The 72,089-nt window shown below is 41.9% G+C and overlaps 1 long non-coding RNA gene and 1 pseudogene across 1 annotated transcript; both read left to right on the top strand.

Moving 5' to 3' along the window:
• Positions 1 to 41,787: 41,787 nt before the first annotated feature.
• On the top strand, positions 41,788 to 68,903 carry LOC144579114 (uncharacterized). Its single transcript, XR_013526031.1, has 3 exons — positions 41,788 to 41,998; positions 61,866 to 62,000; positions 67,309 to 68,903. It is a non-coding gene; the product is annotated as an uncharacterized LOC144579114 (long non-coding RNA).
• LOC128928096 (angiogenic factor with G patch and FHA domains 1 pseudogene) lies at positions 51,441 to 56,565 on the top strand (annotated as a pseudogene).
• Positions 68,904 to 72,089: the final 3,186 nt, after the last annotated feature.

Here is a 72,089-nt window from a genome sequence, read left to right as displayed (position 1 = left end):
ACACATGGACACAGAGAGGGGAGTACTAAACACTGGGGTCTATTGGGGGGAAAAGGGGAGGGCCAGTGGGAGGGGGAGGTGGGGAGGGATAGCCTGGGGAGAAATGCCAAATGCGGGTGAAGGGGAGAAGAAAAGCAAAGCACACTGCCATGTGTGTACCTACGCAACTGTCTTGCATGCTCTGCTCATGTACCCCAAAACCTATAATCCAATAAAAAAGTTAAAAAAAAAAAATCTAAAGAAATAAAGAAGCTAAGCCGGGCACCTCATGTGCTCGCTTCTGAAGCACATACACTGAAATTGGGACTCTAAATAGAAGCTTGAACAAGCCTCAGCGCTAACATGAAACTCGGCCTGCCAGGTACGGTTGCTCTGCGGAACCTGTCATATAGGCAGTTCGGAGACCAACGGAAAGAAAATTTCGAGGACGCATGTTGGAGACCCGCCTGACCAACATGGCAAATTTTTCTCTTCAGAACGGAAACGAAACTTGGGTTAGGCTCAGCGCATCTCAACTCTTATTCCATGACAGTGGAAAGTCAAGCCGGGCCGACCGTGAGATCACAAATTTGAGACTGGCCTCGACAGACACAGGGCTTCCCGCTTGTTATAAACAACATAAAAACCAAAAGAAATAAGAAAAGCTTAGCCGGGCATGGCATGTGCTTGATTCGGCAGCACATACACTGAAATTGGGACTCTACATAGAAGCTTGAAGAAGCCTCAGTGCTAGCATGAAACTCGGCCTGCCAGGTAGGGTGGCTCAGAGGAACCTGTCATTAAGGCGCTTCAAAGACCAACACAAAGGAAATTTCGAGGATGCGTGTTAGAGACATGCCCGACAAATATGAAAAATCTCCGTTTTCAGAACGGAAAAAAAACTTGGGTTAGGCTCGGCACATCACACCTGTAATCCCATGACAGTGAAATGTTGAGCCGAGCGGACAGGGAGATCACTGGTTTGAGACGGGCCTCGACCGACACAGTGCCTCTTGCCTGCTATAAACCACGTAAAAACCAAAAGAAATAAAGCTGAGCCAGGCAGGGCACATGCTCGCTTCAGCAGCAAGTACACTAAAATTGAAACTCTACATAGAAGCCCGAATAGACCTCAGCGCAAGGATGAAACGCTACACAGCGTTCCGTTTTCTATTTATTCATTTAGTTTTGCCGTTTTAAATGTTTTGTACAAATCAAATACAGATAGATTTTAGGTTCACAAAAATAAGCAGAAAGTTGTCTGTTGCAGATGGTGTTGAAATATTCAACCACAGGTACTTGAAAGGCATTGGCAGAACGGCCGCTGGAACCCACTATACAGTTGTGGCAATAAGCCGAGATCACAGTGTTTCACTCCAGCCCGGGTTACAGGAGAAAAGCAGTATGTCATACAGAAAGGTGGTGTAAGGGTTGGAGCTACCTGGCACCTCGTTTGTTCAGATTAAGCACTACAATTTGTCTGATTTCTGTGATTTTCTTCTTCAACTTCTTTTTTTTAAGTAAGTGGGTTTTCTTCGAGATGCCCAAGCTGACATGGAACTCGTGACCTCAGGTGAACCACCCACCTCGACCTTTCAAATGGCTAGGATAGCTGATGATACTCACAGTGTTGGGCAACGTCTCTTCGTTCTCTCCTGTTAACATGAAACTCAGCTTGCCAGGGTGGCTCACAGGAACTTGTCATTTAGCCGCTTCGAAGACCAGTGCAGAAAAATTTCGAGGATGCGTGTTCGAGACCCGCCCAACCAATATGGGAAATCTGTCTTCAGAACAAAAACAAAACTTGGGTTAGGTTCAGCACATCACAGCTGTAATCCCATGACAGTGGAATGTTGAGTTGGGCGGACAGTGAGATCACAGATTTGAGACTGGCCTCAACCGACACAGTGCTACCCGCTTGCTATAAACCACATAAAAACCGAGAGAAATAAAAAAGCTGAGCCGGGCACGTCATTTCCTCGCTTTAGCAGCAGGTACACTATAATTGGGACTCTACATAGAAGCTTGAAAAGGCCTCAGCGCAAGGATGGAATGCTACACAGCCTTTCATTTTCTATTTATTTATCTAGTTTTGTCGTTGTAACTGTTTTGTACAAATCAAATATGGATAGATTTTAGGTTATCAAAAATAAACAGAAAGTTGTCTGTTCCAGGTTGTGTTGACATATTCAACCACAGTTACTCTAAAGGAATCGGCAGAACGGCCGCTGGAACCCACTTTGCAGTTCTGGCAATAAGCCGAGATTGCAGTGTTTCACTACAGCCTGGGTGACAGGAGAAATGCAGTACGTCATACAGAAAGACGGGTTGGGGATTGGGGCCAACTGGCATTTTGTTAATTTCACATTGAGCACACCAATTTGTCTGATTTCTGTTATTTTCTTTTTCTACTTCTTTTTTTTTAAGTGAAGTGGGTTTTCACCGAGATGCCCAGGCTGACCGGGAACTTGTGACCTCAGGTAAACCGCCCACTTGGACCTTCCAAATTACTAGGGTAGCTGGTGTTACTCACAGTGCTGGGCAACGTCTCTCGGTTCTCTCCTGTTAACATGAAACTCAGCCTGCCAGGTACGGTGGCTCACAGGAACTGTCATTCAGGCGCTTCGAAGACCAGCGCAAAGAAAATTTCGAGAATGCATTTTCGAGACCCGACCAACCAATATGGGAAATCTCCGTCTTCAGAACGGAAACAAAACTTGGGTTAGGCTTGGAGCACCACACCTGTAAACCCAGGAAAGTGCAATATCGAGAAGTGCAGACAGTGAGATCACAAATTTGAGACAGGCCTCGACCGACACTGTGCTATTGGCTTGTTATAAACCACATATAAACCATAAGAAATAAAAAAGTTGAGCCAGGCATGGCGTCTGCTCGCTATGGCAGCACGTACACTAAAATTGGGACTCTACATGAAAGCCCGAAGGGGCCTCAGTGCAAGGATGAACCGCTACGCAGCTTTCCGTTTTATATTTATTCATTTAGTTTTGCCGTTGTAACTGTTTTGTACAAATCAAATACAGATAGCTTTCAGGTTCATAAAATAAACAGAAAGTTGTCTTTTCCAGGTGGTGTTGACATATTCAACCACAGTTACTTGAAAGGAATCGGCAGAACGGCCGCTGGAACCCACTATGCAATTGTGGCAATAAGCCGAGATCGCAGTGTTTCAATTCAGCCCGAGTGACAGGAGAAAAGCAGTACGTCATACACAAAGGTAAGGTGGGGGTTGGATCCTCCTGGCACCTCGTTTTGCTCAGATTGAGCCCACCAATTTGGCTGATTTCTGTGATTTTTTTCTACTTCTTTTTTTTTTAAGTGAAGTGTGTTTTCACCGAGATGCCCAGGCTGACCCGGAACTCGTGACCTCAGGTGAACCGCCCACCTCGACATCCCAAATAGCTAGGATAGCTGGTATTACACACAGTGGTGGGAAATGTCACTCCGTTCTCTCTTGTTAACATACAACTCGGCCTGCCAGGTACGGTGGCTCACAGGAACCTGTCTTGAGGCGCTTCAAAGACCAGCGCACAAAAAATTTCGTGGATGCGTTTTTAAAACTCGCCCGACCGTTATGGGAAACCTGCGTCTTCAGAACAAAAGCAAAACTTAAGTTAGGCTCGGCGCATCACACTAGTAATCTCATGACAGTGGATTGTCGAACCGGGCAAAGAGTGAGATCACAGATTCGAGACAGGCCTCGACAGACACAGCGCTACCCGCTTGCTATAAACCACATAAAAACCGAAAGAAATAAAAAGGCTGAGCCGGGCACGACATGTGCTCGCTTCGGCAGTAAGTACACTAAAATTGGGACTCTACATAGAAGCTCCGAAAGGCCTCAGCGCAAGGACGAATCGCTAGGCAGCATTCTGGTTTTTTTTTATTCGCTTAGTTTTGCTGTTGTAACTGTTTTGTACAAATCAAATACACATAGATTTTAGGTTCACGAAAATAAACAGAAAGTTGTCTGTTTCAGGTGGTGTTGACATATTCAACCACAGTTACTTTAAAGGCATCAGCAGAACGGCCATTGGAACCCAATATGCAGTTGTTGCAATAATCGAGATCGCAGCGTTTCACTCCAGCCTGGGTGACAGGAGAAAAGCAGTACATCATACAGAAAGGTGGGTGGGTTGAATCACCTGTCACCTCGTTTTGTTTAGATTGAGCACACCAAGGTATTTACAGTTTTTCTTAAACATCTGTATACCTTCATTGAAATGGTCAATGTAATCTGAACTGTACAATGTGAATTTTAGCTGAATTACTTTTCAGGAATGCTTTCTATGGCATTGTAACTGGTTTGACCTTAACTAGGACTTAGGAGCTGTGAGACCTTTTCTTCTACTCTTTTTCTGCTGCTGAGATATTCTCTCTGTCCATAAAGATGCATGCACCTGCCTACCTGCGGCCAAACTACGTGTGTAGGACAATCCCAGGTTTAGCATTTCAGCTGTAGAAGTCACACCGGACAAGATCAGAAAACTGACATGCTTTGAGTAAATGCTAATCACAGACATTTATGAAAGTATACATACAGTACATTTAATTTGTTACTTTTCATTTTCCATGGCATCGATTGTCACAACATATACTGTTCCCATAAAGTATGAATGATAAATAGATATTTCCTCAAGAGCCTAACTAAAGCCACTATGTTTGACAGAGGAAACTTATTTTGTCCTTAAGCAAACCCCTGATATGGTCTGGAGTTTCCATGTTGTTCTTGCTATTGTAGTTCTCCCAGAGAATCAGAGGAGGAAAACAGAGCTTCGTTCCTGAGGGAGGAAAACATGAGGTTCGAAGAAGTTACACACCTTTCCACAGCCTTACCTTTGAGAAGATTTCTTTCTGAAAATTATTTCCGTTATATCCTTATCCTGTTTTCTTTTATTGGCTCTTGGATGGCAGGAAAGAGTTCCTACGGAGAGAAGACAAAGAGGGTTTGTGCTGTAAAAGAAACCCCAGGCTGAAGACTGGAGATCTGAATGTGCAATTTGCAAGGGAACTGGAGACAATGAAACTCCTGTCAGGTAAGTTGGATGCTAGAAGCTTGTGTGGAGGGGATGAAGGTTCTGTGTTTATGATTTGCTCATAACAGCAAACAAGTAAAACCAAACCGCAGGGTAGGACCTGCCATAAAATAGAATTTAGTGAAAACAGTCCTTCAGAAACAGATTTCATCCACTGATTCACCTTCCACACACGGTTACAGTCCGACTTATGTGTCCATAAGAGTGAGAATCTGCATTTTTTACACTGAGAATTATTTTTCTCTCGACAGTTCAAGTTGACAAGGGGTCTCAGTGTAGAGGCCATCAAAGCAATTTTGGTCAAAACACTTGGTGGCAAGATGATGAAGTTTTCTGTTGAAACAATAAAGTGACTAAATGCGTTAGCATGTTGTGCCTGGCGTTCATCGGTGTCCTCAGCAACATGCCTGGATATCCGTCTCGGGATTTGGCTTCACCCCAGAGAGCTTCTGAGAAGCTGTCTTCACCCAATCTGCCCCCAGGGGAGGCCAGCTGTAGTTGTTGCCTCCTCTACTGCAGGCTGCACATGCCGCAGCTTTTCCTTTCTTGCCGCCTTCTCCGGACAGCAGTGATGAGAAGCAGGGTTCCCTGGGCTTTCAGAGCACTAGGCAGGGCCCCTTGGTGGGTGGCCCAGGTCTCAGGAGAGGCAGTGAGTCTAGGGAGCTGGGAACATTCGCCGACACTTTCCCGGAGGGTCTCAGGCATCTTTCCGGGGTCCAGGGACCCCCACCACACCTCACCAGACTGAATCTCCAGCCCCTTGGGACCCCATCCCTGCCCATGCCGTCTTACCCAGAATCTACTGGGGAGAGTAGTCCAAAATACCCACCTCGTTTTCTGAAGCTTCCTTCCTCTTCAGAGGACCGGAATAGGAAAACCGCTTCAGGGAGCCGCTGAAGTCAGGACGATAGGGCTCCTGCCCTGCTTGTGGCCTGCAGCCTTCTTTCCAAGGGCCGCCTAAGACACCTCTGCCAGGATTTTTCCAAGCCACTGCTGCCGGCTGGTGGGGGTGCAGACATAGCGGCTGGCCAGCCGGGAATACCAATGCTCATGTGCAGTCGGCGGGTGGCAAGCGCGAGCGCCCACCCGAGGGTCACGTCACAGTGACCGCCCCCGTGGCCTGGGAAACCGCCGTCTCAGCGGCTTGGCCAGGCAGGGGCCCTCCGTGGCAGTGCTTCGGCGTTGGGCAACGACCCCCTATCTAACGTCGACCGTCGCCACAGTACCGCAATTTCAGTAGTTTCTGCAGGGCGGAGCCAGGCTGAGGAAAGCTGCAGAGGAGCTTCAGGGATGCCCAGGGCGATCCCCAAGAATCCCCAGGATACTTCAGGCCTCCTCAGATGCTGTGGGGGATGCGTCTCCTTGAAAACTGTCCCTGCTGGGAATTCCGGATACTGCCAGCCTGTGTGCTGGGGGCTGCTCTCTCCCTGAGGGGCTTCCTGGCAGAGAGCAGAACCCCACAGCCTCAGGAGCTGTCTGCAACTGTTGGATGTCTCCGTGTGTCTTTCTGTATGTGTGTCTCTGTGTGTGTGTGTGTGTGTGTGTGTGTGTCTATGTGTGTCCATGTGTATTTTTCTGCGTGTTTATATGTGTGTGTTCGAGTCGTGTATGCTGAACGTAAGTGTGGCCTGTGCACTCAGGCAAGGTTGCTCTCTAGTCTTTCTACCTTCTGGTGGATGTGCATCCTTAGCGGCTTAGGCGCTGTGGGGCCCCGCCTTCTTTGTGTTGCTCCTGGTTTCTAAAGTCTTATTGTAGTGGGGGTCTGGCTCCCACCCGCAGCTCTCCTAATCGCCTTTTCATCCCAATGGGGGGTCACTCCTGCAAAAAGTAGACAAGCACAGCACAGTGAAAACCATACTCTTCCACGGGCCTTTCGTCCTGCTGCACAGGTAGGACTGGTACAGTCCTCAGGTTTCCTTCAGGGAAGGTGAGAGTGTAAATTAGTTCAACCATTGTGGAAGACAGTGTGGCAATTCCTGAAGGATCTAGAAATAGGAATTCCATTTGACCCAGCCATCCTAATACTGGGTATATATCCAAAGGATTATAAATCGTTCTACTATCAGAACACATGCACACGAATGTTCATTGCAGCAATGTTTACAACATCAAAGACCTGGAATCAACCCAAAGGCCCATTGATGGTATACTGGACAGTGAAAATGTGGCCCATATTCACCCGGGAATATTATGCAGCAATCAAAAACGATGAGTTCATGTTCTTTGTAGGGACCTGGATGAACCTGTAGAACATCATTCTCAGCAACTGACACAAGAACAGAAAATGAAATACCACATGTTCTCACTCATAAGCGGGTGTTGAACAATGAGAACACATGGAAACAGGGAGGGGAGCACTACACACTGGGGTGTGTTGGGGGGAATAGCGGAGGGACAGCAGGGTGTAGGGAGTTGGGGAGAGATAGCATGGGGAGAAATGCCAGATAAAGGTGAAGAAGAGGAAGTCAGCAAATCACACTTTCATGTGTGCACCTATGCAACTATCTTGCATGTTCTTCACATGTACCCCAAAACATAAAATGCAATTAAAAAATAAAGAAACAACAATCATCACTCTTTGAACAACATATTTGTCTAAGTTTTTTGATAACCATGATTTCTTCTTATTGCTCTGAATTGTTTCTAGAAAATAAGGTGTCTTATTGATATCCAACTACCTTTTTCTACTCTCTTAATGCACTTTTAAATCACCAGAATCTCACCTTAATTTTTCCAATTAGCCTTATGATATTTGTTCTTCAAGGTCCAGTGCTCTTTGGTGTAACACAGGCAATGTCTACAGGATGAACAGTTCTGCTTTTGTTTTTGTTTCTTCCACAGTTCCAGCTGCTTCTTGAAAACCTGACTGCTTTATTCGGAGTTGGTTTTCCTCACTAGTTGTTCTTAATACCTACATCTTTTAGAAAACTATTCATATCATTTGATATTATTTCAAAAGCAGATGCTTTTTTCAATTAAGATACTTAATAATTTTCATGATTGTTAACCAATGCTTGGGTCCTACCTGAACATCTATCATTTGAAAGTTAAGATTCAAACAAAGTTCAAGAAGCAAGTTTACATACATGAAACAATTTTATCTCCAAAAGTCCTTTACTAAGTTAATTCTTAAAGTAGATGAACATCACCCAGGCCTGGGTTTCACACCTATCAATGCACCCTCCACTGGACTGCTCAGGCCTGGGTTCTGTGCCCACTGTTGAAAAGAGAGTGGGTGAGATCTAACTCCCAAATGATAGAGTCCTGTTACCAGAAGAATGGAGAATGGATGCTGGGCAGGCAAAGCCAATAAAAATATATATATATACTTGAGCAGGGGCAAGAGCTCATGACTGTAATACCAGCACTTTGGGAGGCTGAGGTGGGCAGATCACAAGGTCTGGAGATCGAGACCATCCTGGCTAATATGGTAAAACCCTGTCTCTGACAAGAATATCAAAAATTAGGTGAGCTTGGTGGTAGGTGCCTATAATCCCAGATACTCGGAAGCTGAGGCAGAACAATCGCTTGAACTTAGGAGGTGGAGATTGCAGTGAGCCGATATCATGCTACTGCAGTCCAGCCTGAGCGACAGAGCAAGATTCCATCTAAAAAAATGTTATACTTATTTCTCTTCTCCTCTCCCTTGTTCTTGCTTTGCTTTTTTCCTAGAATGTCAGAGTAGGCCCTAGATATAAAATCATAAGTTTAACATCACAATCCATTGAAGAAAAAAGTGCGAACATTTCAGAATTAAACATAATTATAATGTCACAATGCTATGTTAAATAGATGTTAAATTAAATCAAAAGATAGAAATATATGATTGGTTAGTGCAAAAAAATATTTCTCATGTAGATGTTTTCTGTAATTAAAAAATGTCAGCTAGAATACTTCAAAATTTCTTCAAATTTATCAGACTTGAATACAGGTCTTGAAAAAAGTAATTTTTGTCAACTTTAAAAAATTTAAAAACAAGCCCTTCTTATGAGAAAATAAAATAAATCTTTATCTATTAAAGAGTCTAATTAAAAGATAAAAATTCAAAGCTTTTTATACATGTATCCCACAGATATCTATAAATTAAGCCTTAAACTGTCATGTTATAATGCTGCTTCAGTGTCTAAATAAAAATCTAGGTTTCTAATTTTCTTTTTTTTTTTTAATTTTTTATTGGATTATAGGTTTTGGGGTACATGAGCAGAGCATGCAAGACAGTTGCGTAGGTACACACATGGCAGTGTGCTTTGCTTTTCTTCTCCTCTTCACCCATATTTGGCATTTCTCCCCAGGCTATCCCTCCCCACCTCCCCCTCCCATTGGCCCTCCCGTTTTCCCCCCAATAGACCCCAGTGTTTAGTACTCCCCTTTCTGTGTCCATGTGTTCTCATTTTTCATCACCCACCTATGAGTGAGAATATGCGGTGTTTCATTTTCTGTTCTTGTGTCAGTTTGCTGAGGATGATGTTCTCCAGGTTCATCCATGTCCCTACAAAGGACACGAACTCATCATTTCTGATTGCTGCATAATATTCCATGGTGTATATGTGCCACATTTTTCCAATCCAGTCTATTATCAATGGGCATTTGGGTTGATTCCAGGTCTTTGCTATTGTAAACAGTGCTGCAATGAACATTCGTGTATATGAGTCCTTATAGTAGAACGATTTATAGTCTTTTGGATATATACCAGTAATGGGATTGCTGGGTCAAATGGAATTTCTATTTCTAAGGCCTTGAGGAATCGCCACACTGTCTTCCACAATGGTTGAACTAATTTACACTCCCACCAACAGTGTAAAAGTGTTCCTTTTTCTCCACATCCTCTCCAGCATCTGTTGTCTCCAGATTTTTTAATGATCGCCATTCTAACTGGCGTGAGATGGTATCTCAATGTGGTTTTGATTTGCATCTCTCTGATGACCAGTGACGATGAGCATTTTTTCATATGATTTTTGGCCTCATATATGTCTTCTTTCGTAAAGTATCTGTTCACATCCTTTGCCCACTTTTGAATGGGCTTGTTTGTTTTTTTCCTGTAAATCTGTTTGAGTTCTTTGTAAATTCTGGATATCAGCCCTTTGTCAGATGGGTAGACTGCGAAAATTTTTTCCCATTCTGTTGGTTGCCGATCCACTCTAGTGACTGTTTCTTTTGCCGTGCAGAAGCTGTGGAGTTTCATTAGGTCCCATTTGTCTATTTTGGCTTTTGTTTCCAATGCTTTTGGTGTTTTGTTCATGAAGTCCTTGCCTACTCCTATGTCCTGGATAGTTTTGCCTAGATTTCCTTCTAGGGTTTTTATGGTGCCAGGTCTTATGTTTAAGTCTTTAATCCATCTGGAGTTAATTTTAGTGTAAGGTGTCAGGAAGGGGTCCAGTTTCTGCTTTCTGCACATGGCTAGCCAGTTTTCCCAACACCATTTGTAATACATGGAATCCTTGCCCCATTGCTTGTTTTTGTCAGGTTTATCAAAGATTGTATAGTTGTATGTATGTTGTGTTGCCTCCGGTGCCTCTGTTTTGTTCCATTGGTCTATATCTCTGTTTTGGTACCAGTACCATGCTGTTTTGATTACTGTAGCCTTGTAGTATCGTTTGAAATCCGGTAGTGTGATGCCCCCCGCTGTGTTCTTTTTGCTTAGAATTGACTTGGCTATGCGGGCTCACTTTTGCGTCCATATGAAGTTCATGGTGGTTTTTTCCAGTTCTGTGAAGAAAGTCAATGGTACCTTGATAGGGATAGCGTTGATTCTGTAAATTACTTTGGGCAGTATAGCCATTTTCACGATATTAATTCTTTCTAACCATGAACATGGAATGTTTCTCCATCTGTTTGTGTCCTCTCTGATTTCGTTGAGCAGTGGTTTGTAGTTCTCCTTGAAGAGGTCCCTTACGTTCCTTGTGAGTTGTATTCCAAGGTATTTTATTCTTTTTGTAGCAATTGCGAATGGCAGTTCGCTCTTGATTTGGCTTTCTTAAGTCTGTTATTGGTGTAGACGAATGCTTGTGATTTTTGCACATTGATTTTATATCCTGAGACTTTGCTGAAGTTGTTTATCAGTTTCAGGAGCTTTTGGGCTGAGGCAATGGGGTCTTCTAGGTATACTATCATGTCGTCTCCAAATAGAGACAATTTGGCTTCCTCCTTTCCTATTTGAATACCCTTTATTTCTTTTTCTTGCCTGATTGCTCTGGCTAGAACTTCCAGTACTATATTGAATAGGAGTGGTGAAAGAGGGCATCCTTGTCTAGTGCCAGATTTCAAAGGGAATGCTTCCAGTTTTTGCCAATTCAGTATGATATTGGCTGTTGGTTTGTCATAAATAGCTTTTATTACTTTGAGATACGTTCCATCGATACCGAGTTTATTGAGGGTTTTTAGCATAAATGGCTGTTGAATTTTGTCAAAGTCCTTCTCTGCTTCAATTGAGATAATCATGTGGTTTTTGTTTTTGGTTCTGTTTATGTGGTGAATTACGTTGATAGACTTGCGTATGTTGAACCAGTCTTGCATCCCCAGGATGAATCCTACTTGATCATGATAAATAAGTTTTTTGATTTGCTGTTGCAATCGGCTTGCCAATATTTTATTGAAGATTTTTGCATCTATGTTCATCATGGATATTGGCCTGAAGTTTTCTTTTCTCGTTGGGTCTCTGCCGGCTTTTGGTATCAGGATGATGTTGGTCTCATAAAATGATTTGGGAAGGATTCCCTCTTTTTGGATTGTTTGAAATAGTTTTAGAAGGAATGGTACCAGGTCCTCCTTGTGTGTCTAGTAGAATTCGGCTGTGAACCCGTCTGGACCTGGGCTTTTTTTGTGAATTAGGTTCTTAGTTGCTGCCTCAACATCAGACCTTGTTATTGGTCTATTCATAGTTTCAGCTTCCTCCTGGTTTAGGCTTGGGAGGACACAGGAATCCAGGAATTTTTCCATTTCTTCCAGGTTTACTAGTTTATGCGCATAGAGTTGTTTCTAATATTCTCTGATGATGGTTTGAATTTCTGTGGAATCTGTGGTGATTTCCCCTTTATCTTTTTTATTGCATCTATTTGGTTGTTCTCTCTTTTATTTTTAATCAATCTGGCTAGTGGCCTGTCTATTTTGTTGATCTTTTCAAAAAACCAGCTCTTGGATTTATTGATTTTTTGAAGGGTTTTTCGTGTCTCAATCTCCTTCAGTTCAGCTCTGATCTTAGTTATTTCTTGTCTTCTGCTGGGTTTTGAGTTTTTTTGATCTTGCTCCTCTAGCTCTTTCAAATTTGATGATAGGGTGTCAATTTTGGATCTCTCCATTCTCCTCATATGGGCACTTATTGCTATATACTTTCCTCTAGAGACTGCTTTAAATGTGTCCCAGAGGTTCTGACACGTTGTGTCTTCGTTCTCATTGGTTTCGAAGAACTTCTTTATTTCTGCCTTCATTTCGTTGTTTACCCAGTCAACATTCAAGAGCCAGTTGTTCAGTTTCCATGAAGCTGTGCGGTTCTGGGTCGCTTTCTGAATTCTGAGTTCTAACTTGATTGCACTATGGTCTGAGAGGCTGTTTGTTATGATTTCAGTTGTTTTGCATTTGTTGAGCAGTGCTTTACTTCCAATTATGTGGTCAATTTTAGAGTAGGTGTGATGTGGTGCTGAGAAGAATGTGTATTCTGTGGATTTGGGGTGGAGAGTTCTGTAAATGTCTATCAGGTTTGCTTGCTCCAGGTCTGAGTTCAAGCCCTAAATATCCTTGTTGATTTTCTGTCTGGTTGATCTGTCTAGTATTGACAGTGGAGTGTTAAAGTCTCCCACCATTATTGTGTGGGAGTCTAAGTCCTTTTGTAAGTCATTAAGAACTTGCCTTATGTATCTGGGTGCTCCTGTGTTGGGTCCATATATGTTTAGGACCGTTAGCTCTTCTTGTTGTATCGATCCTTTTACCATTATGTAATGGCGTTCTTTGTCTCTTTTGATCTTTGTTGCTTTAAAGTCTATTTTATCAGAGATGAGAATTGCAACTCCTGCTTTTTTTTTGCTTTCCATTAGCTTGGTAAATCTTCCTCCATCCCTTTATTTTGAGCCTTTGTGTATCCTTGCATGTGAGGTGGGTTTCCTGGATACAGCACACTGATGGGTTTTGGATTTTTATCCAATTTCCCAGTCTGTGTCTTTTGATTGGTGCATTTAGTCCATTTACATTTAGGGTTAATATTGTTATGTGTGAATTTGATACTGCCATTTTGATGCTAAGTGGCTGTTTTGCCTATTAGTTGTTGTAGATTCTTCATTATGTTGAAGCTCTTTAGCATTCAGTGTGATTTTGGAATGGCTGGTACTGATTGATCCTTTCTATGTGTAGTGCCTCTTTCAGGAGCTCTTGTAAAGCAGGCCTGGTGGTGACAAAATCTCTAAGTACTTGCTTTTTCGCTAAGGATTTTATTCTTCCTTCACTTCTGAAGCTCAGTTTGGCTGGATATGAAATTCTGGGTTGAAAGTTCTTTTCTTTAAGAATGTTGAATATTGGCCCCCACTCTCTTCTGGCTTGTAGTGTTTCTGCCAAGAGATCTACTGTGAGTCTGATGGGCTTCCCTTTGTGGGTGACCCGACCTTTCTCTCTGGCTGCCCTTAGTATTGTCTCCTTTATTTCAACCCTGTTGAATCTGACGATCATGTGCCTTGGGGTTGCTCTTCTTGCGGAATATCTTTGTGGTGTTCTCTGTATTTCCTGCAGTTGAGTGTTGGCCTGTCTTGCTAGGTGGGGGAAATTTTCCTGGATGATGTCCTGAAGAGTATTTTCCAGCTTGGATTCATTCTCTTCATCCCCTTCTGGTACACGTATCAAACGTAGGTTAGGTCTTTTCACATAGTCCTACATTTCTTGGAGACTTTGTTCATTCCTTTTTGCGCTTTTTTCTCTGATCTTGGTTTCTCGTTTTATTTCATTGAGTTAGTCTTCGACTTCAGATATTCTTTCTTCTGCTTGGTCAATTCGGCTATTGAAACTTGTGTTTGCTTCGCGAAGTTCTCGTATTGTGTTTTTCAGCTCCTTTAATTCATTCATATTCCTCTCTAAGGTATCCATTCTTGTTATCATTTCCTCGAATCTTTTTTCAAATCTTTTTTCAAGGTTCTTAGTTTCTTTGCATTGATTTAATACATGATCTTTTGGCTCACAAAAGTTTCTCATTATCCATCTTCTGAAGTCTAATTCCGTCATTTCGTCACAGTCATTCTCCGTCCAGCTTTGCTCCCTTGCTGGTGAGGAGTTTTCGTCCTTTCTAGGATGTGAGGTGTTCTGGTTTCGGGTGTTTTCCTCCCTTTTGCGCTGGTTTCTTCCCATCTTTGTGGATTTGTCCGCTGGTCGTCTGCATAGTTGCTGACTTTTCGTTTGGGTCTCTGAGTGGACACCCAGAATGTTGATGATGAAGTATTTCTGTTGCTTGGTTTTCCTTCTACCAGTCTAGCCCCTTCGCTGTATGACTGCTGAGGTCCGCTCCAGACCCTGCTTGTCTGGGGTGCACCTCTAGTAGCTGTGGCACAGCGAGGGATGCTACCAGTTTCTTTTTCTGCTCTCTTTGTCCCAGGATGATGCCTGCCTAATGTCAGTCTTTTGGATATAGAGGGGTCAGGGAGCTGCTTGCGGAGACAGTTTGTACTTTATATGGGCTTAATTGCTGAGCTGTGCACTCTGTTGTTCATTCAGGGCTGTTAGGCTGCTATGTTTGATTCTGCTGCAACAGAGCTCATTAAAAAACCCGTTTTTGTTTTTGTTTTTTGCCAAATGCTCTGTGTTGAGGGGTTTGGGCTTTATTTTTGGATGTCCGATCAGGTGTCCTGCCCAGCTAGAAGGCAGACTAGCCACTGTTTGGCTGTCGAGGCTCCGCCCTGCTGTTGTGTGATTTGCGCTGTTCCTGCCGGCTCTGCTGTGGTCTCCGCCACGCCCTGCGGTGGAGTCTCTTCGTTGTAGCGTGTTGCCTCAGCAACGGCAGGCTGCGTCAGCAGTGGGCGTGTATCTCAGTAGGGACGGGTTGCTTCGGCAATGGCTGGCTGCGTCAGCAATGGGCATGTATCTCAGTTGGGGCGGGTTGCCTCGGCAATGGCTGGCTGCGTCAGCAGTGGGCGTGTATCTCACTTGGGGCGTGTTGCCTCGGCAACAGCTGGCTGCGTCAGCAGTGGGCGTGTATCTCAGTTGGGGCGGGTTGCCTCGGCAGTGGTGGACGCCCCTCCCCCACAGAGCGTCTCGGACCGTCTGCTCGAGATAGTTTGAAATCGCGGCTTTGTTCGTCCCACTGGGTATCCCAATCCCTGCAATCCCCTGGGCTGGCCTACTGTCCAAGTCTCATTCAGTCTCAAGTCCAGCCCTCTCAAGTCTCAGGTTGCCAGTTCAACATGGCACCCGGACAAGCGCGCCCTGTGGGGATTGCTGGGTAGGGCCGGCCACCGCCACCCCGGCTGCCGGCTTCACCAGGCAGACCTACTGCCTGGCGTCCCGTGTCTTTTTTATACTTGGGAGTTTCCCCGTTCTGTGGGCAACAAAGATCAGTCTGGAAATGCCGCTCTGACTCACCGTTTGCGGATTCAACGAGAAGAGCTCCAATACTGGGTTGTTCTCACAGCGCCATCTTGAGTCCTCCTCTCTAATTTTCAACTGCATGAAACTTCTGGATTTTCAACAAAACCTTAGCATTAATAACCATGTGAATGTAAGAACTCTCTTGAAATTGAATAATTTATCTTCAGTGGTTTTAATTATATTTTTCCTCCCACAAAATGGGAGCCTTATGATGTAGTCATCAATATACCTAATCCTTTTGGAAGCAGCATTTCTCAAGAGACAAAATATATATACTTAATATTAATGAAGCTCCACAACAGAAAAGTATCATGTTGATATGTATATATTTTTCTGTATGTGGAAAACATATTATTTATTTTATTAGATCAAAATAACATTTTTTACAAAATAGTTTCTGATATTTAAATATTTTATATTTAGAAAGTACAAAGTAAAACAAAGCATCACATGATTGTGAAATTTGTACCCTTCTTTATGTGACTCATTTTATTTTAAATACAGTTTCATAGTGTACAGTTTCAACAAACAGTACAGTCTTCAAATTTTTCTCTCAGCCATTAAATAATAATTTCTAATTACTAAAATACAGAACTAAAGGTAAAATTGCACCCTCTACTATCCAAATGTTCTACTCCATATGGAGCACTTGCTGTATGTGTGTGTGTTAAACACATTCATTATATAAGTCACAGTTAACTAACTGCTTTCCTTTTGATGTTAATCAGTGAATCCTCAAAAAATTAAGTTCTAGTTATAAAATTTCCATTATAATACAAATGGAAGTTTGCCACTTCTATAGTTACTTGTGCTAAACTAATTTAGAAAACAATTCTTAGTAAGGTACAGCCATGCGTCATGTAATGACTTTTCCGGGAATGAAAAACTGCATATACAACGGTGATCTTTTAAGACTATAATGAAGCTACTATAAATAGTTGTAATTTTTATGTTTCATACCATACTTTTACTGTACCTTTTCCATGTTTAGATATGTTTAAATACACAAATATTTACCATCATATTACAATTGCTTATAGTTTTCAGTACAGTCACATGTGGTACAAGTTTGTAGCTCAGGAGTAATAGGCTCCGCCACATAGCTTAGGTGTGTGATAGGCTATATACCATCTAGGTTTGTGTAAGTACAGATTTCGGTGTTTGCACAGAATTGCCTAAAGACACGTTTCTTACTATAGATCCCTGTTGTTAAATGATCCAACTGTACTTGAATGAAATATTCTTTAACTTACTGATAATAAATGGCAATATAAATCATCTTTTCAACATTACTCATAACAAGAAAAAATATGAAATAATTGAAGCAAACAATTGTTATATTTTTCTTTTTTTCTTGCATTTTAGGTTTTGGGGTATGTGTGCAGAACGTGCAAGATAGTTGCATAGGTACACACATGGCAGTGTGGTTTGCTGCCTTCCTCCCCTTCACCCACATTTGGTATTTCTCCCCAGGCAATCCCTCCCCACCTCACGCCCCCGCTATCCCTCCCCTATTCCTCCAAATAGACCCCAGTGTGTAGTACTTCCTTCCCCGTGTCCGTTTCTCATTTTTTTCACTCGCCTATGAGTGAGAATATGTGATATTTCATTTTATGTTCATGTGTCAGTTTTCTGAGATTGATGGTCTCCAGATTCATTCATGTCCCTACAAAGGACATGAACTCATCATTTTTTATTGCTGCATAATATTCCATGCTGTATATGTGCCACATTTTCCCAGTTCAGTCTACCATCGATGGACATTTGGGTTGGTTCCAGGTCTTTTCTATTGTAAACAATGCTGCAATGAACATTCATGTGCATGTGTCCTTATAGTAGAACGATTTATAGTCCTTTGGATATATACCCAGTAATGAGATTGCTGGGTCAAATAGAATTTCTATTTCTAAAACTTTGAGGAATCACCACACGGTTTTCCACATAATTGAACTAATTTACACTCCCACGAACAGTGTAAAAGTGTTCCTATTTCTCCACATCCTCTCCAGCATCTGTTGTCTCCAGATTTTTTAATGATCATCATTCTTACTGGCGTGAGATGATATCTCAGTGTGGTTTTGATTTGCATCTCTCTAATGACCAGTGATGATGAGCATTTTTTCATATGTTTGTTGGCCTCATGTATGTCTTCTTTTGTAAAGTATCTGTTCATATTCTGTGCCCATTTATGAATTGGCTTGTTTGTTTTTTCCTGTAAATCTGTTGGAGTTCTTTATAAATTCTGGATATCAGCCCTTTGTCAGATGGGTAAACTGCAAAAAATTTTTCCCATTCTGTTGGTTGTCAATTCACTCCAGTGACTGTTTCTTTTGCCGTGTCGAAGCTGTGGAGTTTGATTAGGTCCCATTTGTCTATTTTGGCTTTTGTTGCCAATGCTTTTGGTGTTTTGGTCATTAAGTCCTTGCCTAATCCTATGTCCTGGATGGTTTTGCCTAGATTTTCTTCTAGGATTTTAATGGTGCCGGGTCTTATGTTTAAGTCCTTAATCCATCTGGAGTTAATTTTAGTGTAAGGTGTCAGGAAGGGGTCCAGGTTCTGCTTTCTGCACATGGCTAGCCAGCTTTCCCAACACCATTCATTAAACAGGGAGTCCTTTCCCCATTGCTTTTGTCAGGTTTATCAAAGATTGTATGGTTGTAGATATGCTGTGTTGCCTCCGTTGCCTCTGTTCTGCTTCATTGGTCTATATCTTTGTTTTGGTACTAGTACCATGCTCTTTTGATTACTGTAGCCTTGTAGTATAGTTTGAAATCCGGTAGTGTGATGCCCCCCGCTGTGTTTTTTTTGCTTAGAATTGATTTGGCTATGCGGGCTCTCTTTTGGTTCCATATGAAGTTCATGGTGGTTTTTTCCAGTTCTGTGAAGAAAGTCAATGGTAGCTTGATGGGGATACCATTGATTCTGTAAATTACTTTGGGCAGAATAGCCATTTTCACGATATTAATTCTTCCTAACCACGAACATGGAATGTTTCTCCATCTGTTTGTGTCCTCTCTGATTTCGTTGAGCAGTGGTTTGTAGTTCTCCTTGAAGAGGTCTCTTACGTTCCTTGTGAGTTGTATTCCAAGGTATTTTATTCTTTTTGTAGCAATTGTGAATGGCAGTTCGCTCTTGATTTGGCTTTCTTTAAGTCTGTTATTGATGTAGACGAATGCTTGTGATTTTTGCACATTGATTTTATATTCTGAGACTTTGCTGAAGTTGCTTATCAGTTTCAGGAGTTTTTGAGCTGAGGCAATGGGGTCTTCTAGGTATACTATCATGTCGTCTGCAAATAGAGACAATTTGGCTTCCACCTTTCCTATTTGAATACCCTTTATTTCTTTTTTTTGCCTGATTGCTCTGACTAGAACTTCCAGTACTATATTGAATAGGAGTGGTGAGAGAGGGCATCCTTGTCTAGTGCCGGGTTTCAAAGGGAATGCTTCCAGTTTTTGCCCATTCAGTATGATATTGGCTCTTGGTTTGTCATAAATAGATTTTATTACTTTGAGATACATTCCATTGATACCGAGTTTACTGAGGGTTTTTAGCATAAAGGGCTGTTGAATTTTGTCAAATGCCTTCTCTGCATGAATTGAGATAATCATGTGGTTTTTGTTTTTGGTTCTGTTTATGTGGTGAATTACGAGAAAAGGAACTTTAAAAGATAGAAAAAAGGACGTGAGATGTGGAGTCATGGGAGAAATTCTAACCTCTACATAACTGTAGTCTCAAAAAAAAAAAAACAGGAAAGAGAGAATACAGCAAAAGCAGTATCTGAAGAAATAATCACTAGGAACTTTTCAAAACTGATGAAAAATACCGTGCCACAGATTTCAAGAGACACTCTAAATGACTAGCACAATAAATATAAAACACACTGATATAGTTTGGCTGTGTCCCAACCCAAATCTCATATTGAATTGTAGCTCCCATAATTCCCACATGTCATGGGAGGGATGCAGTGGGAGGTAATTTATTTATGGGTATGGCTTTTTTCCATGCAAGTCTCAGGATATTAAATAAGTCTCACAAGATCTGATGGTTTTATAAAAAGGAGTTCCCCTGCACATGATCTCTTGCCTGCCACCTGGTAAGATGGTCCTTGCTGTTCCTTCATCTTCCATCCTGATTGTGAGGCCTCACCAGCCATGTTGAACTGTGAGTCCATTAAACCTCTTTTGTTTATAAATTACCCAGTCTCAGGTATGCCTTTATTAGCAGCATGAGAACAGACTAATACACACACACACAGACTACACACACACACACACACACACACACACACACACACACATATGTATAACACAGTAAAACTGTTATTATAAAAAACAGAAAACTCCTAAGGGCAGACAGACAAAAATTTCTGCAACCTACAAATGATCAATACGATAACACAGCTCTTTAGTTGAAGCAGTGAAAGCCATAAGACAATAGAATGATATCCTCAAAGGGTGAAAAACAATCTGACAACCAAGAATTCTAAACTTGACAAACAATATTCTTTGAAAATAAAAGTAAATAAGTATATTTTTAGAGAAACTAAGACTACAGAATTCGTTACCAACAGATCACACTAAAGGAAATAACAAAATGTATTCTTCAGACAGAAAGAAAATGAATCCATGTGAAAGAACAAAGGTTTAAAGAAAATATAAGTATCATAGAAAGGATAAACATGAGGGTAAATGTATATAAATTATTCTGCATAAAACAGTAACATCTAACAACAATAATATAAAAGAGAGTAGTGGGCTAATGAGTTGAATGTTGTTCGGTTATTTCACTAAGTATTAATAAATACAGTGACTTATCTCTAATTTTTCTAATTCCAGGATGTATCACATGTTGTACGCTCTAGAGTAACCACTTAAAGAAAACAACTTGTGGTCGGACTCAAGATGGCGCTGTGAGAACAACCCAGGATTGGAGCTCGCGTGGAATCCGCAAACGGTGAGTCCGAGCTGCATTTCCAGACTGATCTTTGTTGCCCACAGAACGGGGAAACTCCCAAGTATAAAAAGAAATGGGACGCCAGGCAGTAGGTCTGCCTGGCGAAGCCAGCAGCCGGGTCGGCAGCGGGCGGCCCTACCCAGAAATCCCCACAGGGCGCGCTTGTCCGGGTGCCTTGTTGAACCAGCATCCTGAGACTTGAGAGGGCTGGATGTGAGACTGAACGAGACTTTGACAGTAGGCCAGCCCAGGGGATTGCAGGGACAGATCGTTTGGGATACCCAGTGGGACGAACAAAACCGCGATTTCAAACTATCCCGAGCAGACGGTCCGAGACGCTCTGTGGGGGAGGGGCGTCCACCACTACCGAGGCAACCCGCCCCAACTGAGATACACACCCACTGCTGACGCAGCCAGCCGTTGCCGAGGCAACCCGCCCCAACTGAGATACACGCCCACTGCTGACGCAGCCTGCCTTGCTGAGGCAACACGCTACAACGAAGAGACTACGCCACAGGGCGTGGCGGAGACCACAGCAGAGCCGGCAGGAAAAGCGCGAATCACACAACAGCAGGGCGGAGCCTCGGCAGCCAAACAGTGGCTAGTCTGCCTTCTAGCTGGGCAGGACACCTGATCGGACATCCAAAAATAGAGCCCAAAACCCTCAACACAGAGCATTTGAGAAAAAAAAAAAACGGGTTTTTTAATGAGCTCTGTTGCAGCAGAATCAAACATAGCAGCCTAACAGCCATGAAGGAACAACAGAGCGCACAGCTCAGCAATTAAACCTCTATAAAGTACAAACTGTCACCTCAAGCAGCTCCCTGACTCCTCTATATCCAAAAGACTGACATTAGGCAGGCATCATCCTGGGACAAAGAGAGCAGAAAAGGAAATTGGTAGCATCCCTCGCTGTGCCACAGCTGCTAGAGGTGCACCCCAGACAAGCAGGGTCTGGAGCGGACCTCAGCAGTCGTACAGCAAAGGGGCTAGATTGGTAGAAGGAAAACCAAGCAACAGAAATACTTCATCATCAACATTCTGGGTGTCCACTCAGAGACCCAATCGAAGAGTCAGCAACGACGCAGACGACCAGCGGACAAATCCACAAAGATGGGAAGAAATCAGCGCAAAAAGGAGGAAAACACCCGAAAGCAGAACACCTAATCTCCTAGAAAGGACCAAAACTCCTCAACAGCAAGGGAACAAAGCTGGATGGAGAATGACTGTGACGAAATGACGGAATTAGACTTCAGAAGATGGATAATGAGAAACTTTTGTGAGCTAAAAATCATGTATTAAATCAATGCAAAGAAACTAAGAACCTTGAAAAAAGATTTGAAAAAAGACTCGAGTAAATGATAACAAGAATGGATACCTTAGAGAGGAATATGAATGAATTAAAGGAGCTGAAAAACACAATACGAGAACTTCGCGAAGCAAACACAAGTTTCAATAGCCGAATTGACCAAGCAGAAGAAAGAATATCTGAAGTTGAAGACTAACTCAATGAAATATAACGAGAAACCAAGATCAGAGAAAAAAGCGCAAAAAGGAATGAACAAAGTCTCCAAGAAATGTGGGACTATGTGAAAAGACCTAACCTACGTTTGATACGTGTACCAGAAGGGGACGAAGAGAATGAATCCAAGCTGGAAAATACTCTTCAGGACATCATCCAGGAAAATTTCCCCCACCTAGCAAGACAGGCCAACACTCAATTGCAGGAAATACAGAGAACACCACAAAGATATTCCGCAAAAACAGCAACCCCAAGGCACATAATCGTCAGATTCAACAGGGTTGAAATAAAGGAGAGAATACTAAGGGCAGCCAGAGAGAAAGGTCGGGTCACCCACGAAGGGAAGCCCATCAGACTCACAGAAGATCTCTTGGCAGAAACACTACAAGCCAGAAGAGAGTGGGGGCCAATATTCAACATTCTTAAAGAAAAGAACGTTCAACCCAGAATTTCATATCCAGCCAAACTGAGCTTCAGAAGTGAAGGAAGAATAAAATCCTTAGCGAACAAGCAAGTACTTAGAGATTTTGTCACCACCAGGCCTGCTTTACAAGAGCTCCTGAAAGAGGCACTACACATAGAAAGGATCAACCAGTTCCAGCCATTCCAAAATCACACTGAATGCTAAAGAGCTTCAACATAATGAAGAATCTACAACAACTAACAAGAAAAACAGCCACTTAGCATCAAAATGGCAGTGTCAAATTCACACATAACAATATTAACCCTAAATGTAAATGGACTAAATGCACCAATCAAAAGACACAGACTGGCAAATTGGATAAAAATCCAAAACCCATCAGTGTGCTGTATCCAGGAAACCCATCTCACATGCAAGGATACACAAAGGCTCAAAATAAAGGGATGGAGGAAGATTTACCAAGCAAATGGAAAGCAAAAAAAGGCAGGCGTTACAATTCTAATCTCTGATAAAATAGACTTTAAAGCAACAAAGATCAAAAGAGACAAAGAAGGCCATTACATAATGGTAATAGGATCGATACAACAAGAAGTGCTAATGATCTTAAACATATATGGACCCAATGCAGGAGCACCCAGATACATAAGGCAAGTTCTTAATGACTTACAGAAGGACTTAGACTCCCACACAATAATAGTGGGAGACTTTAACACTCCACTGTCAATACTAGACAGATCAACCAGACAGAAAATCAACAAGGATATCCAGGGCTTGAACTCAGACCTGGAGCAAGCAAACCTGATAGACATTTACAGAACTCTCCACCCCAAATCCACAGAATACACATTCTTCTCAGCACCACATCACACCTACTCTAACATTGACCACATAATTGGAAGTAAAGCACTGCTCAACAAATGCAAAACAACTGAAATCATAACAAACAGCCTCTCAGACCATAGTGCAATCAAGTTACAACTCAGAATTCAGAAACCGACCCAGAACCGCACAGCTTCATGGAAACTGAACAACTGGCTCTTGAATGTTGACTGGGTAAACAGTGTAATGAAGGCAGAAATAAAGAAGTTCTTCGAAACCAATGAGAACGAAGACACAACGTGCCAGAACCTCTGGGACACATTTAAAGCAGTCTCTAGAGGAAAGTATATAGCAATAAGTGCCCATATGAGGAGAATGGAGAGATCCAAAATTGACACCCTATCGTCAAAATTGAAAGAGCTAGAGGAGCAAGATCAGCAAAACTCAAAACCCAGCAGAAGACAAGAAATAACTAAGATCAGAGCTGAGCTGAAGGAGATGGAGACACGAAAAACCCTTCAAAAAATCAATAAATCCAAGAGCTGGTTTTTTGAAAAGATCAACAAAATAGACAGACCACTAGCCAGATTGATTAAAAATAAAAGAGAGAACAACCAAATAGATGCAATAAAAAATGATAAAGGGGAAATCACCACAGATTCCACAGAAATTTAAACCATCATCAGAGAATATTAAAAACAACTCTATGCGCATAAACTAGTAAACCTGGAAGAAATGGATAAATTCCTGGATTCCTGTGTCCTCCCAAGCCTAAACCAGGAGGAAGCTGAAACTATGAATAGACCAATAACAAGGTCTGAAGTTGAGGCAGCAATTAAGAGCCTACCACACAAAAAAAGCCCAGGTTCAGATGGGTTTACAGCCGAATTCTACCAGACACACAAGGAGGAGCTGGTACCATTCCTTCTAAAACTATTTCAAACAATCCAAAAAGAGGGAATCCTTCCCAAATCATTTTATGAGACCAACATCATCCTGATACCAAAACCCGGCAGAGACCCAGCGAGAAAAGAAAACTTCAGGCCAATATCCATGATGAACATAGATGCAAAAATCTTCAATAAAATATTGGCAAGCCGATTGCAACAGCAAATCAAAAAACTTATTCATCATGATCAAGTAGGATTCATCCCAGGGATGCAAGGCTGGTTCAACATACGCAAGTCTATCAACGTAATTCACCACATAAACAGAACCAAAAACAAAAACCACATGATTATCTCAATTGACGCAGAGAAGGCATTTGACAAAATTCAACAGCCATTTATGCTAAAAACCCTCAATAAACTCGGTATCGATGGAATGTATCTCAAAGTAATAAAAGCTATTTATGACAAACCAACAGCCAATATCATACTGAATGGGCAAAAACTGGAAGGATTCCCTTTAAAATCTGGCACTAGACAAGGATGCCCTCTCTCACCACTCCTATTCAATATAGTACTGGAAGTTCTAGCCAGAGCAATCAGGCAAGAAAAAGAAATAAAGGGTATTCAAATAGGAAAGGTGGATGCCAAATTGTCTCTATTTGCAGACGACATGATAGTATACCTAGAAGACCCCATTGCCTCAGCTCAAAAACTCCTGAAACTGATAAGCAACTTCAGCAAAGTCTCAGGATATAAAATCAATGTGCAAAAATCACAAGCATTCGTCTACACCAAAAACAGACTTAAAGAAAGCCAAATCAAGAGCGAACTGCCATTCACAATTGCTACAAAAAGAATAAAATACCTTGGAATACAACTCACAAGGAACGTAAGAGACCTCTTCAAGGAGAACTACAAACCACTGCTCAACGAAATCAGAGAGGACACAAACAGATGGAGAAACATTCCTTGTTCATGGATAGGAAGAATTAATATCGTGAAAATGGCTATACTGCCCAAAGTAATTTACAGAATCAACGCTATCCCCATCAAGCTACCACTGACTTTCTTCACAGAACTGGAAAAAACCACCATGAACTTCATATGGAACCAAAAGAGAGCCCGCATAGCCAAGTCAATTCTAAGCAAAAAGAACACAGCGGGGGCATCACACTACCGGATTTCAAACTATACTACAAGGCTACAGTAATCAAAACAGCATGGTACTGGTACCAAAACAGAGATATAGACCAATGGAACAAAACAGAGGCACCGGAGGCAACACAACATACATACAACTATACAATCTTTGATAAACCTGCCAAAAACAAGCAATGGGGAAAGATTCCCTGTTTAACAAATGGTGTTGGGAAAACTGGCTAGCCATGTGCAGAAAGCAGAAACTGGACCCCTTCCTGACACCTTACACTAAAATTAACTCCAGATGGATTAAAGACTTAAACATAAGACCTGGCACCATAAAAACCCTAGAAGGAAATCTAGGCAAAACTATCCAGGACATAGGAGTAGGCAAGGACTTCATGAACAAAACACCAAAAGCATTGGAAACAAAAGCCAAAATAGACAAATGGGACCTAATGAAACTCCACAGCTTCTGCACGGCAAAAGAAACAGTCACTAGAGTGGATCGGCAACCAACAGAATGGGAAAAAATTTTCGCAGTCTACCCATCTGACAAAGGGCTGATATCCAGAATTTACAAAGAACTCAAACAGATTTACAGGAAAAAAACAAACAAGCCCATTCAAAAGTGGGCAAAGGATGTGAACAGATACTTTACGAAAGAAGACATATATGAGGCCAAAAATCATATGAAAAAATGCTCATCGTCACTGGTCATCAGAGAGATGCAAATCAAAACCACATTGAGATACCATCTCACGCCAGTTAGAATGGCGATCATTAAAAAATCTGGAGACAACAGATGCTGGAGAGGATGTGGAGAAAAAGGAACACTTTTACACTGTTGGTGGGAGTGTAAATTAGTTCAACCATTGTGGAAGACGGTGTGGCGATTCCTCAAGGCCTTAGAAATAGAAATTTCATTTGACCCAGCAATCCCATTACTGGGTATATATCCAAAAGACTATAAATCGTTCTACTATAAGGACACATGTACACGAATGTTCATTGCAGCACTGTTTACAATAGCAAAGACCTGGAATCAACCCAAATGCCCATTGATAATAGACTGGATTGGAAAAATGTGGCACATATACACCATGGAATATTATGCAGCAATCAGAAATGATGAGTTTGTGTCGTTTGTAGGGACATGGATGAACCTGGAGAACGTCATCCTCAGCAAACTGACACAAGAACAGAAAATGAAACACCGCATATTCTCACTCATAGGCGGGTGATGAAAAATGAGAACACATGGACACAGAAAGGGGAGTACTAAACACTGGGGTCTATTGGGGGGAAAAGGGGAGGGCCAGTGGGAGGGGGAGGTGGGGAAGGATAGCCTGGGGAGAAATGCCAAATGTGGGTGAAGGGGAGAAGAAAAGAAAGCACACTGCCATGTGTGTACCTACGCAACTGTCTTGCATGCTCTGCTCATGTACCCCAAAACCTATAATCCAATAAAAAATTAAAAAAAAAATAGTCAAATCTATAGAGACAGAGAGTACAGTGGTGCTTGCCAGGGACTCAGGGAGGGGAAAAGAGGGTGGTATTAGTCAAAGGGTACAAGATTTTAATTATGCAACATGAATATGTCCTAGAGGTCTAGAGGCACAGAATAGTTTCTATAGTTAATGGTACTGAATTGTGTCCTTAAAACTTTGCTAAGAGAGTATATCTTATGTTAAATGTCTCTATCACAAATAAAATAAAATACATAATAGAAAATGTCAGTGTTTTGAAGAGAAAACATGTAGAAAACAGTGTTTTCAAAAGAAAATATTTTACCCTTTTGGGATGGAGGACAAAAGAATATGCAGACAACATAAAATTCATTGAAATGGGAGAAACAATTGACAGACCACATGACCTAAATTTAATGACAGGAAAGGAAACTGGAGTTCTACATGCTTCCATAAATGGAAGCGGTATTCTTACTTGAGCTCTAATTTTATGAGGTCTGCAATTTATTACTATGTTTGCAACCTAGAACACCCTTTCCATGCATATGGACACTTCTGATTTTATTTGAATATTCATGAACCAAGATTTGTTACAAAATAAAACCTTAAATATATTAAAATGGACAATACACAAAAATAATACCAACTAGAATCAGTAATTAGATGCTGGGTGTAAGACCCTGTGAAGGTGTCATTAGGTGGTAAAATACATAACAGAGAACATAGAACTTTTTAGTAGGAGTAGCAGTAGTTGCAGCGGCAAAATAGTCATTCAGATCTCTTTCTGTACGGTTGTGGGGAAGTATACAAGGAAAGTATGAAATGAAAAAGGTTTGCACATGCTTGAGCCGTCACTTTTGCTGAGAGACCACAGGTCTTAAACAGAGGCTGCTGCAAGGTTCACTACACACTGAGAGACTGTCATACCAGTGAAATGATCTCAGCCTCCCTGAGTAGCTGGGACTATAGTCCCATGCCACAACGCCCAGCTATTTTTTTTTTTCATTATTAGAAGAGATGAGGTTTCATCATGTTGGCCAGGCTGGTCTTGAACTCTTAACCTCAGGTGATCCACCCACCTCGAAATATATTTTAAAGTTATGTCTTACCATTGTAAAGAAGCTATTTTTAGTTTTTAATTTTTTTCTGTTCTTGTCCATATGCACATGTACATTTCCACAATTAAAAAGTTTCCATATTTAACCTCTGGGATTTTGGTCAGTCAAACATATATGTATGTGGTTTGAGATAGAGTCTCCCTCTGTCACCCAGGCTGCAGTGCAGTGGCACGATCTTGGCTCCATACAACCTCTGCCTCCTGAGTTCAAGTGATTCTCCTGCCCCTAACACTTATCATACAGAAAAATCATATCCAAATAAATTAGGAGCTTAAATCTAAAACTGCAAATTATGAGACTACTAAAAAATCATTGGGAAAACTCTCCAGGACATTGGTCTAAGAAAATATTTCTTGAGTAGTACCCCTAAAGCACAAGCAGCCAAAGGAAAATAGACAAGTTAAAAACAAAACAAAACAAAAATCACAAAATAACCTTCCATGATCTCACTTGTTTTGTGGGAGAGAAAATTTAAAAGAATTGAACTCGTGGACATAGAAAGTAGAAGAATAGTTACCAGAGGCTGGAAAGGGAATTAGGAGATTAGTAAGGAATGGGTAAGGTTAGTGGGTACAAAAATATAGTTATATACAATGAATAAGATTTAGTATTTAACAGCACAACAAAGTGACTACAGTCAACAATAATTTATTGTACATTTTAAAATAACGAAAAGAGAATAACTGGATTGTTTGTAACACAAATAAAGGATAAATGCTGGAGGTGATAGATACCCCATTAACCCTGATGTAATTATTGTGCATTGCATGCTTGTATCAATATATCTCATCCAACTCATCATTTATATACCGACTGTGTACCCACAGTCGGTGTATAAATAAACCCCTGTAGGGTTTGCATAATGTATAGATTATGAATACTAACAAAAAGAAAAATATATTTTTGTTAAGGCCTGTATGCATAAACAGCCTGAATATTTCTCTGATGTCAGCTGGCAATTTCCTAACGAAGGAAAATGCAAACACATGAACACATGCTTGGTTCCAGCCTGAAATTTAATAATTAATAAATAAAAGCACTTACTAAGTTGAAAAACAATAAAATCAAAAATTTATAACTCCTATTAGCTTCATACATTTCCAATTAAAATAAAGTTAACGTAAGAATGACACTCCTACTAAATTTAAAACATGACAGGCCATGTAATAAACTGCCTTTGAATGTATGCTTTGTAAATGTAAACTTATAAAATATTTTTGGCCTAAAATCTTTTTAAATTAGTTTTCCCTTTGGAGATAAAGACTCACTGTGGCACTCAGGCTGGAGTGCAATGTTGAAATCTCAGCTCCCTGTAGTATCTGCCTCCTGGGTTCAACTGATTGTCCAGCCTCAGCCTCCCAAATAGTTGGAACTTCTGCACACAACCAAACCTGGCTAATTTTTGTATTAGTAGAAACAGGGATTCTCCATGTTGGCCAGAAAGGTCTCAAACTCCTGACCTTAAGGGATCCACCTTTCTGAGCCTCCCAAAGTGCTGGGATTACAGGCATGACCCATTGCACCTGGCCAACTTTAATTATTTATTTATTTTTGTTCTTGTTGTTTAGAAAGAATCTCATTCTGTCGTCCAGGCGGACTGAAGTGGAATAATCATAGCTCAAAGGATTTTCCCACCTCGGGTGAGTAGCTGGGACTATAAACATGCACAGCCATGCCAGACTAATTTTTATTTATTTTTTCTTTTTTTCAGAGAGATGAAGGTGTTCTGCTGTGTTGCCCAGTCTGGTCTCAAACCCCTGGACTCAGCAATTCTCTTGCCTTGGCCTCCAAAATGCTGGGATTACAGGTGTGAGAAACCACACCTGGACTTTTAACTGTTTATGTATCTCCTGTAGGTGTTGGTAAAAGATTTTGTTGTGTTAAGGCTAAGTTTTTAAATGGTTATATTTCTACAAATGAGTGTTTTTATTTTCCACTTTCTAAAATAATCATCCAAAAGATACCTAAATAAACATAGAAATAGTCTCACTTTTCCAGAGAATTTAGAATTTGTTTACATTAGCTATATGTCATATTCTCATTTCCTCAGAGAATTCATCCTCTCTAATATTTAGACCTGAGAAAGTGGACACAGCAATCATATGGTCCATAGTGGAATGGTTGGTCTCCCCCTCGTTAGTTCTTACTTCTCAGATTTTCTGAGAAGACTGAATGCAATAATGTGTAAACATCCTTAGCATATAGAAGGCACTCCCTAAATATTGCTTCCTTCCCTTCCCCACTAACATGTGCTAGATACACAATTGAAACTTTTTAAACATGCCAAAGCTTGAAATTGGATTTTTTGAATAAATTCAGGCAGTCACAAATAGGAGTGCACATTCCTCCATTTACTTAATTCCCTAATAGGTAAATAAAGGTTGTTTTCCTTCTATTTCTTTTCAATAATTTTATTTTAAAGGTCAGTGGGAAGAAATGAAGCTCTTGATGAACAAAAGGAAAAAAAGGATGAGTCATTTGAAAAATTTTTATTCCCCTTCCAGATTCTTATCCCCCACCCTTCAGCTCCTAGTCTCACATCACTCCTCAATTTCTCCACCTCACTCCCCACCTCCCTGCTACCCGAAGCTGTATTTTTTCTCCAGGTTCATATCCAAGTCACATCTACCGCCAAAGAATAAACATTCACATAATATTTCAGAACAAGTTTTAGCACTATTCTATGAAAGTAATACCTTTCATTCCTCTGTTTAACAAATACAGATGAAGTCCACAGTTGAAATTGAGATCGTCATATGTGGATCCAGTCACAGATGGGATGGTGACTCATTTCTGGACTTAGTTCACAGTCACGGTGATGATTGTCATTCCTAAACCCAGCCAATAAAAAAATGTTGACACTCATGCCTGAGCTTAGGGCGATTGGTCAGATAGAGGGTGCATAATAGCCTGAAGGTCTCAGAGAAGATTTACATGCCCAAGCATAACATGTGAAGCCCTCAGGTAAAAAGAGTGTGTCATGAGAAAGCCCAGCACAGAGGTGAGATAGTCACCCTCATATGCAGACTTAGCAAATAAATGATAAGGAATTTCATCTCAAACCCCTAAATATACACAGCCTACTGTTGAGGTTCTGAGTGTCACACCCAAATGTAGTTGAAATTGGGAATTTTGACTCTCTCATGTACATATAATCCACAGGTAATATAGTGACTCTTGGACCAAGATTGAGCACCCCAGTGATGCTATGACTACCTTACCAGGCCAATATTTGCAGATGAAGTTAGGGCACTAACAGCAAGAGTTGACTCTCATATCTGAATTTTGGACATTTGCAAGATTGTAAGTTTTATCCCTGGACCTTCTCTCAGGGGTAATTGTGGTTTATACTTTTGCCTAGCACCTGATTTGTTTTGCTGTGCCTAAGCTACAGATATGTGGGTCACACATTTGTGTGCTATGACTCTTCTGCTTGGGACCTGCCCTCAGGGGCAACTTTGATGTATGTCTCAGCTAGTCACCTAGGTAATGTAATTCTCTCTTGCCTGAGCCAAGAACAAAAAAATGCATTGTGACATATTTCAGAACCTAGAATGTAACCTAGGTGATTTAACTTTCCTCTCTTGCCAGAACCCTGATCTTGGTGGATATTGTGGCATTTTATTGGGACCAACACCTATATGATGTGACTTTTCTCTGTTGCCTGTGCCCTACTTAAACCAGGATTGTGACATATCACTGAGCAGAGGACCTGGAAGACATGACTGTTTTTCCTGCATGGTCTCTGTCCACAGGAGGGATTGTAATATACTCCTGGGCTAAGATTCAAGATGATCAGACTCTATTACTAGTGCCCTGCCCATAATGGACATTATGACATATCACTGGGCCCAGCACTCAGGTGATGTGACTCTCCTGCCTTGTCCCTGCAAACAGGTGGAATTGTGACATAATCACCAAAGTTCACAGCTTGATGATTACTCTTATACATAGGCACAGCCAATAGAGAGAAATTTTTATGTTTTCAACTAGGCTTAGGGCAACAAGTAAGGTCATGGGTCTTTTAGTTGTAGAAAGATCAGAGAATTATGACACTCATGTATATTCTATAAAGCACTTTCATGACACATAGAGTGTCATCACAGGACCTAGCACACATGTAAGATGATGACTCTCATAGGCACACCCAGATGATGGCTGGAATTTTCATCCTCACACATAAACAAATCTTCCACATGAGGTCCTGAATATCACACACATAGACAACAGTGGGAACTGTTACTGTCATATGAAGATCCAGGCACAGATGACATACTGACTTATTTCTAGATAAAACTTAAAGGAACCCTAATGACTCTGACACCTGTACTTAGCCAGTAGAAGATACATTGACTCGCATACCTAGGCTAAGGGCAACTGATAAGATGTATGGTCCATGTCAGCATGAAAGTCTCAGAACAGATTGTGACTCCCACACAGGTTTCAGCACATTTGTAGGATGTGACTCCTGTACCAGGACACAGTCACAGGTGGGATTGTGACTCTCATGCTCAGATTCAGACCTCTGTTGAGATCGTTACTGGCATAGTTGGGCCCAACTCACAGGAGGAATTGACTCTTGAGGAGGGACACGTTTGGGATTATGAATCTCATCCTTGGATGTTCCACAGGTGTGCTTGTTACATATACTAACTGATTTGACTATCTTGCCTGGGTACAGCTTACAAACTGCAGAGTAAAATACAACTGAGCCAAGGACCTGGGTAATGTGATTCTCTTGCATAGGCCTTGTCCTCATGGAGAATTTTGGCATATCTCTGGGCCCATCACCTAGGTGATGTGACTATCTTCTTCTGCCCACAGGGGAGTTGTCACATATCACAGGGCCCGTCACCTAGGTGAAGAGACTCTCCTCTTTGTCCTGGATCCCTGAACCAAGTGAGAATTGTGGCATATTGCTGGGGCCTGCACCCAAATTACACAACTCTCCTACCTGAGCAATGCCAAGAAGAGGCATTGTGACATATGTATGGCCCATCACCTAGGGGTTGTGACTCCCTCTCCTGCCTAGATCCTGTAAAAAATGTGTATTGGACACATTACTTGGCCTATCACCCAGGTGATGTCTAAGACCAGGTCTCAGCACATCTGTAGGATGTGACTCCTGTACCAGAACACAGTCACAGGTGGAAATGTGGCTCTTATGCATGGAGTAAGATTATTGTTGAGATTATTACTGGTGTACTTGGGTCCAACTCACACTCATATGCACAGTCAGCCCACAGTGACACTCAGATGAGTCACAGTAAGTGACTCTGTCTGGGCCTTGCCCAGAGGAGGCATTGTGACATATTGCTGAGCCCAAAACTCAGCTGATGTGACAAACCTGTAGGCCCTAGACACAGGAGGCATATTGATGTATTCCTGGTCCAGTATTTAGTTATGTGATTCTCATGCCTAGTTTATGCCTACAGTTTAAATTATGAAATATGCTTATGTTTAGCTCACAGGCATGATAGTAATTCTTACACATGGACCTAGCCAATGAGAGAGATTTTAATGTTCATAGACAGACTTAGGGCCACCTGTATAGTCTCAGGTCCCCTCCTTGTAGAAAGGTCACAGAGAACTATGACACTCCATAAAGTGCATATCCTATTAAGTTCTTGTGTGATACATATGGAGGGTCATAACAGGGCACAGAACACAGGTGAGACACAGTTATGAGGCTGTGACTCCCCTACCAGGACACAGGTAGATTTGAAGCTCTCATGCACAAATATAGTCCAGCATTAAGACTGTGATCACATACTTGGACCCAACTCACAGAAATAGTGAACTCTGACACCTGGAGCTTGAGGGTATATGGTGTTGTGAATATCATCCCTGGACCCCCTCAAAGGTGTTTGTAACATATACAATTTTCAATACCTGGGAAATTACTCTTTCAGCAGTCTGCCTACTCTTGCCTCAGCAGTCTGCTTGGGCCAAGCCTACAGTTGGGACTGTGACATATACATGGGCTGAGTACATGGGTGATATAACATTCCTGCCTGGGCCTGCCTTCATGAGAAAGTGTTAAATATCTCTGGGCCAATCACCTGGTGATGTGACTCTTCTTTCTAGGCTCATTTACAGAAAGCATTCTGACATATCTCTGGGTCCATCACCTAGGATATGTGACTTTACACTCTTGGCAGGGGTTTGCCCATTGATGATTGTTATATATTACTGCACCCATCAACTAGGTGATATGACTCTCCTTTCTGAGTTAAACCATAATTAAAGGGGGCATTATGACATTTTGCTGTACCCAGCATCTAGGTGATGTGACTCCTCTTTTCTGCCTGGGCATTGTAACATATCACTGGGCCAAGCAGCCAGGTGATGTAACTCTCTCCCTGGGTCCTGCCCACAAGGAAAATATTAACATTTGTTTCCTCACATTCAGGTGATGTAAACTTCTGCATGGTCCCTCCCCATATGTGAGACTGTGCCATATACCAAGGCCCAACTCATAGGCATAATGCTTGTTCTTTTACCTGGACCAAGGCAATAGAAAATATTGACTCTTCCACCTAGGCTTAAGGAAATGGGCAATTTACTGGGTCTTTTGTCTTGTGGAAAGGTCACTGATTTCAACACTCATACATATTTTATAAAGTCCCTGAGTGGCATGGAGAGTGTTATAACAGGGCCCAGCAAAAAGGTGGGATTGTGACTCTTATAGGCACACACAGCTAATGGTAAGAATTATTACTTTTTCACGTGGACATAGCCCACTCACTATTGAGGTTCTGAATCTCACAGTCAGAGGCAGTCAAAAGTTGGAACTATGACTCTCATATGTAAATCTCTTTCACAAATAAAGATGATGACTATCAGACAAATATTCAGCACACATGTGAGGCTGTTACTCTCCTACCAAGATAAAGTCTGCAGGTGGTCTTGGGGCTCTCACACATGAGTCCAATTCACCATTGAGATTCTGACTTGCATACTTGTTCCTAACTCACAGGTGTTCACTCTCATATCTGGTGTTGGAACCAGTGTGGAATTGTGAATCTAATCTCTGGACATTCCTGCAGGTGTGATTGTGACATAGACCTTTGGTCCAGCTCCTGATATTTGACTATTTTGCCTAAATAAAGCTTACAAATGGGACAGTGACATACATTTCACCCATATAAGTTGGGAATGTGACTCTTCTATCTTGGTCCTATTAGGGAAAATTTTGACATATCTCTGGGCCTATCACCTAGGTGACATTACCATCTTTTTCTACCTGGGTCATGTCCACAGGAAAACTTGTGGACGCATAATATAGCCTATCATTTAGATTACATGACTCTTCCCTTCTGCCTGGGCCTTACTTCCAGTAGGAAATGTGATATATCACTGACCCTGCACCCAAATGATGTGACTCTCCTGCCTGGATCCTGCCTACAGTGGACATTGTGACTCTCACAGGTAAATTCAGCAAAAAATTGGGATTGTCACCTTTACGTTCAAACATAGGCACAGCCCACTGATGAGGTTATACATCTTACATGTAAATGAATACCAGGGTTGGAGTTGTGACTGTCAGATGTAGATTTGGTCACAGGTTAAACTGTAAGTCATTTTATGACACAACTCACAGGCACAGTGTTATTTCTTCTACCTGAATCTATCTAATAGAAAAGATGTCGGCTCTCCCTGTTAGGCTTAGGGCAATGGGTGTGGTTCTGGGTTTTCCACTTGCACAGAGGTCACAGAGAACTGCAACAATTATGCATACTATATAATGCCCTAGGGGGAAACAGGGAGTGTCATAACACAGCTCAATTTCATAAGAAACCGAGGTTGTTATTTGCATATGCACAACCAGCTGACAGAATTGTCACCCTCACACCTGGACAGATCCCACTGGTGAGGTTCTAACTTTGACTTGTGAACATAGTGCACAGTTGAAGTTGTGACTGTCACATGTGGGTGTGACCACAAGTAGGATTGTGACTTATTTCTGGACCGAGATTGCAGGCATCATGATGACTCCCACCTGGAGCAGCCAATAAATAAGATGTTGACTCTCATTCCTGGGCTTAGGATAATGATTGATATCATAATCACACGAAGTTCTCAGTGTAGGATTCCAATTTCAAGCATATTGTGCACAGCTCTCATATGGCACACACAGTGTCATAACAGGGCCAAAATTACAGAGAAAATTGTGATGCTTATATGTATACACAGCCATATGGACACAGATCACTCTTGAGGTTCTGAATCTCACACCCAGAGGCAAAGGAAAGAAATTTTGACATGCATACATGCATCTTGTCAACAGGTAGAAGAGCGGCTCTTTAAGACCAAGAATTAGCAGCATGGTAAGTCTGTGCCTATTTCACAGGAACACTGTTTGCAGGTGGGAATGGAGCTCTCATGCACAGATCCTCTTCAGTGTTAAGACTGTGTCTTATGTACTTGAATGCAACTCATCAGAAGTGTTGACTCTCATACCTGCAGCTAAAAAATATGTGGGACACTGAATCTTATTCCTGGAACTTCCTGCAGGTATCATTGTGGCATATACTTTCACTGAGCGCTTAATTTATTTTACTATTTTGCTTGGATCCAGCCAATAGTTGGAATTGTGACATACACCTTGGTCAAATACTTACATGATGTAACTCTCCCACCTGGACCTTCGCCAGAGAATGCATTGTGACATATCTTTGGCTTGTCACCTAAGTGATGTGACTCTACTTTCCTGTCTGATTCTGGCCTCCACTGAAAATGAGAATTGTGACATATTGCTGGACACAGTACCTAGGTTATGTGACTCTTCTTTGCTGCTTGTACCTGCATTTAGAAGGGATTGTGACACATTTTTAGGCCAAGAACCTCAGTGATGGGACTCTCTTGCCTTAGCCCTGCCCTCAGGAAAATTTATGACACAACTCTGGTCTATTTCAGGAAAAATAATGACATTTCCCAGGTGATGTGACTCTCATGTCCTGCCTGGGCCAGTTCAAAGGGGTCATTGTGACATATCTCTAAGAACATCACAGTGATGTGACTTTCTCTTTTTCCAGGGTCCTGGTCCCAGTAGAAATTGTGACATAACACCAGGCCCATACTGTAGGTTACTCATGTAACTCTTCTAACTTGTCTGGGTTCTGCTTACAAGAAAGACTGTGTCATATGGCTGGGCCCATCACCTAGTAAATGTGATTCACTTTTTCTTCCTATGCCCTGTCATCAGTGACGACTGTGACAAATCTCTGTGTGAGACAAAATCTCTGATTGTGACAATCAGCTGTGTGATATGACTCTTTTTTCTTGCCTGAGCCTTGCTAACAGAAAGCATTGTGACATATCACTAGGCTCAGCATCGAGGTAATGTGACTCTTATTGCTGCTTGGACCCTACTTACAGAAGAAATTGTGACATACAACTAAACCAAGAACTCAGATAATGTGACTCTCCTGCCTGTGCCCTTTATTTTCCTGCCTGATCCTGCCCTCCGTTGAGAATTACAGGTAAAGTCACATCACATAGGGGATTGTGAAATATCACTGGGCCTAGCACCAAGGTGATGTGACTGACTCTTCTGTCTTGTCCCTGCCCACAGGTGAAATTAGGACATATACCTGGGCCCATATTTCAGGCACAATGATAACTCTTATACATGGACACAGCCAATAGGAGGTATTTTGACTCTCATAGCCAGACTTCAGGCCACAGGCAATGTCATGCCTCTTACTTGTATAAAGTTCATAGAAAATTACAACACTCAGGCCTATTGTATAAAGCCATAGACTGATACAGAGAGTTTTATAACAGGGCTCAGCTAACAGGTAAGATTGTGACTTTCATATGCAGACCCAGCTGACACAATCTTAATACTCACACATGAATAGAGCCTACTAATTACTTAATCTTACACACAGAAAACAGTTGCAAGTTGGAATTGTTACTCCTATATGTGGATCTGGTCACAGGTGGCTTGGTGACTCCTGAACCATCAGTCAGCAGACCTGTGAGGCTGTGACTCCGTGACTAGAACACAAAATCTGCAGGTGGGATTGGGGCTTTTATGCACAGTTCTTATCCATTGTTGAGACTGTGACTTCTGTACTTGAACCCAACTCACAGGAGGAGTTGCCTCTCTCACCTGAAGCTAGGACTTGTGTGGGACTGTGAAACTCATTTCTGTACATTCATGAGTGTGATTCAAACATATACCTTTGCCTGGAACCTGAGTGATTTGACTCTTTCTGAGACCCAGCCCACAGATAAAGTTGTGACATAAACCTGGATTAATCACCTAAGTAATGTGAAACTTTTCCCTGGACCCTGCCTATGAAGGGCACTTTTATTCATATCAGTGAGACCAGAATTCACCCAGGTTATGTGACTCCTCTGCCTGGACTCTGACTACAAAGGGCATTGTGACTTATCTCTGGGTCCATCACAAAGGTAATGTGACTTCCTTCTACTGCATTGGTCCTGCACTTAGAGTGCATTGTGACATACAGCTAGGTACTGAACCCAGGTAATGAGACACTCCTGCCTGGGTTCTTTCTACTGAAAGCATTGTAGCACATCACTTAGCACAACACGTAGGTGATGTGATTCTGCTCTCTCACCTGTCCTCTGCCCACTAAAGTGATTGTGACCTATCACTGAGCCAAGAATCAAGGTGATGTCACTCTCCTGCCTTGGCTCTGCTCATGAAGGTCATTGTGACATATATCTAGGCCAATCATCTAGGTGAAGTGAGTGTCCTCTCTTACCTAAACTCTGTCTACAGGAAAGATTTTGATAACACTGGACCCAGTACCTTCTGCCAGAGTTCTGCGCACAAGGAGGATTTTACATATCCCTGGACCAGCACACAGTTGATGTGCCTTTCCTGCTGTCTCTCTGTCCAGAGTTGGTATTGTGTCATGGGATCTGGGGCCAAATCACAGGCACAATGATGACTTTATTATTGTTAGTATTTTGAGACACAGTCTCACTTCGTTGTCCAGGCTGGAGTGGAGTGGCATGATCTCAGGTCACCATACCCTCCACCTCCTAGGGTTCAAGTGATTTTCAGGCCCCAGCCTCTTGAGTAGATGGTATTTCAAGTACACAACATGTTTTTTTGTTTTGTTTTGTTCTGTTTTCTTTTTCCTAGAGACAGGGTTTTGCAATGTTGGGCAGACTAGTCTTGAACTCCTGACCTCAACTGTCCCACCTACCTGGGCCTTCCAAAGTGCTGGGATTACAAGTGTAGGCCACTATGACTGGCCAATGATGACACTTATACCTGAAGCCAAGACAGGTATGGGATGGGAAATCATCAATGAAACTTTTTACAAATGTTATTGTGAAATATACATTTGTCCAACATGTGAGTGATTTGACTCTCCAGACTGGGTCCAGCTTACAAATAAAATTGTGACACATACCTGGGCCAAGAATTTAGTACATATGACTCCTTTGAATGGGCCCTGCTCTCAGATAGTACCATCACACAGAACCCAGAACCTAGGTGATATACTTTTTTCTTCTCCAAGGGCCTTGCTAACAGTAGGAATTGTGACATATTGCTGTCCCCAGCACATAGGAGGATGCCAAGAGAAACCAATTGGCACAGTGAAGCTCCTGCTACATCAGAACTGATCCAGAAGCTGGCTCAAAATGGTACTGAGGACAAAAGGCCAAATGTCCTGCTATGGATCTTACATAGGCCCCTATCTCATGACTACCCTATGTACCCTCCCGGCTTCATCCGCTGCAACCCTGCCACAGAACAGCCATTATTATTTTTTTTTTTTTGAGACAGAGTTTTGCTCTTGTTGCCCAGACTGGAATGCAGTGTCATGATCTTGGATCACTGCAACCTCTGCCTCCCAGGTCAAGCGATTCTCTTGTCTTAGCCTCCTGAGTAGTTGGGATTACAGGTGCATGCCACCACACCAGGCTAATTTTTGTATTTTTAGTAGAGACGTGGTTTCATCAAATTGGTCAAGCTGGTCTGGAACTACTGACCTAAGGTAATCTGCCCACCTCAGCCTCCCAAAGTGCTGGGATTACCATTAGTTTTTAAAGAGGACACAGCTTGATATCCAGGAGTATAGAGAGGTCAGCCTAGACAATGAGTATGCAGGAAGTGCAATAAGCTTCTCTAATCACAGTGACCACAACGTCGCCAGGGGATGGATCCCTGAGGCTGGGAGAAGCCCTCTGCAACAATGCATTTGTATGGTAGCTCCAGTCTGATCTCTCAAGGAGGTCGACAGGGTGGCCTCCAAATGCCAGGATTTGTGGAGGACTGACCAAGATAAAGAAAGTTCAGGGAGAGTCCTGGAGAACAAGCAGGGGATCACAACCTTAGGCCTGCCAGGACCATGTGCGGGTGAGTTTCCCCCAAAGTCATGATCCCTGTGATATTGACGATAAGCCTGCCTGTGGGTCCATAGGCTGCTGTCTGAGCTGAGGGTCATTGCCACAGAGAGCAGAACCCCACAGCCTCAGGGGCTGCCTGGAAGTGGGTGCTTCTGTGCCACTGCTGCATGTCTGGGTGTGTATGTCACTCTGTCTCCTCTCACCCTGTCTGTCTCTCTCTGTCTGTGTGTGCATGTGCCTGTGTGTTTGTGTCTGCCCATGTCTGTGTGCATGTTGGAAGAAATGTGACCTGTTAGCTAGAGGGTGGATGCTTGCATGATGACCTCTCTTTGGTAAGCTTTTTTTTGGCATCTCTGCCTGGGCAATTTGGCTAGTTGTCAGTAATTTTCCCCACAGTTTAATTTGGGGTTTGTGAAGACCAGGGTACCATGGGGACCTGCTTGTTTCATCTAGGTTGAGCAGCAGGAGAACATGGTGGCCTTTGCTTTCTAGGAGAGGCAGTGTTTCATTTCATCTGCACTTTCTGTCTCATTCTTGATGGACATCTGTTTCCTCTGCTCCTTGGTGGGATTTCCTGTCAGCCCTGAATTTTGTGGCTGCCACAGATGTCAGGGAGCCAAAGGGATTGGGTTTTGGCTGGGTGCAGGGGCAGTTGCCTCAGGGCTACCTAGTCAGTGGAGCAGTGGGAGTGGGGTGTACTTTGCAGAAACTTCTCTTCTCCTCCAGCAGGCACCCCTGAATGTGGCTTAGACTGCAGCACAGGTTCTCTCCTGGTTCCCAGGTGTGCTTGCTTTTTCTTGGGGAGTCTCCAGTGACCTCTGGGTGCATGCCTAGACATCATTGACAATCTCGCCATCAGAGGCTGACTCCATCTTCTCTTGAGGGACGCCAGTTCCATGTGTAGTCACATTTTCTCTACCTTGAACATGCCTCTGTTCCTGTTTGCACAGGTCCTAGACAGCAGTGTGGGGAATACAGAAGCCCCTGGGCTTTGCAGGTTGGGCCGGCCATTGCTCCACCCAGCGAGGAGGAGGATGGAGGAAGTGAGTTCATGGGTCAGTGAATTTTCAGCTGACATCTCGCATTGAGGCCCGTGGAATCTCTTTGTGCCCCAGTGAGTCCTTCCCCACCTCATCAGACTGTCACCCCATTACTGCTGACCCAGTGGGATCCTCCATCAGATCGGCAGAGGAGTCTGGAGATCCCAGCCAGCGCGCTGAAGCTCCTCCTCCACTGAAACCAAACCAGAAGGCGGCTCAAGGAGGTCCTGAAGACAGGAGGCCCAGGGATCTGGGCCTGGATCTAGCATAGCCCCTTCTCCCACGCCTCACCCTGCCCTCCCCAGTCCTCATACACCGCTGCCTTGCCTGCTGTATACTCCGCTGCCTCAGCACCGCGGCATTTTTTAAAGGGGCCACAGTCTGACTTCCAGAATTAAAGCGCCAGTTGGCCTAGCCAATGCGCATGCGCGAGGGACATGCGGATTCGCGCGTCACAGTGACCCCCCCCGTCTCCTGGGAGATGGGACACTGAGGCTTGGTAAAGCAGGTGAAGCAGGAGGCAACAGTGGGTCGGTGTCGAGGCTCCCACCTGACCTCTCCAGGGGGTCGACAGGAGGTTTCCTGGATGCCAGGAAAATGCCAGGGGTGGCGGAAAGTGACAGGGATGAAGAAACCTCAGGTGGAGTTTCAGAGAGCGGGATCTCAGCCTCAGGCAGGCCCAGACGGTGTGTGGGTGAGTCTCCCCAAAAGTCATGACCCCTGTGATCTTGAGGAGAGGTCTGCCTGTGCCCATTGGTGCTCGCTGACCTGAGGGTCATTCTCCCGGAGAGCACAGCCTGGAACCCGGAAGCCTCCGGGGATGCATGGGGGTGGGTGCTTCTGTGCCACTGCTGTATGTCTGTGTGTGTGTCTCTCTCTTTCTCTCCTCTCTCTCTATTCCTGTCTCTCTCTCTCTCTCCCCACACCATCTCTTCCTGGGTCATTTGGCTGGTTGTCATTTTTCTGGCTGTTCAAATTTGGGTTTGTGAAAGCTTGGGCCACCTGGGGAGCTGCCTCAGACACGCAGGGGTTGAAATCTCCTCCCCCTTGTGAGCAACCTCTTTTTTAAGATCAAAACTGGCACACCACACCTAGGGACAAAAGCCTCTCAGGAGCTCATTGTCCTCTTGCAGGAGGGATGCAGACTGAGGTCAGAGTAGGTGGTTCTAGATGGTTCTTACTCCTCCAACCCTCTTCTCTCATTGAGAAATGCTGCCCCACGGTGACACAGGCTTGGAGAAGAAGCCAGGAGCAGGACGTGGCAAGCATCTCTGTTACTCAAATGCTGGCCTTTCAGGCCAGTCACCCATTGGGCAGTCCTTCTTCCTGGATGCCATGGCAGTGGTATTGTGCTGTATTCTGCCTGGGATCTGGCCTCTGTTCGGTCCTCCCTCTTGCTGTCTGCCATGTATCTGAGGGTTCTAGATCCTCCTTGGTCTAACTGAATGTCTTCAAGAAATAACACTTTTGAGTTCATCAGGTTGAAACTTTTTAAAGATCTGTTTAATGACTCTTTTTCTCTCCAAACCTATTTCTATAGATTGCGTAGCCATGATGATCCTGGAGCTCTGGTCTTCATAAGTGTCTCAGATATGGAAGCTCCTTTGGTCTCCATGTCCCACCTGATGGTTGCGTGTTCTATTTAGGATGTGCAGTAGATGACCATGGTGGGCCTTTGCCTTCTTGGGAAGGGGGTGTTGCCAGTGGGGATTGCATATACCCCTGGACCCTGCTCCCACATGATGTGACTCTCCTGCCTGGGCCCTGCCCACAGGAGATTTTCTGTCTCATTCTTGAAGCACATCTGCTTCCTCTGCTCCTGGGTCGGACTTCCCCCCACTATTTAATCTTTTGGGTGCCAAAGAAGTCAGGGAGCCAAAGAGACTGTTCTAGTGGGGTGCAGGGGAGGTTGCCTCAGGGCTACATAGTTGTTGCATTGCTGGGGTGGGGTGTACTTTGCACCTCTCTGCTCCTCTGGCAGGTGTCGCTGAATTTGGCTTTAACTCTGGCACAGGCCCTCTCCTCATTCCCAGGTGTGCTTCAGTTTTCCTTGGCTTTCTTTGGGGGGGTCTCCACTGCCCCCTGGGCACATGCCTGGACATTATTGACCTCACTATCTCCATCTTTTCTTGTGGGAAGCCAGTGCCACGTGTGATCACATTTGCTTTACCTCAGACTCACCCTTATGCCTGTTTGCATGTGTCTCGGGAAGGAGTGTTGAGATGCGGGAGCACCTGGGCTTTGGAGACTGGGGCAGGCCATTTCTCTGTCATGGGAGGAGGAAGGAAGAAGTGGGCTCATGGATCAGTGAATTTTCAGCTGACACCATGTCTTGAGTTACATGGAATCTTTCTGTTCTCCAGTGAGGTCCTCCCCACCTCACCATATTGTAACACCATCCCTTTTGACCCAGTGGAATCCAAAATTGGATCCGTAGAGGAGTCTGCAGATCCCAGCCAGCACCCTGAAGCTCCTTCTCCACCAGAAACCAAACCGGGAGATGGCTCAAGGAGGTCCTTAGCACAGGACTCTTAGTTGTCCAGCCCTGGGTCTTGCACAGTCTTTTTTCCCCTACCTTCCCTTATCACCCCATCCCCACTTGGGCCATCATATTTCTCACAGTGTCGCCACGCTGGAGTGCTGTGGTGTGACCTTAGCTCTCTGTAACCTCATCTCCTGGGTTTAAGTGACTTTCATGCCTCAGCCTCCCCAAGTAGCTGGGATTACAGGTACACACCACCACACCCAGCTAATATTTTGCAATTTAGTGGAGACAGGGTTTCACCAGGATGGGAGGATGGTCTCAATCTCCTGACCTCATGATCCACCCACCTCATCCTCACAAAGTGCTGGGATTACAAGTGTGATCCACCATGCCAGGCCACTACTGCCATTTTTCAAAAAGGTTGTATCCTGACTTTCAGGAGTGGAGTGTGAGTAGTCCTAGCCAATGTGCAGGCACAAGCCAGTTCTCCTCTTAGCGACCCCCACTGCTGCCCTGAGGGATGGGTTCCTGAGACTTGTGGAAGCAGGAGCCCTCCATCACAGAGAGTCATTGTCGAGTCTCCAGCCTGACCTGAGATGTGATCTGTTTTCTGGGATCTGCCAACAGAGGGCATGGTGACATATCTCTAAGTCTAACACACAAATGCTATGACACTTTTGACTGAGTTTTGCCTACTAGGAGAATTGTGACATATTCATTCACCCAGTACCTATGTCTTGTTAGTCTCCTTCTTACCTAGGCCCAGCCCACAAGGGCAATTGTGACATTTTACTGCACTGAGCACCCAGGTGATGTTATTCTTCTGCTTAAGTTCTGAAAGAATTTTGACTTATTCTTGGTTCAGCACCCAGGTGATGCAACATTTTTTCCAGTCCACACCCACAGGTGTGATCTTGACATGTACCTTTACCAAGCACCTGAATAATTTGCCTCTTTTGCCTGAGCCAATCTCACATATAGAATTGTGACATACACCTAACACAAGCACCTAGGAGATGTAACATTTCCTCTTTTGTGCTGACCTCAAAGGAAATTGTGATATCTAGCTGGGCCCATCACTTTGTGATGTGGCCCATTTCTGTTCCCTGGCCACTGCCCCAGTGGGGATTGTACATATTGCTGGATCCCGCTTCCACATGATGTGACACTCCTGCCTGGGCCCTGCCCACAGGAGGCATTGTACCATATTTCTGATTTCATATCTTAGTTTGTATAACTCTCCTCTTGTGCCCAAGTGCTGCCCTTACGTGGGACTGTAACATATGCCTGGAGGATGCACCGGAGTGATGTGACACTTTTGCCTGAGCCCTGCCCTGAGGGGATATTTTTACATACTGCTGAACTCAGCATCTAGGTAATGTGACTCCTATCCTGCCTGATCATCATCACATGGGAAGTTGTGACATATCCATGGTACCAGCAGCAAAGTGAGGTGGTTCTCCTCTTCTGCCTGGGTCCCACTTACAGAGGGTATTGTAACATTTTCACCTGGCTCAGCACCAAAGGGATATGACTCTTCTACCTGACCCTTTCCCACAGGAGATAAAATTATGTATTTCTAGACAAGCACCCAGGTGATGTGACTCTTCTGCCTTGTCACTGTTCACAAGCAGGATTGTGACCTATGTTTGGATCCAGCTCACAGGCATGATGACACATTTTATATCTGGACCTAGGCAACGAGAAAGATGTTGACACTTATCCCGCAAAATAGGGAATCAAATAAGATTGTGGTTCTGTACCAGAATAAAGGTCTCCAAGTGAACTTCAGCTCTCATGCATATTGTATAAAGTCCTCCAGGGGCCCAGAGTGTCACAATAGGGTCCAGCACACAGGTCGTGAATCTCAAAACTGAAGACAGAAGTTAGAATTGTGACTCCAATGTGTAAATGCAGTCCACAGATTGGCTGCACTTTCAGACCAGAATTAAGCACACCTGTTAGGCTGTGATTTTTCTACCAAGACACAATTTGCAGGTGTGATTGGAGATCCCCTACATGAATGAAGTCAACCATTAAGATTGTGATGCATGTATTGAGACCCAACTCGCTGGAGATATTGACTTATACCTGAAGATGAGACAAGTCCCAAATTATAAATCTTATTTTTGGATTTTCTTAAAGGTGTAACTGTGACATATACATTTGCCTTACATCAGAGTGATTTGACTCGCATTTGTAGGCCCAGGATGCATGCAGACTGAATTGTTACACATACATGGGCCAAGCACTTAGGTGATGTAAGTCTTCTGCTAGAACAGGGCCCTGCTCTGAGGGAGGATTTCAACATATTGCTGGACTCAGCACCTAGATGACATGGCTCTTCTTCCTGGTCTCTGCTCAGAGTTAAAATTGTTACATGTATCTAAGCCTAAAACACAGGTACGGTAATGACTTTCATGACTGGACCAAGACAATGTGAGAGATTTTTACTCATCCAGGGTCTTCTACTTATACAAAGTTCACAGAAAATTATGACACTCACAGATGTTATATAAAGCACTTGGGTTGTACAGAGAGTGTCATAACAGGACCCAACACAGGATAAGAATGTTACACTCCTACATACACCCAGCTGATGGGATTGTCACCCTCACACATGGACAGAGCCCACTGTTCAGACCCTGAATCTTACCTGTAGGCACAGTCTACAGCCGGAATTATGCCTGCCATATGTGCATCCAGCCACAAATAAGATGGTGACAAATAATATTTCTGAACTCAGCTCACAGGCATGGTAATGACTTTCATATCTGAACCAGTCAAAAAGGAAATACCGACTCTCATGCCTGCCTTTAAGGCAATGGATAGTACCATGGGATTATACCACCACAAAAGTCTCAGAGCAGATTGAAACTCTGAAACTCTCAAACTTTCTGGTACAGAGAGTGTGTTAACATGGCCTAGCATACAGGTGAGATTGTTACCCTTGTATGTACACTCAGCAAACAGAAAGAGTTGTCACCCTCTCACATCAACATGCCCCACAGCTGAGGTTCTCAATGTCACATCTGAAGGAAGTTGAAAGTGGAATTGTGACTCTCATATGTTGATCTGATCCACAGGTAGAATAGTGACTTTCAAACCAAGATTCAACACAACTGTGAGAATATGGCTACCACACTGGGACACTGTTTTCAGCTGGAGTTGAGGCTGGATCAACTCCACCGCTGAGATTCTGTCTTACATACTTGGGCACAACTCACCAAAGACACTGACACTCCTATCTGAAGCCTGGAAATTTTCAGGATTGTGAATCTCATTCCTAGACATACCTGCAGGTGTAATAGTACAATGTACTTTTGCCAAGCATCTGATTGACTTTACTCGCTTGTGGAAGCCTAGCCATCAACTGGGAGTTAAGCTTCTGACATATACCTGGGCCAAGCCCCTGGGTGATGTGACCCTCCTGCCTACACTTTTCCCACAGTGGATTTTGTGACATGTCTCTTGGCCCATCAACATAAGTAATGTGACTCACTTCCCTTCCTATGCTCTGCCTGCACTGTGGATTTTGACATATCATTGGGCCCACTACTTCGGAATATGACTCTCCTCGATTTACTGCTTCTTGTTAACAGAAAAAAATGTGACATATTACTGATCCCAGCACCTAAATAGGGTGACTCTTTTTGGCTGGCTGTGCCCTGCTTCCATAAAAAACTTTGGAATAATACTGGGCCCAGCACCCAGGTAATGTGATTCTCCAGCCTGTGTCCTGCCTACACTGGGCATTCTGATATATTACTGAGCCTAACATCCAGGTGATGTAACATTTTTGGGGGACCTGCCAACATAGACATTTGTGAAAAACCTCTGGCCCAGCACCCAGGTAATGTGGCCCTCTTGTCTCTTTTCATGCACAGGTAGAATTATAACTTATACCTAGGCCCAGCACACAGTCATGATAATGTCTCTCAGATGTGGAGTCACCCAATTGGAGAGATTTTGACTCTCATAGGTAGGTTTAGGGCAGAAGGTAGAATTCTGGTCAGCTACTTTTAGAAAGGTTACAGAAGGCTCTGACAAACACACATACATTGTGAAGCCCTTGGGTTGTACAGAGAGTATCATAATACAAATCAGAACACAGGTGCTATTGTGACTCTCATAAGCACAACCTGTAGAAAGTTAGTATTGTCACCATTATACATAAATGGAGCCCACTAGTGAGCTCATGAATCTCACATGCAGATTAAGTCCACAGTTGCAATTGTGGCTACCATATGTAAATCTGGTCAAACATAGAATGGTGACTCAATTCTGGACCTAGTTCACAGGCACAATTGTGACTCTAATACCTGGACCTATCTAATAGAAGAGATGTTGACTTTAGTAGCTAGGCTTAGGGTGACAGGTAATGTCCTGGGTTTCTTACTTGTACAAAGGTTGCAGAGTCCCACAACACTCAAGCATATTGTATAATGCCTGCAGGTGGCAAAGAAAGTTTTGAAACAGGGTCTATCACACAGATAAAATTGTGACTCTTGTCTGCACACTCATGACAGGATAATCACCCTCCTACATAAACACAGCTCATTTTTGAGGTTCTGAATATAACACCTGGAAAAAAATGAAAGTTGAAACTGTGACTCTCATATGGATTTCAGACCACAGGTAAGAAGATGACTTTTGTATCAAGATTAAACACCCCTGTGAAGTTGTGTCTTTCCTACTACAACACTGTTGGCACATGAGGATAAGGCTTTCTTGCACAGATCCAGTTGAGATTATGACTCGGGTACATGGACAGAACTCATAAGAGGTGTTGACTGTTGTATTTGGAGCCAGCCCAATTGCACTTTTGTGACTCTGATCTCTGGATCTTTCTGTGGGTGTAATTTTGACATATGCCTTTGCCAAGTACCTGATTAATTTTACTCTTCTTCCTGGGTCTAGTAAGGTATTTGGATTGTGACACTTACCTAGGCCAAGCACTTCAGTGATATGACTTTTCTGCCTGGGTCATTCTCTCAGAGGTAATTTTAAAATATTTACACAGAAATCACCTCGGTGATGTGACATTCCTCTCCTGCCTGAATTTAGCCCACAAGGGGGATTGTGACATATTTACTGGCCCATCACATAGGTAATATGACCCATCTCTCTTGCCTTGGACCTGCTTACCTGGGGGATTGTGACATATTACTGGGCCCAGCACCTAGTAGATGTGACTGTTCTTTCTTGACTGTTCCTTTTGGCCTAGGATTGTCACCTTCACATATGAGTGCAGACCACAGTTGGAACTGTGACTGACAGCAGGCTGAATGGTGACTAATTTCTGGAACCAGGTCACAAGCATGGTGTTGACTGTTGTACCTAGACCAAGCAAAAAGAAAATGTTGACTATGGCTAGGCTTGGGGCAATGGATATTGTCCTGGGTTTTCTGCCTAGAAATATCAGAGGACTATGAAACGCTAGCATATGGTATATTTCTCTTAGGTGGTACAGAATATCTCAAAATAAGGCTCACCACACAATTTAAATTGTGACTCACATGCACATCTGGTCAAAAGTTAAGTTTGTCACCCTTACATATGGACACTGCCCACTGCTGAGGCCCTGAGTCTTTCATGAATGCAGTCCACAGTTGAAATTCTGACTGTTGTATATGGATTTACTCACAAGCAAGGTGATAACTAATTCCTGGACCCCCTTCACAAGGACAGTGATGAATTTTATACCTGGACACAGCCAATAAAGGAGATGTTGTCTCTGTCTGGGCTTAATGAAATAAATAAAATTGTGGGTCCATGTAAGCATGTGGGTCTCAGAAAGTATTGTGACTTTTACACATACCTTACAATGCCCTCAGTTGGTAAAAAGAGTGTCATAACAGGACTCAGCACAGGTGAGATAGTTACTTACATATGCACAACCAGCCAACCATATTTTCACATCTAGAAATGAACACTGTCTACTCTTGTTGTTCTAGGAATTTCACACCCAAAGACAGTCAAAAGCTGGCATTGTTACTAAAACAATTAACCAGGCATAATGGCGATTTACTGTTATTCCAACTACTCAGGAGGCTGAGACAGAATTGCTTGAATCTGGGAGGCAGAGGTTGCAGTGAGCCAAAATTGCACCATTACACTTTAGCCCAGGTGACAGTGCTAGACTCAATCCCAAAAAAAGAAAAAACGGAACATTTAAATTGCACTGAATTTCTGACAGCAGAAACCTATCTGGTTATATTTTTAAAATTATAAAATAATAATAGCCATCATCAACTTAAAGTATAACTAGGGTTAAGAATACCCACCATTTTACCATCGCCACCAACAACTAAACTCTGTTATAGCTAACAAGCTAATTCAGTAAAGTTGCAAGATACCTTAACAGGAAAATCAGTGGTATTTTAATACAATAACAACATAAAATCTGAAAAGGGATTAAGAAAACTATTTCATTTACGATGTTATCAAGTAGAATAAAATACTTAATTTATTAAATAAAATAAGCTTAACCAAGAATATTAAAGATCTGCATGCTGAAAACTACCAAATGTTGATAAAAAAAATAAAGATTAGAAAATTGGAAATATATCCTGTGTTCATTGATTCTAAAAATTAATATTGTTAAAATATCTACTACACAAAGTAATCTACAGATTAAATTTTTTTAATCAAAATTTGAATAGTGTTAAGATAATGTAGAACAATTGTAAAATTAGTATGGAGTCACAAAAAGACCCCATATAGCCAAATAATAAGAAGAACAAAAAGACTTAAAGCCTCAAACTTTCTGCTTTCAAACTATATTACAAAGTGATAGTCATCAAAATAGTATAGAACCTATATAAAAACCAATAGAACAGAATAGTGAACCCAGAAATAAACTCACACATACACAGTCACCTGATTTCACAAAATTAGGAAAAGATAGACACATCAAGAAATAGTGTAGAAAAAACTAGATATGCACTTACAAAAAGCAAACCTTTCTCATATCATCATAATAATGACTTTAAAATGAAGACTTAAACATAAGAATTGAAATCATGAATCCCCTAAAAATTAAATAGGGAAAAAGCTGTTCGACACTGGACATGGCAATGATTTTTTGGATTCTACACATAGAACACAAGCAACAAAAGCAAAAATAAAAAAGTGAAACTATATCAAAGTAAAAAGTTTCTGCACACTAAAGAAAAAAATCAGCAAAATATAAAGGCAATATATTGGATGGAATAACATATTTGTAAACCATATGTAGAATAATATGTTACTATCCAAAATATATGTAATATGAAGCAATACAAAAAATGCACAGTAGAACAAAACAAAAACCAATTTCCTTATTAATTGGGCAAAACATCTAAATAGTCATTTTTCCAAAGACATACGAATGGCCCCTAGATAAAAAGATGCCCAACATCACGAACCATCAGAGTAATTGAAATCAAAGTCAGCTTGAGATGTCACCTTATTGTGGGGTTAAGGAGAATTATTATCAAAACATACAAAGATAAAAAGTGTTAGGGTGCAGAGGAAAGAGAATATTTGTACACTGTTGCTGAGCATGTCCACTGGTGCAGCCATAATTTAAAAAAAAGTATGGAGTTTCATTAAAATTTTTAAACTGTAAGTGCCACTAATCTCAATTCAGAGTATATAGCCAAAGGACATGAAATCAGTATCGGTAAGGGCATCTGCACTCCTCTAATACAAATAAATGAATAAACCATGTGAGAAAGATAATTTCATCTTTAATAGTGAAAGTCTTATTTACAACAATATTTATGAACCTTGAAGAGATTATGCTAAGTGAAATGAAGAAAGAAAAATACTGCACAATCTCATTTGTGTGTGGAATCCCGAAAAAAAAGAAAGAAAAGAGATAGACTACAAAGGTAGTTTCCATGGGCTAGGGAGTGGGGAAACCTGGGGAGATACTCATCAAGGGGTGCACATCTTCAGTTATATAATTAAAAAACTGCTGGAGGTGTAATGTGCAGAATAGTGACTATTGTTAATAATAATTGTACTTCAGACTTGTTACAAAAATTGATCTTATGTTCTCTCACCACACACATAGAAAAGTATAAAGCAACTGTGTGAAGGCATAGATATGTTTACTAGCTTTATTGAGATAATTTAAAGATGTATACACATCTAAGCACTCTATTGTACACCCTAAATATATACACTTTTCAATATACAAATCATAGCTCAATAAACATGGAATAAAAATAAGAGTAATCAGTAGGTAATATCCAGCCACAGGCAAGTTTTATTTACAACTCTCTTGGCCACTGTTTCTGGCTTAACCTGAGAACGGCAGAGTGCTTCAGGCCACTTGACTACTCTGACGCTCCTCCCACTGTTCCTGTAGCTGGGGAAGATGTAATCTTTCCAAGGATTTTTTTCAGTTTTCAGGTCACACAGATCAAGCTAGGACATAAGGTGTCCCCTTGATCATTGTCCACAGCCCCGTTTGGCTCCAGAAAATATGTGCCAGGGCATCCTGAAGAGGACCACGGCAGCCAGCCTGGGCAAGACTGCCTTTCACCGCATGCACTCCCATCGCTCTGGCTCCACAGGCATCCTTTATGGCCATAGCATCGTCCCTCTTCACATTATCAGTGAAGGCTATGTCACTGCAGAAGATACTGAGGAGGAAAATGAAAAAAAAAATAATTGGCCTCTGTGTATTAGAGTAATTGCCACTAGATCACCCGTTTGCAGACAGCATCACTTTTTATCATTACCGTTGTAAAAGCTGTGGTATAATTAGATGAGAACATAATCTGAAGCATACTCTTTGAATCCCTGAAGTTGGTGTCAGTAAGTTTTATTCAGAAATTTACTTTAACCATGACTTACATGTTATGTCCTTGTAGATCAAGGCAGTCAAAATTGAACAATTGTTAATGGAAATTGTTTAGCTCAAAATTAAGTGCGATCTTTGTGTCCTTGAGCATAGACAGGAAGTAAAACTTGGAGAGCCTGTGTTACCCTTTCACATTCGCCCTGGCAGTGATAGCTGTGATGGCTGTGAACTGCAGCAGGTTAGAGCTCACCTTTGTTTTGATAAGAAAAACAAATTGCTTATTGGTTCAACACAAAGTAAGGAGAAAAAAGAGTTGGAAATAAGAAAATAATTAAAGAAAGTACAAGTAAAATATGGTTCTCAAAATACATATTTTGAGATGGATGAATAGACATTGAACCATCTAAAATATACAGATGGAGCTGGAAAACGTAGGGAGTAGATCAGAAGTGAAGAAACTTTCCCAAGAGATGACGCTCCTGCATCTGTTTATTCTGAAATTACTGACAGCAACAAAGGTCAGAAAATGTTGAAGTAGATTGTTTGGAAAAAAGATGGCCTGGGGAAGGATGGTGGAGAAATGAGAACTTCAATCAGCTTTATCTTCAAGAGACACAGCTTGGGGACAGGCATCCAACTTCAGCTGAAGATGTTTGCCTTCTTCAAAGCAAAAACAAACTTGGACAAAGCATTGGAGAGGTTTGCTGAATATTTTCCAGAAACTAAACCTTAAAAAGATGACACAGGGACCAAGCCCTGATTAAAGGCGACTCTAGAGAGAAGGTTAATTGTAGAAAAAATTTCAAGCTTTCTAAAAAATAGTTTGGAAACTCTTATTTATTTTATATTATGCAGAACTTTTCTTCACAAAACAGTCTGTGGCAAAGGGAAACTATCACAGTTTACCACTCCCTGATTCAGAAATGTGTAATAAAGTTTTGTTTGCAGCTTTTAAAATCATTGTTTAAACCAACAAATAGTGACTGAATCAAGTTTTACACTAAGTGGACTAAAATTCACAAGGTACAGATGAGTTTATCAAACTTCATGATTGTATCTTGTTATTTACAACATCCATATAAGCAAAGAACCATATGAGTAAAACTCATGTGCCCACTATTGACTTAAATGTATATTTGTCTTCATCTCCCTATATTCACAGTAAGATGCACAGCAAAAGAAGCATCAAAAGTTTATAAAAATAAATCTGACTTTATGCATCATTGTTGATGCCTTTTATAACCTAGATAAAGAACCTCTTGTACTTGAAATAGCATAAATGGTATTACTGAAGAACTAATGAATAGGTGACATATTGTAGAAAATTAGTCAGTTATTGTTGTTTTCTGTGAAGATTCTGTTTATTTGTACTAGATATTCAACGTTTATATTTGGTTTGTTTCATAGCTAACAAGATATTTGATATCAACAACTGGGTACAGTGTTGAAATGGTGTCCTGACATTTTCAGATTCCATAAATGTTATCACAAGTAATGGAGTTGTGCCAGAGAAATCTGATATCTAGTACAGAAGAAATACTTAGGGCCTCAAGTTTAAGATATTTATTGAAAATATCCTCAACTGCAATAGTAACATTATCACATTAAAAAAAACATTTTCAATAAATTCTGGATTAAACAAAAATTCAAATTTTACATTTTATGGAGTTAGGGAAGTGCTAATAAAGTAGAACAGCAATTGAAGTCAAAAGATCTGAATTCATATAAATCGTTTTACCCATGTTTATTATATGTTAAATAAAACAATAATTCATACCATATACTATTTACTGCAGTGAAGTATTTTTGAAATTTGTACATAGTACCTAATTAATTTTCCAATGATAAAAAAGTAAACACATTTTACCAAGTATTACAATGTGGTTTCTTGAAGCTACCAGTATTTCAGATGAAGAAACTTGGGATTTCTCATGATGTAGTGTTCTATGACATAGAAATTGTAGATCAAATATTTTACTCATGCATGCAATTGTTGACATTTCTGCTTTTCAGAAAAATAACATGTTTCAAAAACTTAATGCAGATAATAAAATCACCAAGAAGTCACAAGAATTTACAAAATGCCTAATATAGTTTAAAAAATGATGAAAACTTCTCAGGATCAGAAGTAAATAAAGGTAATGGTTGAGAGAAATATCAACCTGAGAGGCCAGTGCTCCATTCGGATGCATCTGATCACAAAGATGTTAAATTTATGTGAATTGTTCAGCTTCTGACAAGGCAAATGGAATAAACACAGATAAAGTGCCTGCAGGCATCCAGTGTGTGCTCTCTTCAACATGTGAGAATGAAACTATGAAGTATGTTGTACACAAGGAGATGAGCTACTAGCATGAAGCGTTAGATAAATTATATGGCACGTAAAACTCAGATATGAGGTTTGTATTTAATATTTGTCCAATATAATGAAATAATAAGAAACCAAAATAATGTGGAAAAAAACTATGAGTTTGACAAATCATATTTGGAAAAGAGGCAAATGGAAAGTAAACTATTGGAAATGTAGTAAAACAATGTAATGCACAGCATACAAATGACATATTAAAATACACTGAATTGATGAGAGGACTAGTAAATTAAATCTGAGCAGAATTAATGTAGTCATATAATTTATAGAAGAAAAATTACACAGGATACAAATATATTTATTTATATAAAAATTAGATGAGAAGAAATAAAAAAAATTGTTTCCTAGGTTGCATAAACAGGAAGGCAACATGCAAAGAATCGGTTACTATAAGTTTCCAAAAGTGAAAATAAGTTTAGAGTGTAATGCATCAGAAAAGATAAACTAAGGAATACTTAAAATAAATAACGGTTTTAGTTATTGTGAATACTGCATCAATAAACATGGGAGTGCAATTTTTTTAATTTTAGGTGATTTTACTCTTGTTGCCCAGGCTGAAGCCTAATGATGCAATCTCAGCTCACCACAACCTCCGCCTTCTACCTTCAAGGGATTCTTTTACCTCAGTCTCCCAAGTAGCTACACCTCTCTCATTTTGTGTTTTTAATAGAGACTTTCTTTATGTTGGTCAGGCTGGTTTTGAACTCCCTAACTCAGGTGATCCACCTGCCTCAGCCTCCCAAAGTGCTGAGATTACAGGCATGAGCAACTGCTCCTAGCCACCTTTTAACATACTTATTTTATTTTCTTTTCATATATAACCAGTGGATGCATATGGTAGTTCTATTTGTAACTTCTTGAAAAACCTCCACACTGTCTTTCCTAACAGTTATACCAATTTAAATTCTTACCAACAGTTATAAGTGCCCATCTACAAATGAATGAAGAAAATGCTACACACACACATGCACACACACACACAGAAATAATGTTCATTAATAAAACAGAATAAACTGTCATTTATGTTGACATGGATGAACTTAGAGGACATTATGTTAAGTGAAATAAGCCAGTAACAGAAAGAAAAATACCACATGATGTCACTCAGATGTGGAATTTTAAAAAGTTGATCTCATAGAAGTAGAGAGTAGAATGATGGTTACCATTACTAGAGGCTAGAGAAAGTGAAGGAATGGAGAAATGGGGAAATATTTGTCACAGTTACAAAGTTACAGTTAGACAGGCAGAATACATTCTGGTGTTCCATTACAGAGTAGGGTAATTATAGCTAATTATAATGTACTGTTTATTTTAACACAGGTAGAAGATGGGATTTATCCCATCGGGGATAAATGTTTAGACCAAATGTGGTGTATACACACAGTGCAATACGATTCAACCTTAGAAAGAATGAAATCTGGCCTTGACAGCTGACATCGGCCTCTAATGTGATTGCTCAGTGCCAGCTCCCGGCCTGGCCACCGATCCTACAGCTGCGCAGTCCCTCCCTCAGGATGCCCTACCCTCGGCCTTCCGATCACTGTGGCTTTTGCAGTCCGTGAGGCTGCTGATGCTGCTGCAGCCTTATCTTGGAATTGAAGATGTCTTATTCTGCTTTCAGGACAGAACCATGAACCCAACAGCAGCAGCAATGAGGCTCCCACTCTGCTGCTAGGCGTGATCTCGGAGCCTGCTGCATCTGCCACGACAGAGCCCACCCGCAGCACATCGCAGAGTTGCTCTTGTGAGCAGCGGCTGGGGAGGGACTGGGTCAGCAGGACATCTCTGGGCACTGGGTGAAGGAGAAACCACAGCCGCCACATCCTGTCTTTCCCTGAGGATGTGCAGAATTACCATTAAATTATGACATCATCCTGTGTATCACTAATGGGAGAATTGGAGTCTAGAAAATGTTGTTAGCCTTTTAGCCCACCTGTTCCTTAGTAGCTGTATTTGAGTGATAAAGCATTTTAGCCCACCTGTTCCCCAGTAGCTATATTTGAGTAATGAAGTGCTCCTGAATGCATCTGCACAGATTCACTTGCCATGATAATTTTGTGAAAAGTAACATGTTTGGTTTCCCAGAACACAATAGTTATTCTGGAGCTTTTAAGCACCTTTATATGTTATTAGTTAATAATTTTAAGTCAGAATACCTTATCAAAGAAAAATTTGAATGATTGGAACCAGGACTCCACAGCATCTGCTTATTAGTCCAATTCTTCTAGTACCATATAAATTGTTCCAGGGAGAAAAAGAGAGGACCTATGAAAAATCTGATGAGTCAGCCATGAGTTTCTATCCATCATCACTAAATGTTTCAACTTTGACTGGATTCGATAAAGGTTGTGTTGTTTTGAATCAGTTTTTTTTTAGTTGAAAGAAACCAAGAAAGACAAGAATATAGACAGTTACATTAAAAACATAAGAACAACATATTGGCCCAGGCACATTGGCTCACGTCTGTAATCCTAGAACTTTGGGAGGCTGAGGTCTGTACATCACCAGGTCAGGAGTTCAAGAACAGCCTGGGCCTACATAGTGAAACCCTGTCTCTATTAATAATACAAAAATTAGCCGGGCATGGTGGCACATGCCTGTAGTTCTAGCTACTCGGGAGGCTGAGGCAGGAGAATCACACCACTGCACTGCAGCTGGGCAAGATAGCAAAACTTCATCCAAAATAATAATAATAATAACAATAACAATAATAATAATAATGTATTGGCTGAATGGTGGTAATTGAGAAAGCAATACTTGGGATAGTTATCCACAAGTATTAAAAAAATTGCACAAACAAAGATTATTGTTCATACCTATGTAACATTTTACTAAATTCATGATTCAATGAGATCTTGGATTGGAAAGGAGCAAAATAAATTTGTTTGGATACTTGCAGATATTGGTATACAGGTGACCTGTGAGCTGGTTCCATAAATTAGCCATCATTCAGCCTGAGGCCAGATCCACATATAAAAGTCAAAATTTCAACTCTGAACTGCATCCATGTATGAGATTTAGAATCTCAGCAGTGTTGCATGTCTGCACATGTACCCCAAAACCTAAAATTCAATAAAAAAATTCTCAGCAGTGGACTCTGTTTATGTATGAAGGTGACAATCCTAATTGTTGTCTACATGTGTCTATGAGAGTCGCAATCTCACCTGTGTGCTGGGTCCTGTTATGTCACTCTCTATACAAGTGAAGGACTTTATAAAATACATGTGAATGCTGTAATCTTCTGCGAGCATTTTACAATGAGTAGACCAAGGACCATAGTTGTTGCCCTAAGCTTAGCTATTAGAGTCAAAATTTCTCCTATTAGCTTAGTCAGTGTAAGAAAGCCATCATCATGACTGTTGCTTAGGCATAGTTATAGGTCACAACTCCACCTGTGAGCAGAACTCTGGGAGGAAAGTTACATTACCTTAATGCTTGCCCAGAGAACTGTTAATATATCTCCATGGGCAGGACCCACACAGAAAAGTCACATCACCTCTGTGCTAGGTTCAATGATATGTCACAATGCCCACTGTAGGCAGAACCCAGTCAAAAGAGTCACACCACCTAGGTGCTGGGCCCAGCAGTATGTCACGATCCCTCCTGTTGACAGGGCCAAGCCATGAGAGGAGAGTCATATCACCTAGGTAATATTCCCAGATTTATGTTCCAAACCTTACTGGAGGCAGGACACAGGCAGGAAAATAGAGTCTCATCACCCAGTTGATGGGCTCAGAGACACATTACAATGCCCCTTGTAGGCAGGACTCAGGTTGGAGAGTCATATTACCTAGGTATTTGGGTGAGGTATATGTCACAATGCCAACTGTTGTCAGGATTCATGCAAGGGAGTAAAGTCAATCTGATGCTGAGAAAAAATTATATGTCCAAGTCAAACCTACAGGAAGGTCCAGGGATGAGATCCACAGTCCCACATATATTCTAGCTCTAGGTGTAAGAGACAGCACCTTATGTGAATCGTGTTAAATACACAAATCACAATCTCAATTCTGGGCAGAATTCAGTCAGGAAAGCTCCAACCTCACCTGCACATACTGGTCTAATTAAGAGTCATCACTGCCTCACACGTGTGCTGAGTTTTAGTATGAACGTCACCATTCTACCTGTGAGCTGGATCCATGTGTAAGAGGTCACAATATCAACTTTAAACTGATCTAGATGTGATATTCAGAACCTCAACAATAGGCTGTGTCCATGTGGGAAGATGACATTTCTCACTGTATGTTTTGAGTGCAGAGAATAGTCACAATGTCACCTGTGTCCTGGACCTTTATAAGGCACCCTCTGTGTCACTTAAGGGTTTCCTATAGTATGCACGAGAATGAAAACCTGCTCTGAGACCTTCATGATGGTAGAAACCCATGACCCTGCATGTTGCCCTAAGTTCAGCCATGAGAGTCAACACTTACCATGTCTGGGTCCAGGTATGAGAGTCATCAGTGTGCTTGTGAACTGGGTCCATAAATGAGCCACCCTTCCATTTGTGGATGGATTTAGTTATGACAGTCTCAATTCCACCTGTGAACTGTTTCTGTGAGTGAGATCCAGGCCCCCGTGAGTGGGTTCTGTTCGCATTTAATTCTAACTGTGGACTGTGTGTGCATACAAGAGTCACAATCAGGATTTTGAGTTGGGCCCTATTTTAACACCATCTTTACCACTTCAGGGCATTGTACAGTATGCATGAGTGTTGTGATTCTCTGAGACCTCTGAAACATCGGAAGCCCAAGATCTTATCTGTTATGTAAGACTAGATACAACAGTCAACATCTCTTCTACTACCTGGGATCAGGCATGAGAGATATTGACAGGCCTATGAGCTGGGTCCAGAAATGAGTCACCTTCCAACCTGTTGCCAGATCCACGTATGACCATCCCAATACTAACTGTAAACTGTTTGCACATGTGAGATTCAGAACCTCACCTATGGACTCTGTTTATGTGTGAGAGTGACAATCCCAATTGTTGGATGGTGTAACAATGAGAGACAAAATTTTACTTCTGTAATGGACTCTTATAAGACCCAAGTATTTTATAGAATATTCATGAGTTTCATGATCATTCGTAATCTTGATATGATTAGAAGACCCAGAACTTTACTGATTGTTCTGAGCTTAGCTGTAAGAGTCAAAATCTCTTGTGTTGGCCAAGCTGTTATATGACAGTAGTCATTATTCCTGTGACTTGAACCTCGGTGAATGTCACAATCCTGCCTGTGGACAGAACCAGGAGAAAGAGTCACAGCACCTGAATATGAATATGAGTCAGGGATATACTAGTATCCCCCTGTAGGGTGCCAGGGTATCCTACACTCCACCTATGGGTACCTTGAGTTCAGTGGTGACAAAGAAATGAGACAAAGACAAGTTAAGAATGTATAAAGTGGGACAGGGGGGACAATGTGAAAAGATGGCTACAAAGACGCTGAGCTCTGGTTTTCACAATATTTACTGAATACAATCAGTTTTATCTATAGAAAAAATGGTGGGGTGAATCAGTGAAAGGGAGGCTGTGCATCAAACATAAGATTGATGATAGCAGTGGCAGATTATGTGAGTTTTTCAAGAACTAAAAGTGTATGCTTATCTGGTATAAAAGTGATAATGCAGCTGGTGGGAGCAGACTTAGCAAGCAGCCTATGTATCTAGTTACATTCCAGTGCTTCAAGAGGGTGTTATGTCATTGGGCTAAGTGTTTAAAATATTAGAGCTTAGGTCACTCTGTACCTGGGAACATGCTGGCAATAGAGAGGCCATTTTCCCCAGATGCCTCCTGTGGCCTTCAGAGTTTATCATTTCTGATTTCTTTTATACCTTATTTATAACCAGTTTATGTAGGCACACTGTAAACCCTTCCTCCATTGCTGCTTACCTCAACACCCCTTGTAAGTTGAGTGCTTGTAGGAAATTCACATCACTATGATGCTGGGAAGAGTGATGTGTCACAATGTTTCCTGTGGGCAGAATCCAGGCTGAAGGATCACATCACATGAGTTCTGAGCTCATCAATATGTCACTACCCACTTTGAAAACAGCACCTAGGCAGGAGAGGACAATCATATCACCTGGAAAGGAGACCAGTGGTATATCACAATGCCACCTGTCAGTAGGCAGGAGGGCCATATTACATAGATTATTGGCTTAGGTGTATGTAACAATTAAATCGTGGGCTTTATTAAGGCAGAAGAGTCAAATCAGTTGAGTGTGGGGACCGCTCCTGCGAAGGGCCCTTGACAGGACCCTCGCCATCTTGAGCTTGAGCCCATACACGTTTATCCTCTCCTGGAGGCTGTTGAGCTAAGGGAAAGGAGGAAGTCTGGTTGCACTGATTTTATAAACATCAATCTTTGCCTCTGACATTTGCAACAGAATGGCTGAGCTCAGGCCTTGTGGTCTAATGAGACATTGTATGGTTAGACATTGTGTGCCTCCTAGTTCCTTCTCTGCACAATAACTCTAAGACTTTGTTTACCTCTGCTAACTCAATCATATTGTTTGCATATGATCCTATATGAATAGGCAAGGTTAGAATGACATTTGGAAAGGTCCAGCTATACCTTGTTAATGATCTTACTTGCTTGCTTAACTGAATTTAGAAAAACACATGTTTAGATTTATGACTCCCCTTTTTGCAAACTTTATTGACCCTTTGTTGTACACCCTTTGATTAAGAGTCATTCTTTCTGTACCCCTTTTCTTGTGATTTTTTGTTCTTGATTTTATTTCAAGATACAATAGAATGTACATAACTCCTCAAGCACTGAAAGGTATATAACCTGTAGTTTGCACAAATAAACTTGCTGTCTTGGTAATTCTTGCTCTGGCATTGCCTGGCAGTCCTCCAGATCCCACTCTCTATCTATCTTTTCTTCCTCGCACTCCCTCTTCCAGGTTAAGAACATTTGAGTGGGGCTGAGGCTCTCAACTGGTCGGAAACCCCCCCGGCAGACGTGCCAGACCCCCACATCTGATGCCCGAACAGGGACCCTGGACACAAGGGATCACAGTGACGCTCAAGTTATAAAGGTGAGGCTGAAACAGCACGTTTGGCTTTTCTCAAAGTAAGCTCTCTACTTTTGATTTTGTATAATATTAATCTATTTTATTCTCTCTTTGTTGTACATACAAGTCAAAGTAAACAAAATTTCTAAGTTTCATCTGGAGTAAAACATGAGGCATATAGAATCTAAGGAGTGTAACTTGTTTATACAATTATAACAAAAAATGATTAAGTCACATGGGCATGATATTAAGCTAAAAACTGTGGAGGAGTTTGTGCACATTATTCGTGAAATTTGCCCGTGGGTTCCAGAAAGAGGAATATTGGAGGAAACTACATGGGATGAAATTGGTGAGAAAATTGAACAATATGCCTCTCATAATAAAGCTTTACCTCAAACTGAGGTTTTACTTTCTATTTGGTCTAAACTTAAAGACAGTGTCTGCTTCTCTCAAGCAGAACCTGCTCGTCCTTGCTCTCACAGTGCTATTCCTTCCCCTGCTGCTGCTTTCTCCCCTCCCCCTTCTGAACTTGATCCTCTTGATCAAATGGAGCATGGTATTAACCATTCTTCTTCTAGACATCCACCTAGCTGCCAACTTGTGACACAAGTTGGATAGCTGCCAACTTGTGACAGAAGCTGTTTCAAAAGAGCCTGACAGGTATGTCTCCCCACATAACACCCCTCGCCGTGATCTTAATCCAGTAACTCTCACCCTTCCCTCAGACCTTTCTGATCAAGTCAGAGACTTACTTTCTCTTTGCTTTAAAGCGCTCACCTTGCAACAACAACACTGCTTTCCTGTTGCTCAGGCACCATCTTCTGTACCTTCTAATTCTTTGGTAATTAGATCCACCCCCATTGCTCTCATCTCCCCCTTAACACAAGCCATGATGTCTATGCATAAAGGTTTTGTTAACGCCAATAGTACATCATTATATCCTCTTATAGAAGTTACTGATAATGCAGGCAAGTCACCCATCATTATGAAGCTATTCCTCCTAAGTTCCTGAAAGATTTTAAGGAAGATCTTAAGGAAGCCGTCACGCATTATGGCCCAATAGCACCTTACACTTTGTCTATTTTAGAAAAATTTTCAACAGCTGCCTGGCCACCGGTTGAATGGACAAGACTAACTAAAGCTTGCCTTTCTGGTGGAGATTTTCTGTTATGGGAAGCCTATTATGATGAGGCTGCTTTGAATCAGTCTGAGTGCAATCAGCGTGCTGGTAGCCAGGTTACTTTAGATATGCTTGTGGGCAGAGGTGCTTTTGAAACTTTACAAAATCAAATTTCCCTTACTGATGAAGCTTTGTTACAAATTAATACATTAGCTCTAAAGGCATGGTGCCAACTTCCATCTAAGGGAGCTAAGACAGAGGAGTTGTCTAAAATTCGCCAAGGATCTGATGAACCATATCAGGAATTTGTTTCGTGTCTCTTAGAGGAAATTACTTGTCACGTTGGCGATCAGGAAGCCAGCTCTATGCTGTCCAAACATTTGGCTTTTCAGAACGCTAATGCTGCATGTCAGGCTGCCATAAGACCATGGCGATGTGCCACTATTTCTGATTATATTAGGATGTGTGCAGATATTGGCAAAGCATATCAAAATGGCTTAGCTATGGCTGCTGCTCAGAATGGCATGACAGTGGCCGCTTTTTTAAAGAGACAGTCTCAAAATTCTAATATCAAGTGTTTTCACTGTGGTTTTCCTGGCCATGTAGCAAAGAAATGCCCATCTGGACAACAATTGGCTTTACCTGCCCCTGCACAACCATCTATGTAACTTTTAGCTCTCCCTGCACCACCCACATCATAGAAATCTAAAACTCGCCCTCCTGGTAAGTATCCCCATTGTCATCGTGGAAACCACTGGGCCAATGTGTGCAGATCCAAACGGGATGCACAAGGTAATCCTTTGATGCCCCGTTTGGGAAACTCACAGAAAGGGCAGGCTTGGCCCCAACAAATCGGGGCACCTCTGGTACAAACCTCACAAGTCACCACAAATCCATTTCTGACCTCCACCGTGCCACACCCAACAGTGCAGGACTTGACCTCTGTTCCTCTGCCCAACAGGTATTAACACCTAACTCAGTTGTTCATTTAATACCAACTGGCATCTATGGCCCTCTCCCCTTTGGGTATGCAGGTTTAATTTTGGGGGGTAGTTCCTCCTCCCTTTGAGGTTTACAGATCATACCTGGGGTTATTGATAATGACTATACTAGAGAAATCAAAGTTATTGCCTGCTCTCCTTTAGGAGTTTGCACTATAGACCCAGCTCAGCCTTTTGCTCAGCTCTTGTTAGTTCCTGTTAATGTATCAATTGGACATCCTTTATCAAAGGAAACTAGAGGATCTAAAGGTTTTGGCTCCTCTTCTTATGCTTATTGGATTCAGCTAACAGACCTGAGATGACTCTTAACATTAATGGTAATACTTTTAAAGGACTTTTGGATACTGGTGCCGATGTTTCATTCATCTCTTCTATACATTGGCCTTCTGCCTGGCCACTTACTGTGGCAATAACCTCTATACAAGGTATTGACATGAGTTCCAATCCCCAACAGTCTGTTACTTTATTGTCTTGGACAGACTCTGATGGTCATTCTAGTACTTTTCGCCCCTATGTCCTCCCAGGAATTTTCATTAATTTGTGGGGCAGAGACATTTTGGAAGCTATGGAAGCTAATTACACACAACACTGCTTTAAATATTATGCTTAAACAAGGATTCCATCTGGCTAAAAGTCTTGGTAAAAATCTGCAGGGCTCTTCTGAGCCCCTGCCTGTACAGGTGAAAACTGACCGTGCCAGTCTTGTGTGTTTTTAGAGGGGGCCACTGTAACTCCCGGTACTCATGCTGATCCCATCATTTGGATATCTGATGCACCCGTATGGGTAGGGCAGTGGCCCCTGCCTTCTGAAAAAATTTTAGCAGCTCGCAAGTTGGTTCGGGAGCAACTCGAAGTGGGCCCTATCAGACCCACTAATAGTCCTTGGAATTCTCCTATTTTTGTTATCAAGAAAAAGTCTGGCAAATGGAGATTGTTACAGGACGTGAGAAAAGTTAATGAAACCATGGTGGTTATGGGGGCACTTCAACCTTGACTGCCCTCCCCTGTTGTAGTTCCACAGGAATGGCATATGTTAGTTATTGATTTAAAGGATAGTTTCTTTTCCATTCCATTAGCTCCTCAGGATCGTAAAAGTTTTGCCTTTAGCATACCAGCTACTAATTTTCACAGACCTTATGAAAGATTTGAATGGGTTGTCTTACCTCAGGGCATGGCTAATAGTCCTACTTTGTGTCAATCCTATGTTGCTAAAGTACTCTCTCCACTTCGTCATCAACTTCCTGAGGCCTTACTGTTACATTACATGGATGACTTACTCTTAGCTGCACCCACATTGAGGCTTCTTTTTGAAATCTATAACTCTTTGCAGGCATGTTAATTAAGTGCTAATCTTGTTGTTGCTACTGACAAGGCTCATCTAGTTACTCCTTATCATTATCTAGGCAGGCTTATTGATTGTCATCAGGTTTCCTCTAAATCTCCTGTATTGGTTACAAGTCATTTAAAAACTCTTCATGATTTTCAAAAATTTCTTGGAGATATTAATTGGATACTCCCTAGTTTAAAATTAACTACTGGTCAATTGAAACTTTTGTTTGATATTCTTAAAGGTTCCTCTGACCCTAAGTCTCCTAGGCAACTGACAGAACCAGCTAAGCAGGCTCTACAGTTGGTTAATGAGTTTCTAAGACAACAAAAACTTACCAGAATTTCTGTGAAAACTTCTTGGTGTTATTGTGTACTTCACACACACTACACCCCCACTGGAGTTTTTTGGCAACAGGGAGTGTTAGAGTGGCTCCATCTGCCGGCTAGTAGAAGCAAAGTCATCACCCCTTACTTTGACCTTGTAGCCACTTTGGTTGCCAAAGGCCGATCCAGAGCCCTAACACTCTGGTTATGAACAATCAAAGATAGTTTCTCCTTATAATAATTCACAACAACAATGGCTTTGGACATTTTCTGATTCTTGGCAGATTGTCTTTGCTGGATATCCTGGTAAAATTTTATGTCATTATCCTACTGATAAATTTCTCCAATTTTATTCTCAATGCTCTCTTATTTTTCCACAAGTTTGTGTAAAAACCCCTTTGCCTTTTGCTTATTTAGCCTTTACTGATGAATCAACATCTGGCATCGCTGCTGGAGTAGTTAATGATCAATCATTTTCTTTTCAGACTGAGAAACGCTCTGCACAAAGAGTAGAATTACTTGCTGTTCAGCGTGTGCTTTCAAATTGGGATTTCCCTTTAAATTTGTATTCTGATAGCCAATATGTTGTTAACTTAGCTCAGAACCTTGAAACAGCTCCATTATCTTTCTCAGACTCTTCTTCCATAATTTTCTTGCTCTTATCTCTCCAACAGGTTCTTAGATGCCGTTTCCATTCTTTCTTTATAGGGCATATCAGAGCTCACACTAACCTACCTGGACCCTTGGCTACTGGAAATTCTGCTGCTGACACCCTAACTCAAAATATTTTTCCTGCTCTTTCTCCTGTAAAGCAGGCCAAGTCTTCCCATGCTATACATCACCAAAACGTGAGAAGTCTCTGACTACAGTTTCACATTACCAGGGAACAGGCAAGACACATAGTTAAACAATGCCCTGCCTGTGTTTCTTTTCTCCCACAGACCATTCATCTTGGAGTTAACCCGTGCAGTTTGCAACCTGCTCATGTTTACCAGATGGATTTTACACATTTTATTTCTTTTGGCAAGCTTAAATTTATTTATGTAACCATTGATAGCATTTCCCACTTTCTTGTAGCTTCTGCCCACACTGGAGAAGCAGTTAAGAATGTTATTTCTCATTGCCTCTTGGTCTTTTCTATTATTGGTCCTCCTAAGATTTTAAAAACTGAAAATGGTCCTGCATATACTAGTAAAAGTTTTCAGTCATTTTGTTCACAATTTCAAATCTCTCATCGTACAGGTATTCTTTACAACCCTCAAGGCCAGAGTATCGTTAAATGCTCTCATACTGTTCTCAAAAATCTACTATCTAAACTGAAACATGATTCTAATACTGTGTCTTTTTCCAAGTCTCCACATGACTGGCTTCATCATGCACTCTATGTACTAAACTTTCTCACTTTGGATGACAACAACTGTTCTACTGCTGATCACTTTTGGCATCCTGATCATAAGTCTCCCCCCGAAGTTATCTGGAAAGATGCCCTTTCTAATTAATGGCATGGCCAAGATCCAGTCCTCATATGGGGACAAGGACATGTTTGTGTTTTTTCTAGGTCTGCTGATTCACCTATTTGGGCTCCTGAACACCTTGTGAAGCATGAACATAAACAACTCCTTGATCCCGAGATTTCATCAACTACGAGTGACGGCTTCTGCTCATCGCAGATGCTGGTCCTGACAGAACAACAGATGTAATTCGTGATACCGTGATGTATCTCTACCTTCCTGGAATCAACTTCGCCATCTTAGTGCTGAAGCCTCTAATCTTGTTGGGCAACAAGGACATTTTAGAAATCTTGTAACCTTGTTTATGGCCATGATTGCTATTTTGGCTTGTGAACAAGCTACTGCTTTTCCTGTTCCTCATTCTCCCCCCTCTACTCGCCACACGCTGTGGGCTTATGTTCCTGATTTACCTGTCTTAAGACCTGTTACTTGGGATGATCCTGCTTTTCCTGTTTACATTAATGATACCCCTATACTTAATTTTCCTTCTTCCTCTCATATTACTCCTCAACTTGCCAATTACACATATACAGCTCAGGCCATTGCTCCTCCTATGTGTTTTTATGCTTCTTTTATATATAATAAATTTTCTTACAGTGAATTATGCCTCTTTACAACCTTCCCCTCCTCCACCTATTCCTAGAGACTTTTGTTTTCTTCTAGGAGTTAAACAATTACGAACATACAATGGCCCTTCCACTCTCTTCCCTGCTGAGTCTATTTCTGTAAGAGATTGGACACTATTTTATCCTAGTATTCAGGAATCTTCTAAAATTTGTTCTCCTGATTTTCCTCTCATGGAACTACAACCTTGTCACTCTGGCAACACTCCCTTTAATCCTTCTCCCCAATGGCAATTTTGTTATCCTAATCAAAAACAAGCTCTGTATTATACTCTGCCTTTTGTTTTTACTTTGTATGACTGGTCCATCCCTAACCCTTTAAGTGAAAGTGAAGATCTAACTCATTATGAAATGCCCAGTGGGTGGAGCACTCCTATTTTTACCACTCATAAGGGCACAATTTAAACCTCTCTTTGGAAATTGTTTTTGTCTGTGTACCCCAGTTATTATTTTGCTGGCTCTCATAGCCGTGCCTATCCAGGTAAAGGTCATGTATACATTCAATCTTGCGTTGCATCCCCCTATGCTATTTTACTTGGTAATGTTTCTTTTTCTGAAAACAATGGGCCTTATTCAATTTCTTGCATTAATTGTACCCTCACCAATTGTATGGACTCCTCTATGTTTCCTACTTTTACAATAGGAATTGTTCATCAACCTCCTTATGTTTTGCTTCCTGTTAACATTTCTGGTGATTGGTATGATGAAAAAGCCTTACAAATTTTTCATGAAGTTCATGAACCTCTGTTAAGACCCAAACAATTTATTGGTATTCTCATTGCTAGTATTATAGCTATTGTTTCTCTTGTGGCTACTGCTGCCACTGTGGCTGTTAATCTCACTCATAGTGTTCAAACTGCTTCTTATGTTAATCATTTGGCAAAAAATATTTCAGTTACTATGGGAACTCAAATGGACATTGAAAAGAAAATTGAGGTTAAACTTAATGCTTTAGAAGAAACTGTTAACATAATTAGAGATAAGGTGTATAATATTCAAAATCATCTTACTCTTCAAGGTCACCTGGATTTTAAGTATATTTGTGTTACTAATACTCCCTATAATGATACTCATTGGAAATGGCCCTTAGTTAAGGTTCACTTGCAAGGTATATGGAGTCATAATAATATGTCATTGGATATTCTTAAATTGCAAGAAGAAATTTACGCTATTGACTTTTCCCACAGAGAGCTTTCTGAGGATGCCACAATTGCTCATGAAATTGTTAAAACTCTGTCCTCTTGGACCCAGAGCTTCTACCAGCCATCATTTTCTTCAATCATTGCAGTTGGTGGCTGTATTCTGTTACTAATCGTGTGCCTACCTTTCATCTTTCACCTTGTGTTCTCCTCCCTCCAGAAGATGCAGCTTAAACTTTTTGAGTTGCATTTAAAATCTAAAAATGGAAACAGTTTATAGGGAGAGAACTCAAGATGGCATGGTGAGAACAACCCAGGATTGAAGCTCTTGGTGAATAAACAGAGAGGGTGAGTCAGGGCCGCATTTCCAGACGGATTTTTGTTGCCCAAAGAACGGGGAAATTCCCAGGTATAAAAGAAATGCGGGATGCCAGGCAGAAGTTTTGGCTGGTGCAGCCAGCAGCCGGCGAAGCCAACGATTGGTGCTGTAGCGCAGAGACTCTACACAGCACTCCTCACAAAGTGCACTGGTCCGAGAGCCCTGTTGAACCGGCAATCTGAGACTTGAAAGGGCTGAACGTGAGACTGAATGGGACTTGGACAGTGAGCCAGCCCAGGAGATTCCAGGAAAACAGGGTTTGGTGTAGCACAGTGGGACAAACAAAATGGAGATTCCAAACACTCCGAGTGGAGAGGTTCCCTGAGGGCACAGCTGAACCCAGGATGGTGCAGCTCTGTGGGGGAGGGTCGTCTGCCATTACTGAGGAAATCTGCCCCTACTGAGGTACACGACGATTGCTGACGCAGCCTGCCGTTGCTGAGGAAACCTGCTAAAACAGACAGACTCCACTGAAGGGTGCAGCCAGTGGCAGCAGGGCGGAGACTGCAGCAGCACGGCAGAGCCTGCAGCAACAGGGAAAACCTCACACCAGCAGGGCAGAGCCTCGGCAGGAAAATAGTGACTAGACTGCCTCCTAGCTGGGCAGGACAGCACAACAGACACTCACAAAGAAAGCCCCAACCCCCACGAGACAGAGCATCTTAGAAAAAAAGGTTTTTTTATGAGTTCTGTTGCAGCAGAATTAAACATAGCAGCCTAACAGCCCTGAATGAACAACACAGCTCACAGCTCAACACTTGAGCTCCTATAAAGTACAGACTGTCTCCTTAAGAAGCTCCCTGACCCCTCTATATCCAAAAGACTGACATTTGGCAGGCATCATTCTGGGATAAAGATAGCAGAAAAAAAACTGGTACCATCCCTCACTGTTCCGCAGCTGCTATAGGTGCAGCCCAGACAAGCAGGGCCTGGAGTGGACCTCAGCAGTCATACAGTGGAGGAGCTAAACTGGTAGAAGGAAAACCAAGTAACAGAAATACTTCATCATCAACAATCTGGGCGTCCACTCAGAGAACCAATCGAAAAATCAGCAACTACACAGACAACAGGTGGATAAATCCACAAAGATGGGAAGAAACCAGCGCGAAAAGGAGGAAAACACCAAAACCAGAACACCGCGCCTCCTAGAAAGGACCAAAGCTCCTCACCAGCAAGGGAACAAAGCTGGACAGAGAATGACTGTGATGAAATGATGGAATTAGAGTTCAGAAGGTGGATAATGAGAAACTTTTGTGAGCTAAAAGAACATGTTTTAAATCAGTGCAAAGAAACTAAGAACCTTGAAAAAAGATTCAAGAAAATAATAACAAGAATGAATAACTTAGGAATATGAATGAATTAAAGGAGATGAAAAACACAATACGAGAACTTCGCGAAGTATGCACAAGTTTCAACAGCCGAATGACCAAGCAGAAGAAAGAATATCAGAAGTCAAAGATCAACTCAATGAAATAAAACGAGAAACCAAGATCAGAGAAAAGCGCAAAAAAGGAATGAACCAAGTCTCCAAGAAATGTGGGACTAGGTGAACAGACCTAACCTACGTTTGATAGGTGTACCAGAATGTGACGAAAAGAGTGAATCCAAGCTGGAAAATACTCTTCAGGACATTATCCAGGACCATTTCCCCCACCTAGCAAGACGAGCCAACACTCAAATGCAGAAAATACAGAGAACTCCACAAAGATAGTTTGCAAGAAGAGCAACCCCAAGGCACATAATCATCAGATTCAACAAGGTTGAAATAAAGGAGAAAATACTAAGAGCAGCCGGAGAGAAAGGTCAGGTCACCTGAAAAGGGAAGGCCATCAGACTCACAGCACATCTCTTGGCAGAAACACTACAAGCCAGAAGAGAGAGGGGGCCAATATTCAACATCCTTAAAGAAAAGAACTTTCAACCCAGAATTTCATATATAGCCAAACTGAGCTTCAGAAGTGAAGGAAAGATAAAATTCTTTGCGAACAAGCAAGTACTCAGAGAGATTCTCACCACGAGGCCTGCTTTACAAGAGCTCCTGAAAGAGGCACTACACATAGAAAGGAACAACCAGTACCAGCCATTCCAAAATTACACTAAATGCTAAAGAGCATCAACATAATAAAGAATCTACAACAACTAACAAGCAAAACAGCCAGCTAGCATCAAAATGGCAGTATCAAATTCACACATAACAATATTAACCCTAAATGTAAATGGGCTAAATGCACCAATCAGAAGACACAGACTGGCAAATTGGATAAAAATCCAAAACCTACCAGTGTGCTGTGTCCAGGAAACCCATCTCACATACAAGGATACACAAAGGCTCAAAATAAAGGGATGGGGAAAGATTTACCAAGCAAATGGAGAGCAAAAAATGCAGGAGTTGCAATTCTCATTTCTGATAAAATAAACTTTAAAGCAACAAAGATCAAAAGAGACAAAGAAGGCGATTACATAATGGTAAAAGGATCGATACAACAAGAAGAGCTAACGATCCTAAACATATATGGACCCAATACAGGAGCACCCAGATACATAAGGCAAGTTCTTAATGACTTAAGAAGAGACTTAGACTCCCACACAATACTAGTGGGAGACTTTAACACTCCACTGTCAAAATTAGACAGATCAACCAGACAGAAAATGAACAAGGACATCCAGGTCTTGAACTGAGACCTGGA

The sequence above is a fragment of the Callithrix jacchus genome, chromosome 14 (genome assembly GCF_049354715.1).
Source record: "Callithrix jacchus isolate 240 chromosome 14, calJac240_pri, whole genome shotgun sequence".
Lineage (NCBI taxonomy): Eukaryota > Metazoa > Chordata > Mammalia > Primates > Cebidae > Callithrix > Callithrix jacchus.
This window is presented reverse-complemented; position numbering and strand designations above follow the sequence as displayed.